The sequence below is a fragment of the Vanellus vanellus genome (genome assembly GCF_965231255.1).
Source record: "Vanellus vanellus genome assembly, contig: HAP1_SCAFFOLD_34, whole genome shotgun sequence".
Classification (NCBI taxonomy): Eukaryota; Metazoa; Chordata; class Aves; order Charadriiformes; family Charadriidae; genus Vanellus; species Vanellus vanellus.
The window spans coordinates 3095053-3166144 of NW_028128340.1; positions in this window are offsets into that span (position 1 = coordinate 3095053).

Here is a 71092-nt window from a genome sequence, read left to right on the forward strand (position 1 = left end):
CTTCCAATCGTCCCACAGGCGATGGCATTTCATGTGAGCGTTCCTCCCATTGACCTTCCCAAACACCCTGGAAGGGAGAAAACAAACGGGAATTTTTAATTTCTTTTTTTGGTTTCTTAGACCACGTTTCATTAGTTTTATTTTGTGAGTTTCTGCTGTGTTTTGCTGCGTGGTCCTACACAGTTTCTGCCGGTACCCCTGGCTGGGTGGGACCTTGCTGGTTAAACAAGAGAGATTGTTGGGGATTAAAATAGGAGAATTAACGGTGTGATTGCTTAAAATTATGGTGGATTGAAACTTGAGCAGCTTTGCTGGGCATGAGTGATGTTGCTTGGCACAAGTGACTGCAGCATGAAAGCCCTCGGGCTGCAAACCGCAAAAAGGAACTTTAGTGGAACCTCTTCTTAGTGAAAATAGAGAAACGCTGGGATTCTTGCACAACCGGATGAAGCGGAGCAAGCCTGTAATTCGAGGAAAGGGCCTTCAAAGAGAGTGAGAAACCGTTCCAGCTGAAGTCAGCAGGAGACAGAGGAGACGCAAGTGCGGATTGGATGGGAGGAAGATGAAACTGCAGGAGTAGAAACAATTCCCACTGCATTGTCGCTCCAATCAATGCAGAGGAAAAGCGGCTATTAAACAAATCGCTGGGAGAAAAGTCGGTGCATGCAGAACACAGAGGTGCCTGAACACCTCAGGGAATAAACCTTCTAAGGCACCAGAAGACAAGCGAGAGGGCTCTCTCTTCGGAGATACCCAGCTCAGCTGGAACAAAGCCACTCTGGGGCAGAGACGGGGCTCCGGACTCTCCTTCCCAGTTGGAGGCTGAGGCTGGATACAGCCACACCGAGACTCCTCTCCCAGAGGAGGTGAGAAAGCAAAGGCGGTCTGGTCCGAACCTCGTGACTCAGCGGGAGGGTCTCCCCACGTCAGAAAACACAGAGCTTTGGGTTTAAAGTCAAACAAAACCGCCAGAAGGCTGTGGGGCAGGGGGAACCCTCCAGCTGCCCTTAGCTCAGCTCCCCCTGGGTGCCTTTAAAAGTTTCCATCGGTTTGAGCCCAAAGCAGCAGCTTTCAAGAAGAAAAACGACCAGCTAACCTTCCGCACTCTCTGCAGGGAAACAGCCACATCGCTGGCGCCTCCACCCCAGCACGGAGAGTCATGGGGACAGCGGGAGGGACTGCCCGTGCTGCGGGGCGTGTTTTCACAACTCCTCTGCTTTTTCTTGGTGTTTTCCTTCGGCCCGAGCCGGCGCCTCTTCTTCGGGCTGCATGCAGCCTGTAAAGCAGACAGCCTTTAGTTATTTCTCCTTCTCCTCAGCAAGGGGGACAGCTAAAGTGAACAACTAGCTTGAAACATCCCCAAATGGCCACGGCAGTGAGGGATTTATTTTTGTGCTGGGTGTAACGCGTTCTGTCAGTGCCAGCCTGCCCTGCTGAACTCCTCTGAACATGAAACAGTTAAAAAAACACTGAAATTCAACAGGGAGGAGGGGGTGCAAAGACAGACCTTGAAAGAAAAACCGTATAATTCCTACTGTCCTCAGTGGAACAGCACTATCCTCCACAGAAGTCCGTACAATGGGTTTAAAGTGTAGAAGTACTGAGCACTGAAGTGACGTGGTTACCCAATTTCTACCACTAGAAAAAAAAAATAATTCTGTGAACCTAATTCCTGTTTCCTGGGAAGGAACATTTTGGCAACCCCTGTGCACAGCCGTGTGACAAGCAATTCCTTTTATGAAGCACTGGGATGTTACGGAACATCCCCGAAAATCATCATCAGCAAGTTTAACGCAAATAGGATTATTTCCAAGAGCCCGGGACGATAGCTTCATCGAGGAGCGACATCTCGCACCAACCCCCGGCAGTTTTTCTACCTTCTCTTCAGCTTCTTCAACCTCCTCCTTGTTTCCCTTCAGCTTTTCTTCTGTCCATTCAGCTTGACCGTTTGCAAATGCGACACGTTTTTTCCAGGCGTAGTAGTATTCGACACACTGGGACACAGTCTTCGTCTGAATCTATTGGGAGAAAAACAGAAGCGATCGATGAGGGAAAGACTGCAGGAAAACATTTAGGGCACAGACCCACAACAAATCTGTCGAGTGCTGTTTGTCTGTCCCCCCTTGTCTCTGGTTCTCACAGCACAACGAATGGGAGAGATCAAGCAGAAAATGAGCCTCCTTCTTCTGAAAGGGCTGTAAAGAAGCCATGGGAGGGCAGAATTGTACGTTTCACACCGGTGGTCAGCGGAACGTGTCAGTATTCTTTTAGTATTTCTGGTATTTTGCACCAGAGAGATGAAATATTCTGTGGTAATTACACATTAGGGCACATTATGTCTTGTACCGGTGTCTTTTTAGCGTGAAGCGCATCCCAAGAACAGGATTCCAACCCACTATTCAAAAGACGACTTTTCTGGGTTAAAACTCCCCTCCACGCTAACAACCCGAGACCCGCCTCGGTCTAACGGCTTTACCTTCTTCTGTATCAGGTGCAAATCCTTCTGTTGTACAGAAAAGGCCTCTTTAAACAACTGCTCCTCGAGAGGCGTCCAAGTGTCTGCCCCTGGGAAGAAACAGAGACATGGAAACGATTAGACCACTCACCCTGTGCCAAAACCCCACCAGAACAGATTAAAAAGACTGTTTTCCCCAACCCAAAGAACACAGACCATCACTCGCACCTTTTTAAAAATCACTTCTTTCAATCAGAACAAAGGGAACGGCAGTACCCACTCGCATTCCCGGAGAAGGAACAAGCTCTGCTTCCAGTTTACCTGCATAATGATAATCAGCCAGGGGATGGGATTCAGGTCGCTGGGGTGCCCCAGACTGCAACATCTCCAGACCCTCCTGCGGGAGTTCAGAGAACAAGACTTCGATTCCCCCTCAGGAGGGGCCAAAAGGTCAACTCTTCAGCCCACTGTGCGAAGACGGTACTCAGTCGATGCTCAGCAACAGCGCGTCGGGGTCACCTCCCCACACGGGAGTTGATGGGAATATTTCCTCAATCCACACTGATGTGTTTTAAGAAACCAGAACCTGTGGACATCTCTGGGAACCAAGCTGTGGCACCCCACCAGCCACCACCTCCAGGAGAAGACTGCTCGCTGCTGGAGTCCTTTTGGGCTCGTCCCTGCTGCAGGCAGAGCCTCCTCGTGCAGACGCAGCAGACGCCGAGTCCTCTGCTGCAGCTCAGCGGTGTGAAATCCCTTCTTCGAAGAAGAGGGAGCAAAGCAGACCCGCTCGGGGCTTCACCGGGGTCAGGCTGGAGGCGTTTGCTCAGCAAGGAGCGCCCAGGGACGGTGCAGTTGTCAAGCACAGGACGTTTCTCCGGGGCAGACCTCGGGTTTTAGCGAATATTCCTTCATTCCCAGCACTGGGAGTAGGAGGACTTCTGTTCTCCAAATTGTCACAGAATTGACAAGAGACAAAACAAGCTCTTATTGATACATTGCGTCTGTCACCCCACGAGACCTTAACTCTGCCTCTTTAGCAAAGAGATTTGAGCCTGCAGAACAGAAAACTCAGGAGCGACTCCCAGCTCACCCGAGTGCCAAAGGCTGTCCTAGACCGGTAGGAATTCAAAAACAGCTGCTTCTTACCAGAGCTTCATGCAGGCGGTGCAAGGCATGCTCGAGGTTGGCTCTTTCCCCCGGCACGATCTTGGAGCAGGTATCCGGGTTTGTTTCGATGTCTCCCCAGGGCTTCCACACCAGCGACGCTCCCTCTTCCTCCTCTTCCAAGCGGGATCTCTCCTGGAGGTCTGGGATCTCCGCCTGAAAGTTGCTGCTCATGTTGACGTATCTGAAATCGATAAGGCAGAGGAGGTGAGGAAGGCAAGTTGGGAACAGCACGATAGCACGCACCTGCTTCGAAGGAAGGGACGCGTCAGGTACGGCAGTTTTTTCTCAGCAGAGCATCACCAACTGCCCTCTAACAACTCCCACAGCCCCGTCTTGGCACCAACAGCATTACCGTGATGCCCTTCGAGCCCTTTTGTGCCCCATCAGGCAAGAAAATTGGGTATTTCTTCCTCAAAACCTGATCGAAATGGCAAGATCTACTACGAGACTGACGGCCAGCAGCAGAAGAGCTGTGACCGCAGGCCAAAATGAGCGTCGGAATGTTGTGTAGAACGCGGGAGTCCGGCAAACAGCATCATGAGGCCAGCCTGAGTGGCAAGCCCAGCCTGGGCTAGCACTGGCCATTTCTGGCCAGCACGGGGGGATCCTCTGGCCAACAAAAACCCTCCGTTACCCTCAGCAGTGCTTTGGGGCAGTGGGAGAACTGGCCGAGGCATGGGGAGAAGGACAACAGCAACAATGAAGGCCGGCCGAGCCCCAGCACCAAACCAACATCACACCTGCTCCTCAGCCCCTGCTCCTCAGCCCCATTTCCCCAGGGTTTGCAGTTATTCTGACCGTTGGGCCAGAACTCACGGCCCAACGTGGATTTTAGGGTTATCCTTCATCAGCCAAAACCCAAAGTCCCCGTCCATTCTGCCCAAAAGATAGATAAAAAAAAATCCGCTCAAGATAAAAATCATTCTGCTGAGACCATCCTTTAGCCTCACGGCACTCACCATCGCACACCACCCCCTATTCTCTTGGAATTTCCCTGCTTTCAATGAAATTGCTCACTGGACATGTAAGCTGTGGAGATAGACCCTCCGGATCTCCTGGCACAGCTGCCCCGCACCCTGCTCAGAGTCGGCCCCGCAGAGATTGAGCCGTTTGGGGCTTTTTCCAAGCCAAAGCCAGGAGTGGAGCAAAACCCCGGTGGGCTGTTTCCATCCCCTCTGCTACAATAGCAATCCCAAAGGAGAAAGGCACATCCTTTTTCACTTTTCCAGACTTTCATTGGAAGGCAGGAGCCTCTGAACAAAACAGTGCAATCACCGTCAACCACGCTCACATTCCTGCGTAGAGCTCACTGCCTGTCTAGCAGGGAAATCTCTGCCCCTCATTTAGCGGCAAAAGGTGGGAACTGGAGAAAAATCCCCAACGGGACATCAATCCCCGGCGTTATCATGATGCAGCCTGAAATAAGAGAGGTGGTTAAGATCCCTCCTCCTTTGAGCGGCTACGTGAATTGTCGGTTCTTTACCTCCACAGGGAACTTCTGGCCTTTTATTGTCATAGTGTGTGACCAGAACGAGCCCCGCCATTCCTCATTCCATCCTTAAAAGCCTTCAGCATTTCACTCGGGTCACCTCCCTGTCCCGCTTCCGTCCCTCAACAATTCTTAGGAGGGAGACTCAGAAATTAGGTCTTGTGGTTCTCATTGAAACACCCATTAATTCATACAACCAAAACCCAGCCAAATGAAAAGGCTATGTTAAATCTCAGCCCCGAGGGAAAAGAAATGTGCCCGACGAGGGGCTAAAAGGCGCTCTGGCAGACCTCCACCCCCCTCCAAACTGCAGTTTGCTCTTGAAAACTGATGAGTTTTCTTCCTCTGCGGCCTTAGCGAGGCTGTAGATTTTTCCACCCTGCAGGGAAAGAAACAATCCTCAAAAGCAGATGTTATTCTGCCTGCAAGGAAAGCTTTAAAATAGTCATTCTGCCTTTAAGAAAAGAAAAATAAAGGGAACATCTGAGTTGGTTTCTCCATGAAAATAACACTTTGCACTTGCACAGCAAAGCAACGCTCATTAACCAATCTCATAAAGCTTCGCAGGCATTAAGAAACACCTGTGTGCACCCTGTAAGCACACGTGTAAAGAGGAATCGCCATTTCCACACCGCAACTATATCAAACCGCATTATTTCTCTCACAAGCCATGATGGAAACGGGCCACGCTCCCATTCCTCGACTCACGAGCTCCGGCAATGACGGGATCATGCCGACCCTCAGCCGCTGCGGGCATCAGTTCTTCCAATCACCCGCTGCAGGGTCAGTGACAGGAATCTGGGAGCAGGAAGGGGATTGTACCACCCAGGCTCCCCAAAATCCCCCGCAGTTACGAGGAATGCAAATCTTAGGCTCCCCTAAGCCAACAGATTTCACATCGTGACCGCCACAGTAACACCAGAGCAGTTTTTAAGCAGCACGCACCGGGTTTAACCTCCGCACCTGAGAAAGTCCCTGTCCTGAGGGCTGCCGGTCCCCTCGGCCCAACGCAGGAGGCAGCAGCAAACCCCTGTGGAGAGCGCAAGAGGCGCTTGGAAGAGTGACATCCAGCTAATAACCAAAAAGCACTTAAACCAACCCCAAACTTTGGAGATATTTAGGCCCCGAGCCAGCAGCAGCATGTTGCTCAGTAAGGCACACTTCCACAACTACCCTTAATTATCTGTGACCTCCAGAGCCTCATCTCTGAAGGCGAGAAAGTCGTTTGGTTGACTCTTGATGTCCCTTTCTGTCCCACAGGCAACGAGACACCAAGCATTTCCACTTGAGAGCGCAGTTCCCCTTCCACGGGCACCGAGCTCACTCTGCAGCTCTGGATTACCACCGACCTTCAATGTAACAAATTCTACCATTCTTCCACCCCTCTTTCTTGGGAAAAGATAGAGGGAACGAGACAACTCCAAACTGCTCTCTTTTATTTGATTTGCAGTGATCTGACAACCCCAGCCCTTCCCGCTGCCTTAGGCTTTGGGAAACAATTCAAGGGTCCTTAGCCACGAGTAAGGAATGAGCTGTTATTCATGGGCGAATCAGTAGACACACCAGACCTGATCATTAGGAGAAAGTCTTATTTTTCAGTCATGGATTTTCACGGGTTTTGTTTTCAGGCCACCCAAACAGGGCGCGCTTTTATAGCCATCAGCAATTAAATTCTCTGTCCCCTCCAGAAAAGCCTTTTCCTAAAGGCGCTCTCCTTCCAAGGGCAGACCCACAAAAAGAAGCCCACACTGCTTAATCCATTTCACAGAGAATTTCAAATGCAAACAACAATTAAACAGGATGTATTTTCCCCGCTGCAGGGAAAGCCAGTAATACAAACCTTTGCAACATATTTAGCAAATCTATCATTTTAATGCCTTTGCATTTCCCACTCCCAGCTGGAGAGCAGGTTGCAAGGACTCATAACAAAAAACAAACCAACAGAACATATTCCTGTCTAGGGTGTAATTTTATGATAGTGAAGTTCCTGCAAAACAGAGGTGTTATGATTGTTACCGACTTCTTCAGCCTTATCGATTTGAACATCTTTTTACAGGTACAAAGAAACAAGAAACATTTTTGAGGTACAAAATAACCCCACTTATTCACCTCTGTACCCCAAAGATCTTTTCACCACACGGATTCTGCCAACAATACACAGCTGCTAAATATCCCCGGCTGCTGCCAATCTGTAAAGAAACCTCCAAAATACAAGAGAACGCTGAGCCCGGTGCGCTGACGGTGCTGCCAGGGCTGTGAGTCGGAGCTGGAAGAAGTCGCAGCCCCTGAGGTTGAAATCAGACCCACGTTTAGGCACAACCCGGGGTTTTAAGCCTCACTACAAACCAGACCCCCGCTTTGGAAAAAAACAGGGAGATTCACCTCGAAATGAACCACGTTCTCGACGCCAAAGGGGCGCTGGTCCATGGCCGCCGCCGCCCTTAGGGCCAGTTCCATGGGGCTTCGCTTGACCTGGAGCAGAACTCGAGGGCATGAGGACAATGACTTCCCTAAACAAAACCTAAAAAAAGGAAAAGTTAAATAAGATTTACTTAAATAAATAAAATATAAATAAATAAATAAATAAATAAATAAGTGACTGTCTGCAAAGCCCGTGCGAATACTACAGACGTCAGTAATGCAGCTCGGTTACAAATGCGCTAAGCTATAAAACCACTCTGTGGAGATCTCTAAGTGTCCCGGGGAAGTGTTCGAATCTTACCCAGGAGTGCCCTTCTGGGGGGAAGAGAGGCTCAGGCCGCCGACGGGTACCTGAGGCCCGGGCAGGCTGTGAGGGAGCCCTCCTCCACTGGTTCACCACGGGGTCTTCCCTCGCCGTGCCATTGGCCAGGGCTGAGCCAATCAGCGGAGCCGGTGTTGGGCTGTCAGTCACAGCCATCCGGGGGCGGGGCCGAGGGGCCTGAGAAGAAGAGGGCCTGAGGGGAGGGAGGGGTGTGGGTTGTAGCACCTTGAGTTGGAATTGCCTTTGTGTGTGAGAGAGGAGTCTGTTAATTTAATCTTGTGTGTATAGGCAGGGCCTTGAGAGTGCTACTGTGCTGGCCTCAAGTCTGTGGGTGTCTGCTTTTCTGTGTGTTTGTGACTGACCTTTCTTGTTTCTTTTAGTCAGGAAGATCTTGATATGTACTCCGGAGGGAAGAAAGAAATACAAAGAACTGAGAAAGACAGTGCTGCCAGTCAAAGGTTGGTTCTGGTTTTAAATTGTCTCAACTCTCTTCTAGCCGTGAGCCTTGTTAGGAATTCTCGGGCCACAAGGGGCGCGTGAGCAGCCCCTCCTGAGCGAGCGTGGAGATGGGCAGGGGAGAGGACAGGGCTGTTTGTTCTTGCTGTGAGCAGGGGACAGTGGGTGGAAGCTGCTCTGTGGACATACAGTGAAGAGCTGCCATCATGGTACTCGGTGGGAAGTCCCACGAGGAAGGAGGCTGCGTCAAGAAAGGCCGTATGAACTGCATGTGTGCAGTGACGGAAACAGCTTCAGGGTGCCGAGGCCACCGCTAGTTGTGATTAAGGCAGTGAGTGAGATGGTCCTTGTGGGCGCTTTCCAAGTGCCTCGGAATGGGGCAGGACTGCTCATAGGGACAGAAAATGCTGTGGCAGTGGTTGAGCTGCTCAGATCTCGACAGTCCTACTCTTGTGGTTTTTCGTTCTCCTTAAAAGAGTGGGTGTGTGCTTTTTCACTTGTGCTGGGCAGTGATTAAAAAAGAAAAAAACAAAAACTCTTGAAAATTCCCGTGAAATTAGGGGTGGCTGAGACACATTACATTTCTCACCTCTTTCACTAACTATGCTGCTTTCTCTGAAACTTGTTTGTATCCTTATTCTAAATGGTTTGGCTTCAGTAGAGCCAAGACACCCTAAGATCCAGTTTTGGGGCCGGTCATCTCTTGTCAGGCAGAGATGTCCACGTCGACATCTGTGAGTGATGGTTTGGAGGGGTTTCAGACCGGTGGTAATGACAGTAGAAGATACTTTGTATTAGCTGTCATATACTTTGTATTATACATAGTATAATACTTTGTTATTATATTATATTATAATACTTTGTATTAGCTGTCAGCTCTCTTTGCAACACAGTGTTTGTGGGTCGCTGACAAGAGGCTCCTGGAGGTGTTGGCTGAGATTCTGTAATGGGAATTCTTTTGTTCTGGGGCTGAAGCCCAAATCGCCCTCTCATGGTGTGTGACTACGTAAGCTCTACTTAAAAGGGAAGATCATTGTGGTAGCGGGAGAGCCTGTTTGGCAGGTGTAGTAGTTTGGGGACAGAGTCGCATTGTGGGCTGGGCCTTGGGGGGTGGGGGCTGTTTGTGCCCCGAGCCCTTGGCCCGGTGCTCACAGCTGGAACAGGCTCTGCAAAATCCTGCTGGAAGGAACTAGATGAGGGACCTGTGGCTGAGCCGGGGGAGAGGAAGAACCCCTGGAGCGGCCTGGGGACCTGCGGCAAAGCTGCCTTCAAATCAGCTCTTCCCAGGAGGCACTGAGTGCTGTGGTTCTCCTTCAGGAAGCGTGGTACGCACCAAGCACGGCCAGAGCTGTTGCTGTGCCAAGAGAAGACTTGCTGCCATGCTGGGGCTGATGGTGACAGTTCCCACCAGCTGTGCATCTCAGGCAGGTGCTGGTAAGATGCCACAGAGGGGGCACCGTCTGGCTGTCACTTCTCTTGCAGGTTTAAGAGCAGAAGAGAGGCAGGATGAGAGGGTGCATGAGGTGCAAAAGCTCATCAGACAGCTGGCGCAGTAATGATGAGAGCAGAAGGAGATGCAGGTGATGTGGCTGGGACAATGCTTCTGAGGTACCATCTGCCACACAAACACAGCGACAGCTGGAGATGTTGGGATGTCATGGAGCGGGTGAGAAAGGTGCCTGGGAGAGGGGAGAGCCTGGGGAAGTGGGAGACAGAAATGGAGGGGCAAAATCTTGGGGGTTGGCAGTAAGGGTGCTCCTGCTGTGCAGGTGCTTGTGAGGTCACTGGTGGCTGAGCAGGATTTAAGGCAGGAGAAGGCTCTGGTTTGTGCAGCTGCTTGTGCTGCCACAGCTGGGTGAGTAGGTGATAGTGTAGAAGGTCACACCTGGCTTTTTCATGTGCTTGTGCTGTCCCATGTGCCTGAAGAGGTGCCTGCCTGAGGGCAGGAGCAGGACCTGGCTTGCACAGCTGCTTGTAATGTCATCTGTGTTTGAGTAGGTGTTAGGGCAGGAGAAGCCTCTGGCTTGTTGTTTCAGGAATTACGCGGCTGCCAGTGAGACTGTGGTAGGAATTATGTGTGTACCACCCCAACAGGGCTCAGCCCCAGGTTGCCCCTCGCAGAAGATGAGTCGCCAGTCTGCTGAGTAACTCGGTGGTTTATTTACCTGACACACAGAGCAGTTCGAGCTGTTGCCTCCAGGGAGGGACCCCTACTGCAGATTGCGCACCCCAATTATACCCTTACAGACAGATTCCCCAGAAAATACCGCCCATCACCCAATGCCCAAGTGCAATCGCTTCATTCTGGTTGGTGGTCTCTTGATTTCTTGTTTTTCTTGGTTGCTGGGTGGCCGCCTTCTGAAGTTACCTCATTCTCTCAGAATTGTCTCCTTGCTCCTTTTGTGGAAGGAATCACAGATGTTCCCTTTCTCAGCCGGGGTCAAAGGCTTCTTTCCAGCAGTGTCATTTCTCCTTCCAGGAAAGCAGCTGGGCATGAGAATTGTCTTGCCTTGTCCCATCGTTAGGCAGGACAACCAGACAGTGCCAGGGAGGGATCTCCTTTACCCCTGAGGAGGGAAGGGATTCAGCTGAGTCAATTGAGGCACCTCCTCTGGTGTTTTCAGTCCTGGGGACAGGAGGGGACTCGGTTCCCTCCCATGCACACTACATATACATCAAAGGAGGTGGGATTCCTCTTGCCTCAGCTCCGGTGTGCACAACACAGCCGCCCTGGTGGGAGCTCCTTGTCTGGGCTCTGCTGCTAATGACTGGAGGTGGAGGGCAGTGGTGAGCTGCTCAGACACAAACACCTGGTGACATGGGAGGTACTGGAGTTGGTCCAGGGTACGTGCAGGGAACTGCAAGCTCTAAGGGAGCAACTCTGAGAGACGGGGCAACATCTAGGGGCATCTCCTTGGAGGTTGTTGGGAAATTCCTTTGTCCAACTGAGATTACAGCAGATGCTGAAATTTAGAGCAACTGCACCTTTTGCTACTCATTATGTTCAGGGCTCCATCATGCATAACAGTCACTTGGAAGGACAAATGCCATAGCCTTCAAGAGACCTTCCCCCAACACCTTGCTCTATCTTTTCCCAACTTTTATTGCTGAGCACAACGTCCTATGGTGTGAGATATCCCTTTGGTCAGTTGGGGTCAGCTGTCCCGTCTGTGTCCTCTCCCAGCTTCTTGCCCACCCCCAGGCTAGTTGCTGGTGGGTCAGCATGAGAGGCAGAGAAGGCCTTGCTGCTGTGCAAGCCCTGTTCAGCGACAGCTAAAAGTGCGTTGTGTTATCAGGACTGTTTTGGTCACGGATCCAAAACAGGGCACCATTTGGGCTGCTGTGGAGCAAACTAACTCCGTCCCAGGCAAAAGCAGTGCCGTAAAGCCCATCCTACTCCTGCCGCAGCAGCCACACGCAGCGGAGAGGAGTGTTGGAGCATGCTGGAGGGGCTGATGCATCCCAGAGGCATTCGATGCCCTCTCTCGTAACTGCCCAGCCGCAGCCCACCCCTAAACCCCACCTGCCCGGATGGGCTGCCAGTGGCAGAGACATGCTGGTGCAGGGGGCAGTTGGGATTTTTGGAAAAGGACTGGGGAAAAGGGGGATCGCTGATTCCCAGGACAAGATGGGAAACCTATTTCCTCTCTACCCAGCTGTGCCCCCTCCCTGCAGGGGTCATAACACACCTTCACGTGACGCAGGCTGATGGCACAGGGAGGTCACCCCAGCAAAGCAGCATTGCCAGGACTTCCTGGCGAGGCCTGGGCACTGCTGGGCACTGCTGAGGGGCTCCCTACTGCTTCGCTTCAGATCTGCTGCACAGCCACGAGCGGGGTCAGGAGGCAGCGGGGCTGTGCTGGGGGACCCTTGCTGACAGGCAGAGCAGGAGCACGTCGGAGAGGAGTTTTGGGCAGGGAGCTGCAAAGAGCATCCCTTTTCCCTGAGCTGAGGGCAAGCAGCAAGCGCGAGGGAGGGCTGCTGCACTGTGGCCGTCAGCTTGGAGCTGAGCTGCTTGTTCCCCACGCATTCCCAAAGTGAGTGCGGTTCTTCTGCAGCCCTCGAGCGAGCGAGCGGGTGGCTTGCCAGCTCCTGCTTAGGAGCACGCGTTGTAGGGGCTCAACACTAGGCGCCGAGTCAGGGATCAGTCCTGAAGGGACTGCTTTCTGTTTAACTAATGCTGAGTTTGGGCTGCATGTGTATTCTCCTGGAGTGACTGGGCATCGTGATCGCATTTCTCGCAGCCAGCCTGCCGTCATTGCCAGCAGAGAGAACCAAGTGCAGATGGAGAGGACACGGAGAGGCAAGTTTTCTGGTGTTGGGGGGAGATTGCCAATAAAAGGCGTGCATGGCCCCAAAGGGAGAGGGATGCCACGCCTCACATGACAGCCAGGAGGACTAGTGCTGGGGAGCTGCAGAGGGTAGGGATCAGCCCTCTTCAAGCCTGTGTCATCATTTGCTTTCCAGGTTTAAGTTGCAGCCATGCAGGAGAGCCATCCCCTTTGGACACTGTGGCTGTAGGGACTCTGGAGGTCCCCAACACGTGCCATATGGTTTTCATGAGCTTGTTTGCCTCATCGCAGGCCTCTGAGTGGGGAAGACGGCAGATGCTGAGTGCACCCCGCATCACTTTGCTTGCCCTTACAGCAGACCTGAGGTGCAGTCCTCTCCCATCCTCCTGAAGGGGCTCAGGGCTCATCCCCCCTTGCCATGGGAAACGGCCCCACCTCCCCCACTTCTTCTGCCAGCCTGGGAAGCTTTGATCCCAGATGCACACGGGAGGCCAACCTGCCCCGTGCTCGTGCCGCCTCCTCCTGGTGTCTCTTTGCAGTGCGCTCCCCCCGTGTCCAGGCAGCTCCCCCAGGACCAAGGAGGCGGGCAGGCAGGAGCCAGCTCCTCCAGCCAGGCCCACCATGGCCCACACTCAGCACTGGAGGCACTTGGACTCCCCACCCTCCAGCCCAGCCCAGGAGAAAGGAGGTCAGCCAGAGGTGGAGGAAGGCTGGAAAGCCTCTCCCAGCAGAGGAGATGGCAGCAGCAGCCCAGCTGCAGAGACTCCAGCCTGAGTAAGTGTGCGCTGACTCGGGCCACAGCCTGGGGCAGTCGAGCAGCCATGACCCCGCAGAGATGCCCAGGGGGTCCCTGCATCCTGGGGTTGCACAGGACACTCTCTGATGTCTCCTACCATGGGCATGATGTGGATTGCCCTCCCAAGCCAAGGCCCAAAACCCACCCGCAGGGTTAAAGGATGGGTGGATGTGGGACAGGGTGGGCGTGTGGACTTGAGGTGGCAAGAAGGGGTCTCCGGCAGAGGGATGATGTTGCCCTCTTGTTGCAGCTACCTTTCTTCACGAGCCGCCCAAGTCCTCAGAAGGCTGGAGCTGCATCAGGCACAGAGGAACATACTCCAGCACGTCACTGAGAACAGGCTGTGTGGAGAGCAGCAGAGGCAGCTCCCCTGGTAACTGTGTCCAAGAAGGGATGGTGCTTCCCCTGGCTCCAGGACCCATCCCTCCACTGAGGGCAGCCCTGGGGGAAGGAGGGGATATCTCTGACACCACTCGTCAGACAGAAGGAGGTTTTGGAGGCCGGCTTTAGGCTGGACTTCCCTGCCCCCCAAGGGGACTGCCTGGGCACCCAGAATTGGCTTTCCACGGGGGCAGTAGAAGTCCTGGCTGAAGGCAGAGGGATCCCTCTGATGGCTGTAGCTTCCTCTTTCCAAACTGGAGAGCATGTCCTGCCCCAAGATGCCTTGCCCTGAGGGGGCATACCACTATGGGACAGCCAAGGTCTCAGCCCCACCTGATTCAGCCCCAGGCTGACCAGCTGTACCTGGGACCTTCTCCTGGGCTTGGGCATCAGGGGCCTCTCCCACTTCACAGACACCTTGAGGCTCTCTCGCAAGCAGATCCCTCCCACCGTGGGTGGCCTGAGCGATGCCTGTGGCGTATCTCTGCCTTCTCCCTCTCCATATGATCGTACACTTTTCTTTCTTCCTCCCTGGCACTACATGCTGGTACCGCAGCAGAGGGGCAGATGCTGGGAGCAGCGGCTGTAGCGGTGGCGGTTAGCCAAGGGGCTGGGCGGCTTCTCAGCTGCCGATATGCACCTAGAAATACAAAATCAAGAGCTCTGGGGCTGTTCCCAGATGGACTGACTGGCCTGTGCCTGGCGTGGATCAATCTAAAGGGATTGTGCACACCCCATGTGTCATCCCAGAACTCCTCGTAGGGGCAGGAGAGATGGAGTCCACACATAGCCCACAGCGCAAAGATGTGCAGCCTCCTGAACTCTCACACCCTTCCCGGGTGGGAAACCAGCCCAGCTGGTACCTCCCTGACATGCCTGGCACGCTCCTGCACACTGCGCGGAGTACCACCAGCAGGGCCAGAAGTCTGCACGTGATTACCAAGCTGTGACCACACTGGGACCGTGGAGGTGTGGTGTGTAAATGGCACAGCGGGAGAGCTGCAGTGGAGAGACGGGGGTTCTTCAGGAAGGGCCATGTGGGAAGGCGAGGAGGTGGACTTGCCTGCTGCTTGGGGTGGGACAGGAGCCGGCTTAGGGGCCAGGGTCAGCAGGCAGACCAACGTGGGTGCCGTGCTCGCAGGTACCTGCTAGGGACCTCCTGTTAATGAGGAGGATGTAGATGAGGAACTCTGAAAGATTTAAGGGAGTTTTTAGAGATGTATCAGTAAAAGAGTGAGGAAGGCATGCTGGCATGGATTTTGCAATCTTGGGGTAGTAGAGCTACATCTATTCTTTTATCAGCAGGTGGAAAAGATTTAGTAAGCCTTATAGCCATTGATGATCAGGCACAATGAGGATATGCTCAGCTGCAAAATGTCAGAGGTCCTGCCAGGCGAGACATTATTGCACCAATGTTGTATCAGTGGTTGTGCGCAGCAGTTTCAGCAGCATATACAGAACCCGTTGGATCAGTGTCGTCCCTCAGAAACTGGTGTGCAATGGAGAAAGGTACTAATTTGGTGCAGCAGGTGGGGATGGCTCATGTGTTGGGTACAGGGTGCAATCCGGAGAGTTTAGCAGTGACGAGAAGTATCAAAGTGCAGTTTGTGAGAGGAGCGCCTGCCTCACTAAACCCCATGTGACAAATGCTGTGGGTAATGTAGGTGCCCTAGGAAACACCTTGAGGGAAATTTGGGCTGCAATTTCGGGACCATCTGTGCAGGTGGTGAATAAAGTAAAGACTGCAAAACCGAGGGGAGTTACAGCACAGGTTACAAGGAAACAAATGTGGAATAATCTTGTGCAAGCCAGTATCCCCCGACCAGAAATAGATGGGATCACAGCATCAAAAAGGTTTCAACGATGGCAAAAGTTAGCGTTTATGCAAAAAAAGCCAACCGCCCCCTGCCCCACCACCAACTCCTCACCCCCTTCCACCCTGCCTGCCCCCTCACTGCAAGGTGTGACCTGGAAACAAAAGCACTGTACTTTCCGAGTATTGCCTCAGGGATACACACACAGTCCCTCCATTTGCCGCCTAATGACAGCAGCTGATTTAGCACTATGCTCGGGGACTGTTACTGGTTACCGTTCTATTGATGATCTATTGATTCTGGCAGAGTCATAACAAGAAAGTGAAGCAGCTGCCAAATTGCTGAAAGCGCATTTGCAGGACTGAGGCTGGGCAATGAATGCCAAGAGAGTACAGGGTCCGAGTACTACCGTACAATTTTGGGGAGTAGTTTGGCATGGACAGATGAGAGGAATACCAAATCAGGTACAGCAAACAGCCCAGCAGCTTCCTGTGCCCATCGCAGTAAAAGAGTTACAGACCTTTGGGGGACTTTTAGGGCATTGGAGGACTTTTTCCCACATTTGGTGATATTAATGTGCCTTCTGCAGAAATTAATGAGGAAGAAAGTTTTCTGGCAGGGGACCAAGCAACAAGAAGCCTCTGATGCCTGCAAAAATGCTTTGATTGAGCATTTGCAATTATGCACTCCTAAGCAAGGATATCCTTTTGAATTAGAAGTAACAAGTCCAGATGATACACTCTCGGGATTGTGGCAGATGATTGGGACAAGAAATGAGAAAGAACCTGTAGGATTTTGGTCCAAGGCATTACAAGGCTCCACAATACATTATACCCCAACTTCCCCTCTTATTTGACATCACTTATTAGTATCAGATTCTCGAGTTCTTGTATTTCAGGTATCTTCGACAAATACCTGCGTCTTATCTAGAGGAGACGGCATCGGAACGGTGTTGCAAACACAACATCACGTTGAAGTTCCATCTGAAAAAGTGCACGCCACAGCTCTCCAGTCTGTATGGGCAATTACCCCACATGAGGGTATCAAATCTAGAGTAATATTGGCTGAAGGAGCTGGAGCGACGTCTATGTGTCACTGGAAGGAGATGACACTGCTGCTTTTCTCCCCTATCACAGGTTGGCCACTCGTGCTTTGTAGTCTTGTGCTACAAGCGCATGCCCTGGGTACAGCTCTGACAAACCAACATGCAAATACTTAGATTTGGTCAGCCTCTACTGTCACTAACTCATCTGCCTTTTGTATCAAGGGAAGATGAGCAGCTGCAGGTCTTTTGGTAACTTGTTTCCATGGCATACCAACCCCAGCAGCTGTACTATAGAACTACACTGTGCAAAGTGGTTTTGGTATTAATGTCTGTCATTGCTCTCTCTTCTGAGTAGGTAACAGCTGTACGCCAATGAATATTACAAACCCAACTGATGGTGGACTGTTTCCTCCCTCGACGTCAGAAATGCTGCTTCGACTTTGAAAACACGTGTTGTTCCAACATAACTGAGGAAGCAGTCAGCATGAAGCAAGACATTCAAAATCCTCCAGGACTTAATGCATCCAGTGAAACAACGTACTGGCAGTGCCCGGCTGGCTGAGGGGTTTAATTTCTTGACAGGAGGAATGGGACACCTGATTCAAAGCTTTACTTTAGAGAGTTGTTTATTTCTTTTTTTATGTGTGTTTATTTCATGCCTCTGTAAATTACTCTGTATTACACCCCACACGTTTGAATGAACATTTCCAACTTTGTCAGCCCCAGCTGAAGCGGTCTCTTGAGCGAGGGGGTGGAATGTGGGAAAGTAACAGAAGATTGGCGAGGAGGACTGTAAACACGCTCAAGTGACGCGCACCTGGGGTGCTGGACAACACATCTATCACACTAATTCAGCCCCGTGTGCTCGCAGATGGAATATCTGCACTTAGATACCGTGAGCCTGGGATGGGCTTAGGGACACCTTATCTGGCATATGGGAGATCACTGCCTTGGTCTTGAAGAAGGTCAGAGCACAGTGGAAAACTACGCCTGCTTGAACCCTTGAAAAGCAGGCGAGAACAGCGAGTTGGAGCTCACGCTGCTGCTAACAAGGACTTTCTCCCGCCCTGTGGCACCTGCATCCCCTGCATGTGTCCCTCTGCCCGGGCGTTGCTGTGGAGACTCCCCGATTCGCGAGGTATTGAGATCACATTTGTTCTTTGTCTTTCATCCGTGGTCTTGTGGTCGTTCCTGCGTCCTGCCCGAGTCGGCTCACACAGAAGCCTTTTGATTGTATCCCTTTCCTTAACGTGTGACCAATGCTGTATTATTGATCATTTTTAGTAATCTTTCTACAGGGGGGGATGTTGGAGTCCCTCCTGGCACCAGCTGTGGTGCAGCCGCGGAACCCTGGGGTGCCCCCCATGGGAAATGTGAAAGAAATAGAGACCAACGTTTTATCCCTGGTGCTATGGTTCCTCCTCCCATCCCGCGGCTGGGGCTGTGCCCCCCTCAGTGCCCGACCCAGTGGGACAGGCTGGCACTGCTGGCACCCACCAGCCTGGGGGGGTGGCTGTGTCAGGGGAGCTGGGTGGGCTGGAGAAAGGGAGGAAGCACCTCTTGAAACCAGCTCAGCCCTCTCCAGACACAAAAGCCTCCCCAGAGGGGACCCCCAGATCCTTGAAGGGCTGCCCCAGACTCCCTCTGGCCTGCAAGACTCCCCCCCCAGGACCCCATAATCGCCGCCCAGGACCCCTTACGGACACCCCACTGTCCTCCCAAATCTGGGTTCTTTACCTGCTGGGCAAGCCAGTAACACACAGAGCAGAGGTATTTCTAAGTTTATGCCATTAATCGCAGAAATGGGTGCTTGTCCCAAAACGGGAGCGCTCACACCTTAGTTCCAAAAATCTTCACTTTTACACATTAATTATTACATATTCAAACAATTAATACATATTCACTGTCATTCCCTCCAATGATTGGTCGAGGTTTCTTTGCTTCCCATGTAAATGAGTGCGCAGACTCTGTCTTCTTTCTCCACTCTTATGTTTTTAATAGGTGGTATCGTTTGGGGAGGTAGTCAATGAGTCAGTGGTCACCATCTCCCCCCGGCCGGAACCACCTTTTACCTGCTTTTCCTCTGATCTTGGCAGTTCCAAGTGGGTTTCTGGGTTTGCTGACCAGGCCTAGAGTTCGTCGCTCTCTTGATAGGAATACCCTGCTTATCAACAGTGCTACACTGTCTGCTGGGTAGTTCCTTAACTGAATCATAGAGAAATCGTGTCTACTAAATATTTCCCTATATTGAGAGTAGGTAAATAACTAGCGTTGGGGCAGTATCTAGGGCTTGAGCAGCAGCAGGTTTCCTTTGTTGCTTCAATTACATTTTACATTTAATTTTCCTAGTATATGTCGATTTTACTACAACAATTCCCCCCCTTTGAGACTTACCCAAGTCTTTCTGTACTTCAGTGAGCCTCATTTCCTATCCCATATCACTAATACATAAGGTTGAGATAATTGCTTGTTAACGATACTCTTAAGACATCCAAACAAAACACAAACAAAAATCACTACGATCACAAAAATGATTGGGTTTCACAATAGGCTTTGCAGCCATCTGGTCCGGGCAAACTCAAAGCCATGCAAGATCTCGTTCAACCATCCGACTTCTATTGCCTCTCGTAGATTTCTGCCATCCAAGCAGGAGGCAAATTAATTTTTCCTATCTTCTCTTTTGACTGATTCCCTGTCCAATCCATACACCAAGGAGTAGATTGCACGTAATGCCATTCTCCGTGTTCTGCAGTCTTCCACACTGAAGGGAACTGCATTCCCCGAGGGAATCAATCACATGGTCCTGTTTGCTTAACCAATACAGGTTGCTGGGTCTCGTTAATATGCCAACACCAATTTTCAGAATCATTCCCCAGAACCTTCCATTTCCCTAATCCAAATCCCCTTTCCTTTTTCAAATTAAATCTTAATCTTCTGGTTCCATTCATGAAGATGGTATCAAAGGTCCAATTCAAAGCGAGGGTTCAAATTCCCTGCTCCAAAGGAGAGTTTGCTGTCTTTGGTACAGGCAGACATGCTGTAATTGAACCCATGTTGGGGATTTTACTACAGCACCAGGACACCGCAGCGGACACGCAGTGTCCTCAAGGGCCCGTCCAGCACAAACCAGGAAACCAAAAAAGGGACCCCCGACCCAAAGAGGCCTCTGATTTGGGCAGCGCTTCCAGGAGATGCGGTTTCTCAGCCCCAGCCTGAGAAGCGAGCTGCACCATCCAGTGAGAACTATGCTTTTGCGGGTTTTCAACTGACAGTCCCCATCTGCCACCCAGTTTGGGGTGCCAAACTCAGATTCCAAAGCCGCGGGCGCAGCCAGCTGCCTGCTCGCAAGGACCCATGCGCCAGCGCCCCGTCTCAGAGCAGCTATGACATCCTTTTGGGGAAGGACACCATGGAGAGAACCCCGAGATCCACCAGCAACTGGAAAACTACATCCTGGAGCCCCTCTGCAAGCGCAGCACCAGCCGCTGCACTGGTGGCATAGCAACGAGCATCGCTTCCCGGCTGTGGGGCAGCTGAGCCGGCAGTACCTCGCCATCCCCGCCACCGTCCTCCTGCCAGACCAGGCCTTCGCTGCCGGGGAAAGCACCCTCGCGCTGTCCTGGCGCCAGAGAACCTGCGCCACATTCTCTTCTTGCATCAGAACTTTTTGGAAGCGGTGCGGAACAGCAGTGAGACTCGCAGCAGGAGACTGCACGTGGAGCCCTTCCGTGGGGTAGCAGTGGTTTAAATCCACATACGGGGCTTTCGGACCTGTATTTCAATACTGTGCAAGGTATTTTCCCCAAACTCTCACCTTTTGGCATCGCTTTGGCAGCACCCGCAGAGAGGAGCGGGCTTAGGGAGGAGGTGTGAACACAATGCCGCTTCTTTGATTTTCAGTTCTTTTTACGTACAAGTGATGAGGAGCAAAAGGAGAATGTGCCGTTAACGTTAATTACCTAATCTAACTCTACTAAATGTGTTTATACTTCAGCTCCCGGGTTTCCTTATTTTACCCGATTCCCTTTCCCGGGTGGGGAGGGCTCATAGGGTGATAGAATGATTGCCTAAATGACAATAAATTGTTATGGGTCTCTCCAACCATAACAGCACCAACAACCCAGCGGAACGAGTTTTAATTGCTTAAATTAGTTACGGCACAAACAGCAAGAGCAGTCCCAGAACTTTTACATTCACCAACCCAATTTAATAAGTTAAAGACATAAAATTTGCAGTTCATTGCATGCTGTTGATTGCATGCTTTTGATTGCAGAAGCCAGGGCGGTCACAATTATGCCATGGGGGGTGATGATGTTGCTCCTCCTCCTCCTCCTCCGATTGCGCTTCCTCCTCCTGGGAGGCGCCTTCCTCCTCCATGGTTGCCGGAAGCGGCTCTGTGGCATCCCATGCCAAGCTGAGCACCTATCCGCCTCCCTGTGCCGGCTGCTCCCTGGCAGGCAGATGCGGTTGTGCTCCACGCCGTTCTCTCGTGGGCTTACAGCCATGCGCTGTGTGCCGTTGATCGTGGAAGCGAGGTCACTCGCACCTGTGCCATGAGGAGTGATGTTCCTCCTTCGCTGCTTGCGCTTTCTCCTCCTGGCAGGTGCCTTCCTCCTCCCTGGTTGCAGGGAGTGGCTCTGTGGCCAAAGTGGACGGCCATCTGCCTCACCGCTCTGGCTGTTCCCTGGCAGGCAGATGCGCTTGGGCTCCACGCCGTCTTCTGGTGAGCTTATGGTCAGGCGCTCCATGCCTCTGATTATAATATCGAGGTCAGCCGCGCTTGTGTCATCTCCTGGTGAGCTTATGGTCAGGCGCTCCATGCCTCTGATTATAGAATCGAGGTCATCCGCGCTTGTGCCATCAGGAGTGGTGTGCGGCCTCTGCTCATTGAGCTTCCTCCTCCTGGGATGAGCCTGCCTCCTCTGCGGTTGCGGGGAGCGGCTCTGCGGCGTTCCACACAAAGGTGGGCAGCCATGCGCCTCGCTGCTCCAGCTCCTCTTCCTTCCAAGCATGCTTGGCATCTGAGGGCCTGGAAGCTCGGCAAACTGTGGGCCAGCTGCAGGGACCCCTGCTTTTATAGGTCCCCAAGAACAGGCAGTGTGAGGTGGCTGATGACATCAGGAAGCCATTGTGATGTTGATTGGGACTGTGGCTGATGCGTGTGGCCAACTATGGTATGTTTGGGCGTGGGGGGAGCTGTGGCCTGAAACATGCCCAAATGTGGGAAGAGGAGGAGGGTCGAGGGGGCCGAAAGCCTCTTTCCTGGGGCTTGCTCCTGCCCGCCATGTTGCTTGCCAGAGAGAAGGGCCACCCCTTGGGCATAGGGACCACCTTCCAGCTCCCCTCATGAGCCCTGGGCTCCAGCTCTCTCCTCATCCCGTGGCTGGGGTCCCAACAACATGTTGGCAACAGTGTCCCAGGAGGGCTGGGGGTCCTCAGTGCCCTCCCACCGACCCAGTACCCTGCAAGTGGCAAAGCCCCCCGTGCTTGATAGTGGCTCTTCATCTGAAGTAGGGGCCTGGGTGGTAGTGCGACAGGCCGCCTTCCACAAGTTTGTGGCTGTCGCTGCCCATCTGGGGAAGGCAGGACAGCTCACCTTCGAAGAACCACAGAAGCATAGAGGTTGGTAGAGACGCTTGGAGGTCTTCAGTCCAAGCTTCTGCTCAGAGCAGCCACAGCTGGATCCCGTTGCTTGGGACTTAGTTCAGTCATGTTTGGGTACCCTCAAGGACAGGCTTTACAACCCCTCTGGGCCCTTGTGCTGTGTCTGAGGAGCCTCATGGTGACAATCTTTTCCTTTTTATCTAGCTGGGATTTCTTCTGTTCAGCTGTAGTCACCAGTTGGGTCCACCACGAGCCTCCTCTTCTTGATGCAGACCAGAGGCAGCTCCCTCTGCCTGCCTCTTGTGTGCTCCTCATCATCCCAAAGGCTTTGGGCTGGGCCCACAGCAAGTCTTTTCTTGGGCTGTGGAAACCAGGAGGGGGACAGAAGAGTCCAGATGAAGTTTCCCAAGTGCCAAAGAAGAGAGGAGGCATTTCAATTGCATTTTCTGGTGTCGTTTAATTGTCTGGGTTTTTTTTTAATGGTTTATTGCCCAGTCTTCTTCCATGTTGTCAGTCACTTCTGTTGCTCCTTTCCTTAAAATGTGTTCATGTAAGGCACTGGGGCATTTGGATGCAATGAAGGAAGTCTGTCCCTTTGTGTCCTTTGCCATTGATTTGTGAGGAGAAGAGCAAGGGGGAAGGAAGAGGAGGACAATCAGCAAATGGTTGCGGTAGCTCAAGAAATCCCTTAACTTGAAGCTGTTATCCAGCAACCCAATCAAACCAAGACCTTTTCCCATTGCAGTTTCTCTCATGAGACCTGGTTGTGCTTTTTATCGTCTGGACTCTACGTAGCTATTGATTTTATAAATATTTTTCCAGTTCCCCCAGTGATGAGTGTGATGAGAGTGACAGTTCCCTGTTCATGCAGATTGATTTCTGAGATGCATTGGGGTAAGGACAGTTTTCCAGCCTATTTGGAGCCAAGTGTTGAATCTGACTGGGGTCAGTAGGTGGAGGGAGGTCATTCTCCCCCTCTACTCTGCACTGGTGAGGCCACAACTGGAATAATGTGTCCAGTTCTGGGCTCCCCACTTCAAGAGAGATGGGGAACTACTGGAGAGAGTCCAGCATAGGGCAGCTTAGATGATTAAGGGATTGGAGCATCTCCCTTATGAGGAAAGGCTGAGAGAGCTGGGACTCTTTGGCGTGGAGAAGAGAAGGCTGAGGGGAGACCTTCTTATTGCTTCTAAGTATCTAAAGGGTGGGTTGAAGGAGGATGGAGCCAGACTCTTTTCAGTGGTTCCCAGTGACAGGGCAACGGGCACAAGTTGGAAGTTCCATTCAAATACAAGAAAAAACCTTCTTTAAGGTTAGGGTGACAGAGCACTGGCACAGGCTGCCCAGGGAGGTTGTGGAGTCCCCTTCTCTGGAGATCTTCAAGACCCGCCTGGATGCAGTCCTGAGTAATGTGTTCTGGGCAATCCTGCTTTAGCTGGGGAGCTGGACTAGATGATCTCTAGAGGTCCCTTCCAACTCTGAAAATTTCGTGATCCCTGAAAACCAAACCTTACTCCTATCAGAAGAAAAACAAACCTTACTCCTATCAGAAGAACACTAAAGCCTAAAACTAAGACCTAAAAGATGGCTAACGAAGACCTAAAACCTACACGGGACTATCACCTAAGAGGGAAATGCTATTAAATACGATAACTATTTCTCTGCTGTTCGCTTCTTCTGGGTCTTTGTGGAGCGGGGGCGACCTCGTGGTGGTGGACCCTCCGCAGAGCTCAGGCACTGCCCTCTGCTAGAGGTCAGTGGGGTTTTCTAAACAGAGTAAATTGACCTCGTTGGTGGTCTGAGATGACAGTTGCCCAGTTGCCAGCTGGAGGAGGTCACCATCTGGGCTTCTCTCGGCTTCGCCTCCCTTTAAAAATGCTGCTGGGGCCTTCCAATCGTCCCACGGGCAATGGCATTTCATGTGAGGATTCCTCCCATTGACCTTCCCAAACACCCTGGAAGGGCGAAAACAAACAGGGATTTTTTATTTCTTTTTTTTTTTTTTTTTTTTTTTTTAGTTTCTTAGTCATTAGTTTTATTTTGTGAGTTTCTGCTGTGTTTTGCTGAGTGGTCCTACTCAGTTTCTGCCAGTACCCCTGGCTGGGTGGGACCTTGCTGGTTAAACAAGAGAGATTAAAGGTGGATTAAAATTAAGGTGGATTGAAACTTGAGCAGCTTTGCTGGTAATGAGTGATGTTGCTTGGCACGAGTGACTGCAGCATGAAAGCCCTCAGGCCGCAAACCGCACAAAAGAACTTCAGTGGAACCTCTTCTTAGTGAAAATAAAGAAACGCTGGGATTCTTCCACAACCAGATGAAGCGGAGCAAGCCTGTAATTCGAGGAAAGGGCCTTCAAAGAGAGTGAGAAAGCGTTCCAGCTGAAGTCAGCAGGAGACAGAGGAGACCCAAGCGCGGATTAGATGGGAGAAGGGTGAAACTGCACGAGTAGAAACAATCCCCATTGCATTGTCGCTCCAATCAGTATTGGAGCAAGTATTGGCAACCTCCGTGCAGAGCCGGGTCACCAGCAATTCCTTTTATGGAGCACTGGGATGTTACGGAACATCCCTGAAAATCATCAGCAGCAAGTTTAACACGAAGGGGATTATTTCCCAGAGCCCGGGACGATAGCTTCATCGAGGAGCGACATCTCGCACCAACCCCCGGCAGTTTTTCTACCTTCTCTTCAGCCTCTTCCACCTCCTCCTTGTTTCCCTTCAGCTTTTCTTTGGTCCTTTCAGCTTGACCGCTGGCAAATGTGACACGTTTTTTCCAGGTGTAGTAGTATTCGACACACTGGGACACAGTCTTCGTCTGAATCTATTGGGAGAAAAACAGAAGCGATTGATGAGGGAAAGACTGCAGGAAAACTTTTAGGGCACAGACCCACAACAAATCTGTCGAGTGCTGTTTGTCTGTCCCCCCTTGTCTCTGGTTCTCACAGCACAACGTATGGGAGAGATCAAGCAGAAAATGAGCCTCCTTCTTCTGAAAGGGCTGTAAAGAAGCCATGGGAGGGCAGAATTGTACGTTATATGCTGGTGGTCAGCGGAACGTGTCAGTATTCTTTTAGTATTTCTGGTATTTTGCACCAGAGAGATTAAATATTCTGTGGTCATTACACATTAGGGCACATTATGTCTTGTACCGGTGTCTTTTTAGCGTGAAGCGGCATCCCAAGAACAGGATTCCAACACACCATTCAAAAGATGACTTTTCTGGGTTAAAACTCCCCTCCATGCTACCTTCCCGTGACCCGCCTCGGTCTAACGGCTTTACCTTCTTCTGTATCAGGTGAAAATCCTTCTGGTGTACAGAAAAGATCTCTTTAAACAACTGCTCCTCGAGAGGCGTCCAAGTGTCTGAGCCTGGGAATGAACAGCCACTGCAAATGATTAGACCACTTCCTCAAGGAAACCCGCACCATTTATTCCTCATACATCAAAATCTCTCCTCCTTAAAGAGAAATTAGCTAACGCTGCAGGGTGTTCTTTAGCAGAAGCAGTTACGGCTGCCAGCAGAGCAAGCCCTGAACGCCATAAAGCCGGCGTACGAGGGAATGGAGGAGCGTATGGTGGCGTGGGGCGTCACCACACAGGAAAACAGTGGTCTGGAACACAGGGATGAGGAATTCCCCATGCCAAAACCCCACCAGAACAGATTAAAATGACTGTTTTCCCCATCCCAAAGAACACGAACTGTTGCTCACATGTTTTTAAAAATCACTTCTTTCAATCAGAACAAAGGGAACGGCAGTACCCGCTCGCATTCCTGGAGAAGGAACGAGCTCTGCTTCCACTTTACCTGCGTAATGATAATCAGCCAGGGGATGGGATTCAGGTCGCTGGGGTGCCCCAGACTGCAGCATCTCCAGACCCTCCTGCAGGAGTTCAGGACCCCATAAGCGCCGCCCAGGACCCCTTACGGACACCCCACTGTCCTCCCAAATCTGGGTTCTTTACCTGCTGGGCAACCCAATAACACACAGAGCAGAGGTATTTCTAAGTTTATGCAATTAATGCACAGAAATGGGTGCTTGTCCCAAAACGGGAGTGCTGACTCCTTAGTTCCAAAAATCTTCACTTTTACACATTGATTATTACATATTCAAACAATTAATACATAGTCACTGTTATTCCCTCTAATGAATGACTGGCCGAGATTTCTTTGCTTCCCACGTAAAGGAGTGCACAGACTCTGTCTTCTTTTTCCTTCTTTTGAGTAGGTGGTATCGTTTGGGGAGGTGGTCAATGAGTCGGTGGTCACCATCTCCCCCCGGCCGGAACCACCTTTTACCCGCTTTTCCTCTGATCTTGGCAGTTCCAAGCGGGTTTCTGGGTTTGCTGACCAGGCCTACAGTTCGTCGCTCTCTTGATAGGAATACCCTGCTTATCAACAGTGCTACACTGTCTGCTGGGTAGTTCCTTAACTGAATCATAGAGAAATCGTGTCTACTATTTCCTTATTTTGAGATTAGGTAAATAACTAGCGTTGGGGCAGTATCTAGGGCTTGAGCAGCAGCAGGTTTCCTTTGTTGCTTCAATTACATTTTCCATTTAATTTTCCTGGTTTATGTCGATTTTACTACAACAATTCCCCCCCTTTGAGACTTACCCAAGTCTTTCTGTACTTCAGTGAGCCTCATTTCCTATCCCATATCACTAATACATAAGGTTGAGATGATTGCTTGATAACGATACTCTTAAGACATCTGAACAAAACATGAACAAAAATCTCTACGATCACAAAAATGATTGGGTTTCGCAATAGGCTTTGCAGCCATCTGGTCCGGGCAAACTCAAAGCCAAGCAAGATCTCATTCAACCATCCGACTGCTATTGCCTCTCGTAGATTTCTGCCATCCAAGCAGGAGGCAAATTAATTTTTCCTATCTTCTCTTTTGACTGATTCCCTGTCCAGTCCATACACCAAGGAGTAGATTGCACATAATGCCTTTCTCTGTGTTCAAATTCCCTGCTCCAAAGGAGAGTTTGCTGTCTTTGGTACAGGCAGACATGCTGTAATTGAACCCATGTTGGGGATTTTACTACAGCACCAGGACACCGCAGCGGACACGCAGTGTCCTCAAGGGCCCATCCAGCACAAACCAGGACACCATCAGGGGAACCCCAGACCCGAAGAGGCCCCCCTTGACCCCGTAAGTGCCTGCAGGGCGGTGCCGCCATCAAGATGGTTGTAGGCAACATCAGGTCAGAGCTGAGGCAGCGCTGGGGGTTGGCAGAGGATGAGAAAATGCTCGAAAGCATTAGGAAGCATTTTTTCACTGAAAAATGCTCGAAATGCTCGAAAGCATTAGGAAGCATTTTTTCACTGAAAGGGTTATTAAACATTGGAATAGGCTGCCCAGAGAGGTGGTGGATTCACCGTCCCTGGAGGTGTTTAAGAAAAGGGTAGATGAGGTGCTTAGGGACATGGTTTAGGAGTGGTGGTGTTTTTATCAGGGTAGGTAAACAGTTGGACTTGATGATCTTAAAGGTCCCTTCCAACCTCACTAATTCTATGATTCTATGAAAGCCCAGAAGTTATCACCTCTTTTTTGGACCGCGCTTACAGGAGATCCGGTTTCTCAGCCCCAGCCTGAGAAGCGAGCTGCACCAGCCAGTGAGAACCATGCTGTTGCGAGTTTGCAACCACCAGTCCCCATCTGCCACCCAGTCTGGGGTGCCAAACTCGGATTCCAAAGCCACGGGCGCAGATGCTGGCAGCCAGCTGCCTACTCGCAAGGACCCATGTGCCAGCGCCCCGTCTCAGAACAGCTATGACATCCTTTTGGGGAAGGACGCCATGGAGAGAACCCCGAGATCCACCAGCAACTGGAAAACTACATCCTGGAGCCCCTCTGCAAGCGCAGCACCAGCCGCTGCACTGGTGGCATAGCAACGAGCATCGCTTCCCGGCCGTGGGGCAGCTGAGCCGGCAGTACCTCGCCATCCCCACCACCGCCCTCCTGCCAGACCAGGCCTTCGCTGCCGGGGAAAGCGCCCTGGAGAATCGGCGCGCCGTCCTGGTGCCAGAGAACCTGCGCCACATTCTCTTCTTGCATCAGAAATTGGATTTTTTGGAAGCGGTGCGGAACAGCAGCAAGACTCGCAGCAGGAACCCGCAGGTGGAACCCTTCTGTGGGGCAGCAGTGGTTTAAATCCACCCACAGGGCTTTTGGACCTGCATTTCCATACCGTGCCGGGTATTTTCCCCAAACTCTCACCTCTGGGCATCGCTTTGGCAGCACCCGCAACGAGGAGCGGGCTTAGGGAGGAGGTGTGAACACACCGCTGCTTCTTTGATTTTCATTTTTTTTTACGTACAAGTGATGAGGAGCAAAAGGAGAATGTGCTGTTAATGTTAATTACCTAATCTTACTCTACTAAACCTGTTTATACTTCAGCTCCCAGCTTTCCTTGTTTTACCCGATTCCGTTTCCCGGGTGGGGAGGGCTCATCGGGTGATAGAAAGATTGCCTAAATGACAATAAATTGTTATGGGTCTCTCCAACCATCACAGCACCACCAACCAAGCGGAACGAGTTTTAATTGCTTAAATTATTTACAGCACAAACAGCAAGAGCAGTCCCAGAACTTTTACATTCACCAACCCAATTTAATAAGTTAAAGAGTAAACACATAAAACCACACCTTACTCCTATCAGAAGAACACTAAAGCCTAAAACTAAGACCTAAAAGATGGCTAACGAAGACCTAAAACCTACATGGAACTATCACCTAAGGGGGAAACGCTATTAAATACAATAACTATTTCTCTGCTGTTCTCTTCCTCTTGGTCTTTCTGGAGTGGGGGCGACCTCGTGGTGGTGGATCCTCTGCAGAGCTCAGGCGCTGCCCCCTGCTAGAGGTCGGTGGGGTTTTCTAAACAGAGTAAATTGACCTCGTTGGTGGTCTGACATGAGAGTTGCCCAGTTGCCAATGCTGCCGGGATCTTCCGATCGTCCCGCGGGCGATGGCATTTCATGTGAGAGTTCCTCCCATTGACCTTCCCAAACACCCTGGAAGGGAGAAAACAAACGGGGATTTTTAATAACTTTTTTTTTATTATTTATTTCTTAGATCACATGTCATTAGTTTTATTTTGTGAATTTCTGCTATGTTTTGCTGTGTGGCACTACACAGTTTCTGCCGGTACCCCTGGCTGGGTGGGGCCTTGCTGGTTAAACAAGAGAGATTGTTGGGGATTAAAATAGGAGAATTAACGGTGTGATTGCTTAAAATTAAGGTGGATCGAAACTTGAGCAGCTTTGCTGGGAATGAGTGATGTTGCTTGGCACGAGTGACTGCAGCGTGGAAGCCCTCGGGCTGCAAACCGCACAAAAGAACTTTAGTGGAACCTCTTCTTAGTGAAAAAAGAGAAACACTGGGATTCTTCCACAACTGGATGAAGCGGAGCAAGCCTGTAATTCGAGGAAAGGGCCTTCAAAGAGAGAGAGAAACCGTTCCAGCTGAAGTCAGCAGGAGACAGAGGAGACCCAAGTGCGGATTAGATGGGAGGAGGGTGAAACTGCATGAGTAGAAACAATCCCCATTGCATTGTCGCTCCAATCAGCACAGAGGAAAAGCGGATATTAAACAAATTCAAAAATAAATTCAAAATCAGTTTAAGCCCAAAGCAGCAGGTTTCAAGAAGAAAAACGACCAGCTAACCTTCCACACTCTCTGCAGGGAAACACAGCCACATCGCCAGTGCCTCCACCCCAGCACGGAGACTCACGGGGACGGCGGGAGGGACTGCCCGTTCTGCGGGGCGTCTTTTCACAACTCTGCTTTTTCTTGGTGTTTTCCTTCGGCCCGAGCCGGCGCCTCTTCTTCGGGCTGCAAGCAGCCTGTAAAGCAGACAGCCTTTACTCATTTCTCCTTCTCCTCAGCAAGGAGGACAGCTAAAGCGAAAAAATAGCTGGAAACATCCCCAAATGGCCCAGGCAGTGAGGCGTTTATTTTTGTGCTGGGTGTAACGTGTTCTATCAGCATCAGCCTGCCCTGCTGTACTCCTCTGAACACTAAACAGTTAAAAAAACACTGAAATTCGATGGGGAGGAGGGGGTGCAAAGACAGACCTTGAAAGAAAAACCGTATAATTCCTACTGTCCTCAGTGGAACAGCACTTTCCTCCACAAAAGTCTGTACAATGGGTTTAAAGTGCAGAATTACAGAGCACTGAAGTGACGTGGTTACCCAATTTCTACCACCAGAAAACAAATAAATTCTGTGAACCTAATTCCTTTTTCCCGGCAAGGAACGTTTCGGCAACCCCCGTGCAGAGCCGGGTTACCAGCAATTCCTTTTATGAAGCATTGGGATGTTACGGAACATCCCTGAAAATCATCAGCAGCAAGTTTAACACGAAGGGGATTATTTCCCAGAGCCCGGGACGATAGGTTCATCGAGGAGCGACATCTCGCACCAACCCCCAGCAGTTTTTCTACCTTCTCTTCAGCCTCTTCCACCTCCTCCTTGTTTCCCTTCAGCTTTTCTTTGGTCCTTTCAGCTTGACCTTTGGCAAATGTGACACGTTTTTTCCAGGTGTAGTAGTATTCTACACACTGGGACACAGTCTTCGTCTGAATCTATTGGGAGAAAACCAGAAGCGATCGATGAGGGAAAGACTGCAGGAAAACATTTAGGGCACAGACCCACAACAAATCTGTCGAGTGCTGTTTGTCTGTCCCCCCTTGTCTCTGGTTCTCACAGCACAACGTATGGGAGAGATCAGGCAGAAAACAAGCCTCCTTCTTCTGAAAGGGCTGTAAAGAAGCCTTGGGAGGGCAGAATTGTACGTTTCACACCAGTGGTCAGCGGAACGTGTCAGTATTCTTTTAGTATTTCTGGTATTTTGCACCAGAGAGATGAAATATTCTGTGGTCATTACACATTAGGGCCAATTATGTCTTGTACTGGTGTCTTTTTAGCGTGAAGCGGCATCCCAAGAACAGGATTCCAACACACCATTCAAAAGATGACTTTTCTGGGTTAAAACTCCCCTCCACGCTAACAACCCGAGACCCGCCTCAGTCTAACGGCTTTACCTTCTTCTGTATCAGGTGAAAATTCTTCTGGTGTACAGAAAAGGCCTCTTTAAACAACTCTTCCTCGAGAGGCGTCCAAGTGTCTGTGCCTGGGAAGAAACAGAGACATGGAAACGATTAGACCACTTGCAGCCTCACAGAAACCCACACAATTTTTTCGTCACGCGTTAAAATGTCTCCTCTTTCAGACAGCAATTAGCCAATGCCGCACGGAGTTGGTAAGCACGAGCAGTTATGGCTGCTAGCAGAGCAAGCCCTGCACGCAGTAACACTGGCATATGGGGGAAAGGAGGAGCATTGGGTGGCGTGGGGCATCACCGCACGGGACAGCAGCAGGCTGGAACACAGGGTCGAGGCATTCCCTGTGCCAAAAGACCCCCAGAACAGATTAAAATTACTATTTTCCCTGCCCCAACGAACACGAACCATTGCTCACACGTTTTTAAAAATCACTTCTTTCAATCAGAACAAAGGGAACGGCAGTACCCGCTCGCATTCCCGGAGAAGGAACAAGCTCTGCTTCCACTTTACCTGCGTAATGATAATCAGCCAGGGGATGGGATTCAGGTCGCTGGGGTGCCCCAGACTGCAGCATCTCCAGACCCTCCTGCGGGAGTTCAGAGAACAAGACTTAGATTCCCCCTCAGGAGGGGTCAAAAGGTCAACTCTTCAGCCCACTGGAGGAAGATGGCGCTCAGTCGATGCTCAGCAACAGCGTGTCGGGGTCACCTCTGCCCACGGCAGCTGATGGGAATATTTCCTCAATCCACACTGATGTGTTTTAAGAAACCAGAACCTGTGGACATCTCTGGGAACCAAGCTGTGGCACCCCACCAGCCACCACCTCTGGGAGAAGACTGCTCACTGCTGGAGTCCTTTTGGGCTCGTCCCTGCTGCAGGCAGAGCCTCCTCGTGCAGACGCAGCAGACGCCGAGTCCTCTGCCGCACGTCAGCGGTGTGAAAGCCCTTCTTCAAAGAAGAGGGAACAAAGCAGACCCGCTCGGGGGTTCACCGGGGTCGGGCTGGAGGCGTTTGCTCAGCAAGGAGCGCCCAGGGACGGTGCAGTTGTCAAGCACAGGACGTTTCTCCGGGGCAGACCTCGGGTTTTAGCTAATATTCCTTCATTCACAGCACTGGGGGTAGGAGGACTTCTCCAAATTGTTACAGAAATGACAAGAGACAAAACAAGCTCTTATTGATACACGGGGTCTGTCACCCCACGAGACCTTAACGCAGACGGTGGCCAACAGGCAGCACACAAGAACTCTGCCCCTTTAGCAAAGGGATTCGAGCCTGCGGAAAAGAAAACTCGGGAGCGACTCTCAGCTCACCCCAGCGCTAAAGGCTGTCCTAGTCTGGTAGGAATTCAAAAATAACTGCTTCTTACCAGAGCGTCATGCAGGCAGTGCAAGGCGTGCTCCAGGTTGGGTCTTTCCTCTGGCACGATGTCGGAGCAGGCGAAGTTGAGCAGATTTGTCACTGGAAATGCAACAAAACCCAACAGAAAGTCAGTTTCCATCAAGAAAGGAGAAAAGGTGCAATCCAAGGCAGCATGCAAACAGAGCAGACAGACTGGAGACCCAGAAAAGGCACCAAAAAAAGGGCAGGTTATCCCGTATCGCTCTCTGCCTTAAGAGCAGCTTTGGCACCGGTAGCTCCAGAGACAGATCTCGCAGTTGAGGTGGGACAGCTACAAATGCCCCTGACTGTCTGTCCCGGAGGACGCGACTGACTGCGCCACCAGTTGTTATCTCTTCACTGTCCCACCACATCTGAGCACCCTCGGGCACTACCAGGCGTGAAGGCAGTAAAGAAAAGGAGGGAGAGGATCCCAATGGAAAAAAAGCTGCTGTGAAAATGCAGAGTTTTCGACCCTTAGTATCTCAGGGGGGACCTGGGAAGCAAAGAAATAAGAGAAACCTCTGTCCTGTGTTTCCAGGTTCGTTGCGATATCTCCCCAGGGCTTCCACACTAGCGATGCTCCCTCCTCCTCCTCCTCTTCCAACTGGGATCTGTCCTGGAGGTCTGGGATCTCTGCCTGAAAGTCGCTGCCAATGTTGACGTGTCTGAAATCGTTAAGGCAGAGGAGGTGAGGAAGGAGAGCTGGGAACAGCACGATAGCACGCACCCGCTTCAAAGGAGGGGACGTGTCAGGTATGGCAGTTATTTCCCAGCACAGCATCACCAACTGCCCTCTAACAACTCCCACAGCCCCTTCTTGCCACCAACAGCATTACCGTGCTGCCCTTCGAGCCCTTTTGCGCCCCATCAGGCAAGAAAATTGGATATTTCTTCCTCAAAACCCGATCAAATTGGCAAGGTTCACTCCAAGACCGACAGCCAGCAGCAGAAGAGCTGCGACCGCAGGCCAAGAAGAGCGTCGGAATGTTTTGTAGAACGTGGGAGGCCGGCAACTCTCTTTATGAGGTCAGCCTGAGTGGCAAGCCCAGCCTGGGCTAGCACAGGCCATTTCTGGCCAGCACGGGGGGATCCTTTGGCCAAAAAAACCCCTTTATTACCTTCAGCAGCGCTGCGGGGCAGTGGGAGAACTGGCCAAGCCATGGAGAGAAACTCAACAGCAACATCAAGGACCGGCAGAGCCCCAGCCCCAAACCAACCACGCACCCGCCCCTCAGCCCCCTTTCCCCAGGGGTTGCGTTTATTCTGACCGCTGGGCCGGAACTCACGGCCCAATGCGGATTTTAGGGTTTTCCTTCATAACCCAAAACCCAAAGTCCCTGTCCATTCTGCCTGAAAGATATATAAAACAACACTTAAGATAGAAATCAATATTAGTTTCAAAGTTACAGATGTCAATTTTTAACCACGACACCAAAAAAGAATGACCTGCATTAAAACTCCAAAAGCGTTTTCTTTCGGTACTGCGCTGGAATTTCAGAAAAATTTTATTTCCTGCATGGAAAAATGTTTGTGTATAACAAATGGCGACCTCAGCGTTTGGAGAAAGTGAGCTCCAAAGTGCTGCAGATCCATCTCTCCATCCGCAGGAGGAAGATAGCAAAGGCAGTCAAAGCTTCCCAGCACAGCATCCTTACTGCCTCCCCTTTCCTACAGCCCGGGGGATCCTCGGAGCCTTCCCACAGGGAAACAGAGGAGTGGGCAGACCACCAAGGCCGGTTGGACCAGGTAACGATTGTCACCACTTTCATTTCTTGCCAAAGAATGATGAAATTCCTCCATCTGAACAAGACAGCAGGTCCCTTCCCTGCCATGGTTCCAGCGCTGGAGGAAAGGTGCCTCTCCCGAGGCCGCATTGGGACGGCACTGCTGCACAGAAGGACAGAGATTTTTAAATCTCTTTTTTTCTTCCCGGGAAAAACTTGCTTTCTCACTCAGTAAAGGACAAGCTCCCCGGGCCGGGCAGGAAGGCGGCACAGCCACGATTTACTTACAGAGAAAGGACCAGAGGGGTGTGCGGTCCCTGCGCCCAAGGAAAGCGGCCATTGCCAAAGCAGAGGGAAGGACGTGTCTCATCTTCAGCAGAGAGATCCGAGTCAGAGACTCACTCTAAAAAAAAAAGAATTAACCATAAAATTATCTAATGACTTCCCAAACCTGAATTCAGGGCCTGCCTCTGTGATTATAATGCAATAATGGTCTTTACAGGCAGGCAGCTCACCAGGAATGAGATGGAGAGTGATCCCCGTATTCCCCTGGAAACCCTTTGATGAGGCAAATCCCTGAACACCCTCCCAGATTGTCGGTTCTTTACCTCCACGAGGAACTCGTGGCCTTTTATTGTCATATTGGGTGACCAGAACAAGCCCCGCCATTCCTTATTCCAGCCTTAACAGCCTTCAGCGTTTCACTCTGGTCACCTCCCTGTCCCACTTCCGTCCCTGCACAATTTTTGGGATGGCGACTGAGAAATTAGGTCTTGTGGTTCCCATTGAAACACCCATTAATTCATACAACCAAAAGCTAGGCAAATGAAAAGGCGATGTTAAACCTCAGCCCCCAGGGAAAAGAAATGTGCCCGACGAGGTGCTAAAAGGCGCTCTGGCAGACCGCCACCCGCCCTCCAAACTGCAGTTTGCTCCAGGAAACTGACAAGTTTTCTTCCTCTGCGGCCTTAGCCAGGCTGTAGATTTTTCCACCCTGCAGGGAAAGAAACAATCCTCAAAAGCAGATGTCATTCTGCCTGCAAGGAAAGCTTTAAAATAGGCATTCTGCCTTCAACAAAAGAAAAATAAATGGAACATCTGAGCTGGTTTCTCCATGAAAATAACACTTTGCACTTGCACAGCAAAGCAACGCTCATTAACCAATCTCGTAAAGCTTCGCAGGCATTAAGAAACACTCCACGTAACACACGTGCGTGCACCCTGTAAGCACACGTGCACAGAGGAATCCCGGTTTACGCACCCCGGCTATATCAAACCGCACTATTTCCCTCACAAGCTGTGATGCAAATGGGCCACGCTCCCATTCCTTGGCTCCAGAGCTCCGGCAATGCCGGGATCATGCCGACCCTCAGCTGCTACAGGCATCAGCTCTGCTAACACCCCGCTGCCGGCTCAGCAACAGGAATCTGGGAGCAGGAAGGGGATTGTACCACCCAGGCTCCCCAAAATCCCCCGCACTTAAGAGGAATGCAAATCTCGGGCTCCCCTAAGCCAACACATTTCTCACCGTGACCGCCGCACTAACACCCAGAGCAGTTTTTAAGCAGCACGCACCGGGTTTAACCTCCGCGCCTGAGAAAGTCCCTGTCCTGAGGGCTGCCGGTCCCCTCGGCCCAATGCAGGAGGCAGCAGCAACCCCCTCCAGACAGGGCAAGAGGTGCTTGGAAGAGTGACATCCAGCTAATAACCAAAAAGCACTTAAACCAACTCCAAACTTTGGAGACATTTAGTCTCGGGCCGGCAGCAGCATGTTGCTCAGTAAGGCACGCTTCCACGACTCCCCTCAATTAACCGTCACCTCCAGAGCCCCATCTCTGAAGGTGAGAAGTTCCTTTAGGTTGACTCTTGACGGCCCTTTCCCTCCCACAGGCAACGAGACCCCAAGTATTGCCACTTGAGAGTGCAGTTCCCCTTCCACGGGCACCCAGCTCGCTCTGCAGTTTTGGATTATCACCGACCTCTGTGCCAGCTCCACCAAGAAGCCAGGTGAGAGGCTCCGAATCACGTTACTAAAGATCCCAAGGCTTGACCTTGTTCCATTTATTTCTAAACCTTTGGCCCTGGATCAATGAGTTCATTGTTTTCAGGGCGTTCCAGATGTAAGCGCTGAGTACTGTTATTGGTGAATCCAGAACTGTCAACAGTGATAAAAAACAGAGTGCAGGAAGACAGTAAGGCCTCCGAGTCCCAAACTCAAATAACAGATGGCTAAAAAGGAAGGAGGAGCACACAGACATACTCGAATCCTGCTGAAAATAGTCAGCCATGGCCAACAGGAGCCGAGGAGGCAGTGGCCGTGGCCACCTGGCTCGGGGGAGCCGCGCAGCTCAGCATGTATTTCGAGAGCTTTTCAGAACAAGTAATAAAAGCTTGACAGCAGCAGGGAGTGCGGGAGTCGCGGCAGCAGTTGCATCGATAAGCAATCTGTGCAACAGTTCCTAAAACAGGGGCTGCCCACAATCAGAAGTTGACTCTTTGGTACAAACTCCCTCCACACCAGTCATCACACAGGGCAAAAAAAACAACCAAGCTATTGTAGGGCTCAGTATTACCCATTTCTCTGCAGCTGGACAGAAATACACACTTCTGAGGCTTTTCCCACACTGGAAAATTCAAAGCATTAGTACTAATAAAAAGACTTCTTTTTCTAACGCCTCTGTTGGAGGGCTCCGGCCCGTGGTCTGCAACGAGCGAATATCCACACAAAAACAAGCCCCAAAAGTCCCACAAAGCTGCTCTACCTCTTACGGTTTATTGCTGGCGTCCCCACCAACACCTAAACCCACGTCCCACCCCCCACACGGTACATCCTTTGCCATTTTGAACTTTGCTGCAAAACATTTTACCATTTTTCCACCCCTCTTTCTTGGGAAAAGACAGAGGGAACAAGACAACTCCAAACCGCTGTTTTATTTGATCTGCAGCGATTTGACAACCCCAGCACTTCCCGCTGGATTAAGCTTTGGGAAACAATTCAAGGGTCCCCAGCCACGAGTAAGGAACGAGCCGTTACTAACTGGCGAATCAGTAGAAACACCAGCCCCAATCATTAGGAGAAAGTCTCATTTTTCAGTCATGGATTTTCACAGGTTTTGTTTTCAGGCCACCCAAACAGGGCGCGCTTTTATAACCATCAGCAATTAAGTTCTCCGTCCCCTCCAGAAAAGCCTTTTCCTAAAGGCGTTCTCCTCCCAAGGGCAGACCCACAAAAAGAAGCCCTCTCTGCTTAATCCATTTCACAGAGAATTTCAAATGCAAAATAGAATTGAACAGGACAGCTTTTCCCCGCTTCGGGGAAAGCCAGTAATAGAGACCTTGGCAACATATTTAGCAAATCTATCATTGTAATGCCTTTGCATTTCCCATTTCCACCTGGAGAGCAGGCTGAAAGGACTCATAAAAAAAACCCAAACCAACCACAAAACATATTCCTGTCTAGGGGGTAATTTTATGAAACGATTTGAACACCTTAACGATTTGAACATCTTTTTACAGGTACAAGGCAACAAGAAACATTCTCAAGGTGAAAAAAAACAAACCACCTATTCACCTCTTTACCCCAAAGATCTTTTCACCACACGGATTCCACCACCAATACACAGCTGCTAAATATCCCCGGCTGCTGCTGATCCGTAAGAAACCCTTCAAAATACAAGAGAACGCTGAGCCCAGCGCACTGACGGTGCTGCCAGGGCTGTGAGTCAGAGCTGGACATAGTCGCAGCCCCTGAGGTTGAAATCAGCCCCACACTTAGGCACAACCCGGGGTTTTAAGCCTCGCTACAAACCAGCCCCCCACTTTTCAAGAAAAACAGGGAGATTCACCTCAAAATAAACCACGTTCTCGACGCCGAAGGGGCGCTGGTCCATGGCCGCCGCCGCCCTTAGGGCCAGTTCCATGGGGCTTCGCTTGACCTGGAGCAGAACTCGCGGGCGTGAGGACAACGAGCCCCCTACACAAAATCTAAAAAAAAGGAAAAGTTCAATAAGATTTGCTGTTACTCACCCACCAAAGCCTAACCACTACAACTGGCCCTTTCACAACCGTGCCTGATCGCAGAAGAAAACTGAATTATCCCAATTCCCGCTTCACACACAAGGCGTGGAGCTGCCCAGACCCCACGTGTGGGCTGGGCAGACGGGGGGCTCTTCTTCTCAAAAGCCGCAGGAAGAGAAAGGGCAGGAGTGTTTTCCCAGCCCTGGAAGAGCTGTGGGGAGAAGGTGGGAGGGAGGAAAAGGCTGCCCAGGAGTGGGGTAGGGGGAAGGAGGGGGCTCCATCCATGGGGGAAACGCCGTTCCTGGCCACACAGGCGGCTGCGGGACCACCCTGGGGATGGATTTGGGGGCTCTCCCTGAGGGAAACACTGCTCCCAGCCATGCAGGAGGCTGTGGGACCACCTTGGGGATAGGTTTGGGGATGAGGGGGGATTATCCCTGAGGGAATCACTGCTCCCAGCCATGCAGGAGGCTGTAGTGCAATGACAGAGATGGATTTGGGGGCTCTCCCTGAGGGAAACCCCATTCCCGGACACACAGGAGGCTGTGGGGCCGCCCAGGGGACAGATTTGGGGGCTCTCCCTGAGGAGAGCCTGTGGGGAGGAGGGAGGCGGGGGCCGCCCCAGGGCCGGGGCCACTCCTGGAAGGGGAGGGGGGGATCTCCAGCCGCCCACGCGGGGCTGCCCGAAGCCTGAGGAGATGAAATGAAGAGAAAAAAAAATTCCCTCCCCGCCATCGCCTCTCACAGCCCCGGCCCTCCCCGCCGCGCCTCATGGCGGCTGTGTGCGGTGTCACCTGAGCGGGGGGCGGGGGCTGAGGCAGGAAAAGGCGAGAGGGGGAGGGAAGGGCCATTTTGAATGGGAGGAGAGGGGAAGGGGGGGCGAAAGATGGGGGAAGGGGGAGGGGAGGAGAGAGGATGGTGGGGGGTGTGGGAGCGAGTGTGTGAGGGGAATAGGTGTTGCGTGAGGGGGGAGTGAGGGGGGAATGGGTTTTCGTGAGAGGGAGGTTTGCAGGGCTGTGAGGTGCCTGTGAGAGAGGAGGCCCCGGAGGGAGGTGAGTGGAAAGGGCTGTGTGTGGAAAGAAAAGCTTTAAGGACAGGCTGGGCTGGGGAAAGGTGGTGGGCCCTGAGGGAGGTCTTGGGGACCGGGGCTAGAAGCGTGGGTTTGGGGCAAAACTCTGGGAAAGAAACTGCAGGACAGGGCCAATCTGAGTATACAGTTTTAGCGAAGCTTCAAGCAAAGGGTGACCAAAGGTGCCTCTTGCCCTTTTGTGGGCGGGTTTTGTCTAAGTTATTCATGCGAGTGGACTTTTGCCACACGGGATGGGAACTTTCGCTTCCCGGGATAGCTGATGCCCCTGGATAACCACTGCCCGCGAAGCACTGCGAAACCCCGTGTTCAAAAATGAGAACAAAGGCCGGGTTTTGCCTCTCGGAAGGATCTCTAAGCACCGTCTCCACGTTATTTTCAGTACCTTTCTGGTTGTTTTCTTTGCCCCCATCCCCGCGATGTCCGTCGGGGGAGCTGGCGGAGCTCTGCAGGCAGACGTCCGTCTCATTTTGGAGAAGGCTGGGCTGGTTTCGGGCGGTCCCGGCTGATTTTGGGGAGGGCAGGGATGGTTTCGAACTCGCAGTGCCCGGTGCGGGGCTGCGGTGGGGCCCGGCCCCCTCGTTCTCCTCGGCGCGGCCCCGCCCCTCTCGCCCGCTTTCGCCGCGGCGACGCTGGGGGGCGTGGCCCGGGTTTGCCCTTCGGCGCGTGCGCGGTTGGGCGGACGCGAAGGAGAACGTTTCCGGTGTGCGTCGGCGGTCGGGAGCTGCGACGGTCGGTACCGGGGGAGACGGGGGGACCGGGGCCGAGGAGAGCAGGAGCGGGAGAAGGAGAGTGGGCGGGCGGGGCGGCGGCGGCAGGAGCGGTGGTGCGGAGGTGTCCAGGGCCAGTTCGGGGGTTTGTGGGGTGGCGGGACCGGGCTGGGGGGCTCGGGGGGCGGTCTGGGCCTTTTTGGGGGGGACAGAGCCGAGTGGGGGGCCCCCGGGGAGGACAGGGCCGATTCAGGCTCCCCCGTCGCCCGCTGCCGCCCCCTCACCCCCCGCTCGCTCCCCGCAGGTGGCGGCAGCCCCGGCCGCAGCGCAGGGTGCCCGGGGCCGGCCTGGCCGGGCGCTTGGCTCCGCTCTGGGCTCCGCTCTCAGCCCCCCCCGGCAGGTCAGCCTGGCCGTGCCCCCTTCGCCCGCCTCCAGCCCACGGCCGAGTCCCCCCAGGTACCCCCGAGGTGGGTCGGGGGGTGTCAGCGCTGGGCCCCCTGAAGCGGGGGTGGGTGGTGGGCACGGGCATTGCTGGGAGCCCGTGGGCAGCCCTGAGACCCCCTTAAAGCCCACGGAGAGCCCCGGGGCCCCCTTGTCTCCCCCAGAGCCGACGGGGAGCCGTAGCTGTGGAGTCAGCTTAAGGAGTCTGCCCTAAGGACTGCTGCTTTTTGGAGCGTTGAGGGAGGGGGAGGGTTGTCGGTGTGGGGAGTGGAGGTGTGTGGGAGGAGTCCCGTGTCTTGAGGGAGCTTTGGAGGTGTTGAGCAGATTTGGGGGAGTGGGGGAGGGGTCCCCTCCTTTGGAGCTCCCTGGTTCTTTTCTTCTAGACTGTGGGAGGCAGCGGGCGAAGGGGGAAGGCAATAGAGTGGGTTGCTGTATTTCAGTCCTTGGTTGAGAGTCAGCGACTCTGCTCCCTTGCTGCTCAGCAGACTCTTAGCTCCGTGGGGCTGTTTCTCCAGGCAGGCTACGACTGCAGAAACGGCCCCACTTCCTCGGAAGAGTTGTTAGCAGTGAAGTCTCCTGGGAACGTACTGCCTGACGTTGGATAGACCTGGCACCACGCAGCAGCTCAGAGCCCCACAGCGTATGCTGCCGCTCTCAGTTGGCTCCATCAAATCCTCCGACCTGAGAATGCCAAAGGTACAGAGTTGAAACGGGCCCTTCCTCACCCGCTGAGTCAGATGAACCTTTTTGCACCCAAGTCGGCTGGGGACTGCTCCTGCCTTGCCGCCTTCAGGTGGAGCATGACTGTGAGCAGGGGAGCTCAACACACAGTGCTTGCTGATTGCACCTGCTCCCTCGGGGGAGCACCCACAGCCGTGGGACGGGAGGAGGAAGGACAGCACGAGGGCTAGAGACAAACATTTTATTTCTTTAACGTTTCACATAGGGGGTACCCCAGAGGGGTTCCCGGCCCCACACCCCACAGCCGCTCAGTATTCGGGGCACTGTTGGTCTTCTGGGCCTGGCGCTGTCACCACTTGCAGGGCTGGCAGAAGCAGACACGGCTAGTTGCATCTCCACCAGCCCTTCAAGTAGCCCCACAGCCAGGCGCAGCCCTGCCGCGGGCACCTTCCTGTCCTGCACAGCCCTGGGTCTGCCTGGCCACACTCCCTGCCCGTGGTCTTGCAGGACTCCTCCGTCTTTGCCTTCAAGGCCTGGAAAGTGCGGGTGATCTCCAGCACCCGCTCCACCTAGTCCATGTCCATGGCTGGGGGCCTTCCGGGGGACAGGTGCTTGTCCGTGGGTGTCTGTGTCCTGTCCATCCCCTACCTGGGAACCCACTCTTTCTCGGTCCCTGCTGGCAGCTCCTGGCTGAGGACCAGCCCGTTTCCCCACTGCCCCACCAGCAGCCATGGGAGAGCGGGGTTGTCCTGAGTGTGTGAGCACCACTGGCTCTGTTGCTGCACTGGGCCAGGGCTCCAGGAAGTGGTAGAGGGAGCTCTGGGAAGAGGAGCTGCTCCTCAACAGGCTGCTGCAGTCCTCCGAGTTGGCCAGCGAGCACAGGCTGCAGGGGCTCTTGCGGTGGCCCTCGGGGGGCCCAGGAGCCCGGGGGGTGCCTGGACCAGAAGGAGCTGTCCCCACTGATAGGACCTATAGGCGGCAGAGGAGGGCAGGGGGACCTGGGGGCTTGGGGGGGGGCAGGGGGTAGAGAGAGGCATCACTGCTCAGATGGTATATGGTTGGCAGGGAGCCCAGTGGGTCCTGTGGGTCCTGGTGCTCCCTCCTCGCTGCCTCCTCGGTTGCCCTGCAGAGGAGGAGAGAGAAGAGACCCGCTGCACACCGTCTCCTCCGCTGGAGCCCGTGGGCAGCACCCCCTCCTCAGCAGGCGGGCAGGGCTGCCCAGCGCAGGCAGGGCAGGGCACGGGCTGAGGGTCTGGGGCAGGATCTGGGGGTCTCCCCCACACTCCCTGCTTCTCCTGTGTCGACTTGAGCTCCCATCCTTCATCCGCTAGCCGAGAAGCTGCTGAGGGAGGGGACGGAGTGAGCGGCCGGCAGCCCTTGGCACAGCCCCGGCTCAGGGCTGCCGTGGGGTGTGGGCTGTTTGCACGGTGCTCGGTGCCGGGGCCACTCACCTCTCTGCTCCTGCGCGTGGGCTCTTGCATCCGTTATCCCTTGATTCGGCTTCTTCCAGTCCCTCTGCAGGACCCCGGGAGCTGGGTGAGACAGGAGCAGCTCCCAGCCCCGTGCCGCAGCCCCCCACCCCACCCCACGCTGCGGCACAGTGCGGTGCAGCAGTCGCCTACCTGGAGCCGCTTGGTCCGTAGCACAGAAGAGACCGCGCTGAGCCCCATCAAAAGCATCACGAGCGGAGCCAGGTGAGCTGTGGGGGGGACATTGGAGTCCCTCCTTGCACCAGCTGCGGTGCAGCCACGCAACCCTTTGGTGACCCCATGGGAAACGTTAAAGAAATAAAATGTTGGTCTCTATCCCTGGTGCTGTGGTTCCTCCTGCCATCCCGCGGCTGGGGCTGTGCCCCCCTCAGTGCCCGACCCAGTGGGACAGGCTGGCACTGCTGGCACCCGCCAACCTGGGGGGGTGGTGGTGTCGGGGGAGCTGGGTGGGCTGGAGAAAGGGAGGAAGCACCTCTTGAAACCAGCTGGGCCCTCCCCAGCCACAAAACCCTCCCCAGAGGCACCAGAGGGGACCCCCAGATCCTTGAAGGGCTGCCCCAGACTCCCTCTGGCCTGCAAGATTCCCCCCCAGGACCCCATAAGGGCAGCCCAGGACCCCTTATGGACACCCCAGTGGCGTCCCAAATCTGGGTTCTTTACCTGCTGGGCAAGCCAGTAACACACTGTGTGGGAGCAGCCAGCCAAGCCGGTTTCAGAGCACCAGAGGTGAGAGGCAGGGAGCTGCCATCCCACTCAGCTCCATCTCCGCCGTGCCTTGGCTGTGCAGAGAGAACTTGGGGGGAGCTGCAGAACAGCTCAGCCCGGGCTTATCTCAAGATGGCACAGAACAACCAAAACCAAATGGCCCTTAACAATCAAAATGCCCCGAGTCCCATCCCACCACTCTTCCCGTGACGTTGAGCACCGGACATCACAAATTGGCAACAGAGACTTCGCTATGGCACCACCAGAGGGAAATATCCCAGACAGTGTAATCCACTCGGGCATAATCCTGCACCCTCACCGAGTCAGGAAATATAAACCGCGGGGTCTGGGGAGACAAATGGGGAATCCTCCAAGGATACAGCTGGCCCCTAGGAGATCTGTCCCCCCCATCCAGGACGCTGGAGGGGAGCATTTACATCTGAGCACGGCCTTTCCTTTAACCTCTAGAAAAGCCGGCTTTTGCTAAAAAACAAATGTTCCCCTCCCACCCCGGCCCCCTCTGAAATGAAATAAATAAATAAATAATTAAAATCCTTACAAAACTTAAAAATCACCTTTAGTTTCGTTAGTGATATATTAATTCTAAAAACTGATGAGCCGCTGTGCTGTGCGCCGCAGCCCAACCTCCCCCCCTCAACGCTGGGCGAGCTCCTCTGGCCATGCCTGGGATGAAAAACCGGTGGCTTTTTGGAAATAAAAAATAAAAAATTAAAAAAAAAAAGAATAATAAAACCTCTCTTTCTCTCTGCCTGTGTTAGTCCAACTAAAGGGACAGCGTCGGGAGGCGAGGGAGGAGGAAGGGGGAGGCTGTGGGATGGAGAGAGCCCTCCCCGTACCCCTCGGCTGTGCCTCCTCGCAGTGCCGCGGGGAATGGGGGGAGTGGGGTGTGTTTGGGGGGTCTTTGGTTTGCACAGGGTGGCTGTGGTGGGGGCTCAGCCCCATCCTTACAGTGCTGGGGAGCACGGGGCTACCAGGCACAGGGTCCCTCCCCCAGTGAGGTGCTTTGGTGCGTTGAGGTGTTAGATGGGGTGGCACAGCCCCTGCCCGCCCCGGGAGGGGGGACACCGCCTCTCTGGTGGCACTGGATGGGTGGGAGGGATCAGAGCTGTGGAAGCCATGGAGAAAGGCGTGGGGGTGTCCCTCGTCATGGCAGCCCCCAACAGCCCTAACCCGCCACCCCAAGGGACACCCAAGCCCCATCTTGGTCCTCTCCCCGTTGGGTGACGCCCTTCCACCCACCCCGGAGGTGCACTCCTCTCCTGCGGGGGGGACGCCCAGCGCTCGCCTGGCTAGAGAAGCACCGGGGGGGGGTTGGTTAGGGGGCATCTGAGCTTCCCCATTACACGGGCCGGCCTAATTACTGTGCTGTTAATAACCATTAATAACCACTTTGGCTCTGCTAACCAACTGCGGCGAGGCCCCCACCCCGCTTTAGCACAGGCTTCCTGATGCCAACACCTCCCACAGCCACTGGGTAAAGTGACGCCTGGCAAAAAACCACCACCCCCCAAAAAAACCCCCACACCACATCCCCCACTCCCCACCCACCCCTTCTCCCCCCATCACAGCCATGGGGCAAACTCCCACCACCACCCTCCCCAATCTCAGCTTGGCCGTGACCCCCCCGAGACACTGGAAAGAGAGCAGCGGAGAGCGAGCTCAGGCTCGTGTGAGCTGGAGAGATTTCTCTTTGGGTTTTGATGTTGTCGTTGGGTGGGATTTGGTTGTTTTTTTCACAGAACACTTTGCAGTAGAGGACAAAAACGTGGTGTCGCAGCCCCCGGGGCCGGCGCTGGCACCGCCACCTCCCCCCACGCCCCCCCCTCCCCCGGCTCCTGTCCCTCCTCCTGCCCTGCGGCTGTTCCCACTTTCCTTCCTTGGTTTGTTTGGTTTTTCCTTTCTACCATTCTTTTTTAATATGTGGGGGTTTTCTTCTTTCTCCCTTTTGTTTTTTGCTTCCCCCTCCTTTATTCTCTTTTTCCCCTTTTTTTCTTTTTCCCTTTTTTTTTTTCTTTTTCCCCCTTTTTTCTGTTTCCCCTTTTCCCCATATTTTTTTCTCCTTTTTTTCACTTCTTTTCCCCCTTTTCTCTTTTCCCCTTTTTTCTTTTTCCCTTTTTTTTTTCTTTTCCCCCCTTTTTCTGTTTGCCGTTCCCCCCGTTTTACTTTTTCTCTTTTTTTACTTTTTTCCTCTTTTTCCCCTTTGTTTTTTCCCTTTTTTTTGCCTTTTCCCCCTTTTTTCTCTGTTTCCCCCTTTTCCCCCGTTTTCACTTTTCTCTTTTTTTACTTTTCTCCCCTTTTTTCTTTCCCCCCCCCTTTTTTTTTTCCACTTTTTTTTTCCCTTTCCCCCCCTCCCTTTTTTTTTTTTTTTTCTTCTCTTTTTAAACAAGCTCTCTCCTGAAGGAGCGGCCCCTGGCTCTCCGCTGGCAGAAGGAGCCTACGGAAGAGCTCTGGCACTGACACGGGCAGGAACACCCACTCACACATCGCAACACAGCAGTTAGTTTGGCAACACCCCCACCCCCTGTCACAAGTGAGACCTGCACAGACAAAAGGCTCCTGAGTGAGGGCACTGGGGCAGCCCCACCTTAGAAGCAGCAGAGGAGCAGAGCCGTCCGGAGCCATCAAGAGCACAGGAAGGGCTATTCAGGGCCTCATTGTCTGCGCCGAGTGACCGTCTGCTGAGAACCGCTCTGGCGGCTCAGAGCTCAGCCCCAGCAGCAGTCTGGAGCCAACGGGGAAAAGTACACTGGGAGGAAGACTGGCAGCCTTCCTCCACAACGCCCCGGAGAGAATGACCACAGTGCTGCCTATCCCCATCGTTTTGTCCAACTCGTTTCTTTTTTTATTAGAAAATTAATTAAAAAACCCTCCAACTCTCAGGTTTCCAAGGCACACAGAATCTCTAAAAGGGAGACACAAGCGTGAGGTGCTGAGGTACCCAAACCTGCCCACGTTAGTCCAACTAAAGGGAGAGCGTCGGGAGGCGAGGGAGGAGGAAGGGGGAGGCTGTGGGATGGAGAGAGCCCTCCCCGTACCCCTCGGCTGTGCATCCTCGCAGCGCCGCGGGGAATGGGGGGCTGTGTGTTTGGGGGGGTCTTTGGTTTGCTCCCCTGACCTGCTGGGGGTGGGGGAGGAGGATTTGGGAGGGGGGGATGTCCGGCGGCGGGTTTACATTCATCGGGCGGTGCTGGGCGGCACGGCGGGAGCCTCCCTTGCTGTGCTGCGAGGCCGGGGCTCCTGGAGCGTGTTTCTGCTCCTGCTGCTTCACCTGCTGGAGCATTTCCCTCATCTTGCGCTGTGCAGTTATGGAAGATGCACCCAGGTGGGATGCGGGTGGCTTTGCCTGCACAGAGGAGTCCATTCACACCCTGGGCGCTGCTCTGCACGGCCTCCAGAACACACATTTTTAGCTCAATCAAGCCAATCTTCAATTTCAGCACTTGCACAGCCGGGGGGAAGCTACCGAAACACCTTCAGTGCCTCTTCGGGGCACAGAGACCACCCAAAAGAAGAGCAGCAGGTCGCTCGGGTGGTGCTGGGCTCAGCAAGCCCCACACCTTTCCTCGGTGGATGAAAGCGGCCGGGGAATATCGGGTAACGCCACAGCCAAACCGTACCTGACTGGCAAAGAAATGCCCAATGATTTTAACGATGACCTCCTCGTTCTCGTCTGGGATTTGGTCTCGTGGCACAGTGACTGCCGCGCTGGTTAAGTTTTGCAGTTCGTTTACCTGGAGCGAACCACAAGAGGGTGACGCCCTTCCACCCACCCCGGAGGTGCGCTCCTCTCCTGCGAGGGGAACGCCCAGCGCTCCCCTGGCTAGAGAAGCACCGGGGGGGGGGGGTGGTTAGGGGGCATCTGAGCTTCCGCATTACACGGGCGTAATTAGTGTGCCATTAACCACCATTAATAACCACTTTGGCTTTGCTAACCAACTGCCCCCACCCCGCTTTAGTGCGGGCTTCGTGATGCACACGCCTCCCTGTGTGGGAGCAGCCAGCCAAGCCGGTTTCAGAGCACCAGAGGTGAGAGGCAGGGAGCTGCCATCCCACTCAGCTCCATCCCCGCCGTGCCTTGGCTGTGCAGAGAGAACTTGGGGGGAGCTGCAGAACAGCTCAGCCCGGGCTTATCTCAAGATGGCACAGAACAACCAAAACCAAATGGCCCTTAACAAACAAAATGCCCCGAGTCCCATCCCACCACTCTTCCCGTGACGTTGAGCGCCGGACATCACAAATTGGCGATAGAGACTTCGCTATGGCACCACCAGAGGGAAATATCCCAGACAGTGTAATCCACTCGGGCATAATCCTGCACCCTCACCGAGTCAGGAAATATAAACCGCGGGGTCTGGGGAGACAAATGGGGAATCCTCCAAGGATACAGCTGGCCCCTAGGAGATCTGTCCCCCCCATCCAGGACACTGTACAGGGTAACTTCCCCGGGATGGAGCAACCTCACCTGAGAGAGAGAGGGTAAGTGACTAAGAAACATCCGTACGGTATAGGGCATGCGATTGAGTTTGTGACTGGTGCACTCTTCTAAGGCATTAATATCTAGCGCCCTCGTGGTTTGTGTTGCTACTTGTCGGGGGCATTTGTAGCTCGCAATAGTGCATCCCGCTAATTTCTTTTAAACTGCGATAGTGTAATCGCCATCGCACACACAGAACTTGCAATAGTGACGTATTGGACCTGTGAGCGAAGTCCAAATAAATTGTTAATTTGAACCTCTCAGTGAAGCCCTTTTCCCCTTTTTTCACACACACAGAGCAGAGGTATTTCTAAGTTTATGCCATTAATGCACAGAAATGGGCTGCTTGTCCCAAAACAGGAGCGCTCACACCTTAGTTCCAAAAATCTCCACTTTTATTCATTGATTATTACATATTCGAACAATTAATACATATTCCCTGTCATTCCCTCTAATGACAGGTCGAGATTTCTTTGCTTCCCATGTAAAGGAGTGCGCAGACTCTGTCTTTTTTTTCCTTCTTTTGAGTAGGTGGTACCCTTTGGGGAGGTGGTCAATGAGTGGGTGGTCACCATCTCCCCCTGCCGGAACTCCCTTTTACCTGCTTTTCCTCTCATCTTGGCACTTCCGAGTGGTTTTCGGGGTTTGCTGACCAGGCCTACAGTTCATGGCTCTCTCGACAGGAACCCCCTGCTTCTCAACAGTGCTCCATCGCCTGCTGGGTAGTTCCTTAACTGAACCATAGATAAATCGTGTCCAGTAACTATTTCTCTATGTGAAGATGAGGTCAAGAAATGGCGTTGGGGCAGTAGAGAGGACTTGAGCAGCAGCAGGTTTCCTTTGTTGCTTCAATGACATTTAATTTTCCTAGTTGATGTCCATTTTACTACAACAATTCCCCCCTTTGAGACTTATCCAAGTCTTTCTGTACTTGGATGAGCCTCATTTTCTATCCCGTATCACTAATACATAAGATTGAGATAATTGCTTGATAACGAGACTCTTAAGACATTCGAACAAAACTCACTATGATGACAAAAACCTTTGCAGCCATCCGGTCAGGGCAAACTCCAATGTCATTCCCTGGACTAATCCAACTGCCATTTTCACTGCCGAAAGCCGCGTTATTTGTGCAATCAAACACCGATGGGCGCTACAGCGCAGCACGAAAGGCCAACGCCGACTCTGGCAGATAACCCAGAGGCCTCACGACCATCCAATGCCTTTACCGGCCCCAATCCTGCTGCCAGCTCTGTCACGGCGGTGCCGTGGCGCTCTCCGGTGGGAAAACCGACCAAGGAACAGCACAACACGGCACGGGCCCGGGTTCTCCTTCACTTTGCACCATCAACCGTGTGGAACGGGTTTTGACGGCTTCAGTTATTTACAGCACAAACCCAGCAAGAGCAGCCCCAGGACTGGAACGTTCAACAACCCAATGTAATAAATTAAGGAGAACAACACATAACCCCCCCCACTTACTCCTATAACAAGATAAACATCCTGACTCGTACCAGAAGAACAACAAACCTCACTCCTATCAGAAGAACACTAAAGCCTAAAACTAAGACCTAAAGGATGGCTAGCTAAGACCTAAAACCTACACGGGACTATTACCTAAGGGGGAAACACTACACTATTAAATATGATAACTCTTTCTCTGCCGTTCTCAACTTGTGGGTCTTTCGTGAGTGGGGGCGACCTCGTGGTGGTGGACCCTCCGCAGAGCTCAGGTGCTGCCGGAGGCGAGAGATGGTGGGTGGGTTTTCCCAGAGCAGGAAAGGGACCTGGTTGCCGGGCTGAACCGGCAGTTGCCCAGTTGCCAACTAGTGGCGGTCACCCTCTGGGCTTCTGCCGGCTTCGCCGCCCTTTAAAGACTCCTCTGGGGCCTTCCGATCCTCCTGCAGGCGATGGTATTTCACGTGCGCATTCCTCCCGTTGACTGTCCCAAACACCCTGGAAGGGAGAAAACAAACAGGGATTTTTAATTCCTTTTTTTTTTTAAAAAAAAAAAAAAAAATCATTAGATGACATTTCATTATTTCTACTTTTGTGAGCTTCTGGTCTGTTTTGCTGCGTGGTGCCATACAGCTTGTGCCGGTACCCCCAGGTGGGTGGGACCTCGGTGGTTAAACACGGCAGATCATTAGGGATTAAAATAAGAGAAGTAACGGCGAGACGGCTTAAAATCGGGTCAGACTGAAACTCAAGTGGCTCTGCGTGGCACAAGCGACTGTAGCGCGGGAGCCCTCGGGCCGCAAACCGCAAGAAGGAACTTCAGTGGAACCTTTTTCTCAGCCAAAAAAAAACGAGAAACGCTGGGATTCTCGCCCGAGGAGATGAACCGCCCCAGGCCTGTAATGGGAGGAAAGGGCCTTCAAAGGGAGAGAGAGACCCTTGTGGCTGCAGTCAGCGGGAGACGGAGGAGCCCCGAGTGCGGAGGAGATGGGAGGAGGATGGAAATGCCGAGTCTCCATCGGTTTGAGCCCAGATCAGCAGGTTTCGAGAAGAAAAAACGAGCGGCTCACCTTCCACACTGCCCGCAGGGAAACCCAGCCACATCGCCTGCGCCTCCAGCCCCGCACGGAGCGTCCCCGGGATGGCGGGAGGGACTGCCTGTGCCACGGGGCGTCTTTTCGCTGCTCTTCTGCTTCTTGGTGAGCTTTTCATTGGGCCCGAGCCGGCGCCTCTTCTTCGGGCTGCAACCAGCCTGCAAAGCAGACAGCCTGTGCTCATTTCTCCTTCTCCTCAGCAAGGGGGACAGCTAAAGCGAAAAACTGGCTGGAAACATCCCCAAATGGCCCAGGCAGTGAGGGGTCTATTTGTGTGCCGGGTGGAACGTGTTCTATCAGCCCCAGCCTGCCCCGGTGAGCTCCTCCGAACGCTAAAACAGCCCAAACAATGCTGAAACTCGGCGGGGAGGATGGGGTGCGAAGACAGATGGTGAAAGAAAAACCGTATTATTTCTACCGTCCTCAGCGGAACAGCACTTTCCTCCACAAAAGTCTGTAAAATGGGTTTAAAACGTAGAATTACTGAGCACTGAAGGGACATGGTTACCCGGTGTCTACCACCAAAAAAAAACCTAAATAATATGTGTTTCTGTGAGCCAAAGTCCCATTTCCTGGCAAGGAAGGTTTTGGCAACACCCGCGCAGAGGTGGGTCACCAACAGTTCCTTTGACGGAGCACTGGGACGTTACGAAACATCCCCAAAAATCATCAGCAGCAGGTTTAACACGAAGTGGATCGTTTCCCAGAGCCTGGGACGAAGGGTTCATGGAGGAGCGGCATCTCGCACCCACCCCCGGCAGTTTTCCTACCTTCTCTTCAGCCTCCTCCACCTCATCCGTGCCTCGCTGCAGCCTTTTGGCTGTCCATCCTGGTCGGGTGGCGCCAAACCTGACGTGTTTTTTCCAGGTGTAGTAATATTCCACGCACTGGGCCACGGTCTTCGTCTGAATCTGTCGGGAGAAAACCAGAAGCGATCGATGAGGGAAATACCACAGGAAAACAATGAAGGCACAGACCCAGGACGGATCTATCCAGCGCTGTTTGTCCTCCCCTGTGTCTGCGGTTCCCACAGCGCAACGCACGGGTGAGATCAGGCTGAAAACGAGCCCCCTTCTTCTGAAAGGGCCGTAAAGAAGCCTTGGGAGGGCAGAACTGTACGTTTCGTGCCGATGGTCAGCGGAACGTGTCAGTATTCTTCTAGTATTTCCTGTATTTTGTACTGGAGAGATTAAATATTCGGTTGATATTCGGGCAAATTCGGTAGACATTAGAGCCAATTATGTCTTGTACCGGTATCTTTTTGGAATGAAGCGGCATCCCAAGGACAGGATTACAACGCACCATTCAAAAGACGACTTTTCTGGGTTAAAACTCCCCTCCACGCTACCAACCCGTGACCCACCTCGGTCTAACGGCTTTACCTTCTTCTGGATCAGGTGGAAATTCTTCTTATGCACATAAAAAGCCTCTTTAAACAACTGCTCCTCCAGGGGCGTCCAAGTGTCTGAGCCTGGGAAGAAATAGCCACGTGCAAACGATTAGACCCCTTGCAACCTCACGGAAACGCGCACGATGTATTTGTCACGCGTCCACATGTCTCCTCCTTCGCAAAGCAATTAGCCAACACCGCAGGCAGTTTGTTAGCACGAGCAGTTATGGCTGCCAGCAGAGCAAGCCCTGCACGCAGTAAAGCCGGGGCGCGAGGGAAAGGAGGAGCGTTGGGCGGCGTGGGGTGTCACCGCAAGGGACAGCAGCAGGCTAGAACACAGGGACGAGGCATTCCCCGTGCCAAAAGGCCCCCAGAACAGATTAAAAAGACTACTTCCCTGCCCCAAAGAACACGAGCCACTGCTCGCACGTTTCTAAAAATCACTTCTTTCAATCAGAACAAAGGGAACGGCAGTACCCGCTCGCATTCCCGGAGAAGCAACAAGCTCTGCTTCCACTTTACCTGCGTAATGATAATCAGCCAGGGGATGGGATTCAGGTCGCTGGGGTGCCCCAGACTGCAACATCTCCAGACCCTCCTGCGGGAGTTCAGAGAACAAGACTTAGATTCCCCCTCAACAGGGGCCAAAAGGTCAACTCTTCAGCCCACTGTGGGAAGACGGTACTCAGTCGACGCTCAGCAACAGCGTGTCGGGGTCACCTCCGCCCACGGCAGTTGATGAGAATATTTCCTAGTCCAGTAGGAATTCGAAAAGAGCTGCTTCTTACCAGAGCTTCATGCAGGCGGTGCAAGGCGTGCTCCAGGTTGGCTCTTCCCCCCGGCATGACATTGGAGCAGGCGAAGTTGAGCAGATTTGTCACTAGAAATGCAACAAAAACCAACAGAAAGTCAGTTTTCGTCAAGAAAGGAGAAAAAGTGCGATACAAGGCAGAGGGCAAACAGAGCAGACAGACTGGAGACCCAGAAAAGGCACCGAAAAAAAGGCAGGTTATCCGGTATCGCTCTCTCTCCCTTCAGAGCAGCTTTGGGACCGGTAGCTCCAGAGACAGATCTCCCCTCTCCCGAGGTCGCTGCAGCTGACGTGGGACAGCTACAAACGCCCCTGACCGTCTCTCCCAGAGGACGCGACTCAGAGCACCACCGGTTGTTATCTGTTCACTGTCCCACCAGATCTGAGCCACCCTCGGGTGCTACCAGCCACGAATGCTGTCAAGGAAAAGAGGGAGAGGGTCCCAACGGACAAACAGCTGCTGTGAAAACGTGCAGTTTTCGACCCTTAGTATCTCGGGGGGGACCTGGGAAGAAAAGCGTGAAGAGAAACCTCTGTCCTGTGTTTCCGGGTTCGTTGCGATGTCTCCCCAGGGCTTCCACACTAGCGATGCTCCCTCCTCCTCCTCCTCCAACCGGGATCTGTCCTGGAGGTCTGGGATCTCGGCCTGAAATTCACTGCCGACGTTGACGTGTCTGAAATTGTTAAGGCAGAGGAGGTGAGGAAGGAGAGCTGGGAACAGCACGCTAGCACGCACCCGCTTCGAAGGAGGGGACGTGTCAGGTACGGCAGTTATTTCCCAGCACAGCGTCACCAACTGCCCTCTAACAACTCCCACAGCCCCTTCTCGCCACCAACAGCATTACCGTTCCACCACGTGAGCCCTTTTGCGCCCCATCGGGCAAGAAAATTGCCACTTCCTTCCTCAAACGCTGAGCAAACTGGCGAGGTTCACTCTGAGACCGACAGCCAGCAGCAGAAGAGCTGCGACGGTGAGCCAAGACCACCGTTGGAATGTTGTGTAGAACGCGGGAGGCCGGCAACCGGCATCATGAGGTCAGCCTGAGTGGCAAGCCCAGCCTGGGCTAGCACTGGCCATTTCTGGCAAGCACGGGGGTATACTCCAGCCAAAATAACCCCTCTGTTACCCTCTGCAGCGCTGCGGGGCAGTGGGAGAACTGGCCAAGCCATGGGGAGCAGGTCAACAGCAACAGCAAGGACTGGCAGAGCCCCGGTGCCGAACCAACCGTGCACCCGCTCCTCAGCCCCCTTTCCCCAGGGTTTGCGGTTATTCTGACCGCTGGGCCGGAACTCACGGCCCAACGCTGATTTTAGGGTTATCCTTCTTCGGCTAAACCCAAAGTCCCCATCCATTCTGCCCAAAAGATGTATAGAAAAAACAGCACAAGTTAAAATCGTTGAGATCATCCTTTAGCCTTCCTCACCGCCCTCATCATCACACACCGCTCCCCATTCTCCCAGAATTTCCCTCCTTTCGGGGAAACTGCTCACTGGACACGGAAGCTGTGGAGATGGACCCTCTGGATCTCCTGGCACAGCTGCCCCTCACCCTGCTCAGAGTTGGCCCCACAGGGATCAAACCGTTCAGGGCTTTTCCAAGCCAAAGCCAGGAGTGGAGCAAAACCCCCGTGGGTTGTTTCCATCCCCTCTGCCACAACAGCAATCCCAAAGGAGAAAGGCACCTCCTTTTTCACTTTTCCAGACTTTCATTAAAAGGAGGAACCTCTGAACAACGTAATTTAATTACCGTCAACGTTGGATCCGCGCTCACATTCCTGCGTAGAGCTCACTGCCTGTCTAGCTGGGAAATCTCTGCCGCTCATTTAGTGGCAAAAGGTGGAAACTGGAGAAAAATCTCCAGCGCGACATCAATCCCCGGCATTATCACGATACAGCCTAAAATCAGAAATGCGGTTAAGATCCCTTCTCCTGTGAGCGGCTATGTGAATTGTACCCGTTGACAGATGCATACAAATATTCATTTCAAAGTTACAGACATCACGTTTTAACCGCTACACCAAAAAAGAATGACCTGCATTAAAAACTCCAGGAGCGTTTTCTTTCCATAACACGCTGGAATTTCTGAAAAATCCATTTCCTGCACGGAAAAACACGTCGTTTGTGGATAACAAATGGCAAACTCAGCGTTTGGGGAAGGTGAGCTCCCAAGTGCTGCGGATCCATCTCTCCATCTGGAAGACAGCAAAGGCAGTCAAAGCTCCCCAGCACAGCATCCTTACTGCCTCCCCTTTCCTACAGCCCAGGAGATCCTCGGAGCCTTCCCACAGGGAAAGGGAGGAGCGGACTGATCACCAAGGCTGGCTGGACCGGTCACCATTGTCACCACATTCGTTTGTTGCCAAAGAACGATGAAATTCGTCCACCTAACGATATAGCAGGTCCCTTCCCTGCCATGGTTCCAGCGCTGGAGGAAAGGTGCCTCTCCCGAGGCCGCATTGGGACGGCACTGCTGCACAGAAGGACAGAGATTTTTAAATCTCTTTATTTCTTCCAGGGAAAAACTTGCTTTCTCACTCAGTAAAGGACAAGCTCCCCAGGCCGGGCAGGAAGGCGGCACAGCCACGATTTACTTACCGAGAAACGTGCAGAGGGCTGTGTGGTCCCTGTGCCCAAGGAAAGCGGCCATTGCCAAAGCAGAGGGAAGGACGTGTCTCACCTTCAGCACAGAGAACCGATTCACAGACTCACTCTGAAAAAAAAAAAAAGCATTAACCACAAAATTAGCTAATGGCTTCCCAAACCTGAATTCAGGGCCTCCCTCCGTGATTATAAAGTAATAATGGTCTTAACAGGCAGGCAGCTCACCAGGAATGAGATGGAGAGTGACCCCCATATTCCCCTGGAAACCCTTCGATGAGGCAAATCCCTGAACGCCCTCCCAGATTGTCGGTTCTTTACCTCCACGAGGAACTCGTGGCCTTTTATTGTCATAGTGTGTGACCAGAACAAGCCCCGCCATTCCTTATTCCAGCCTTAACAGCCTTCAGCGTTTCACTCCGGTCACCTCCCTGTCCCACTTCCGTCCCTGCACAATTTTTAAGATGGCGACTGAGAAATTAGGTCTTGTGGTTCCCATTGAAACACCCATTAATTCATACAACCAAAACCCAGCCAAATGAAAAGGCCGTGTTAAACCTCAGCCCCCAGGGAAAAGAAATGTGCCCGACGAGGTGCTAAAAGGCGCTCTGGCAAAACACCCCCCTCTCCAAACTGCAGTTTGCTCCAGGAAACTGACAAGTTTTCTTCCTCTGCGGCCTTAGCGAGGCTGTAGATTTCTCCACCCTGCAGGGAAAGAAACAATCCTCAAAAGCAGATGTTATTCTGCCTGCAAGGAAAGCTTTAAAATATTTTTCTTTTTTTAAAGGCAGAATGCCTAAATGGAACATCCGAGCTGGTTTCTCCATGAAAATAACACTTTGCACTTGCACAGCAAAGCAACGCTCATTAACCAATCTCGTAAATCTTCGCAGGCATTAAGAAACACTCCACGTAACACACATGCGTGCACCCTGTAAGCACATGTGCAAAGAGGAATCCCCGTTTACGCACCCCGGCTATATCAAACCGCACTATTTCCCTCACAAGCTGTGATGGAAATGGGCCACGCTCCCATTCCTTGGCTCCAGAGCTCCGGCGATGCCGGGATCATGCCGACCCTCAGCCGCTGCGGGCATCAGCTCTGCTAACACCCCGCTGACGGGTCAGTGACAGGAATCTGGGAGCAGGAAGGGGATTGTACCACACAGGCTCCCCAAAATCCCCCGCAGTTAAGAGGAATGCAAATCTCAGGCTCCCCTAAGCCAACACATTTCTCACCGTGACCGCCACACTAACACCCAGAGCAGTTTTTAAGCAGCACGCACCAGGTTTAACCTCCGCGCCTGAGAAAGTCCCTGTCCTGAGGGCTGCCGGTCCCCTCGGCCCAATGCAGGAGGCAGCAGCAAACCCCTCCAGACAGGGCAAGAGGTGCTTCTAAGAGTGACATCCAGCTAATAACCAAAAAGCACTTAAACCAATCCCAAACTTTGGAGACATTTAGTCTCGGGCCGGCAGCAGCATGTTGCTCAGTAAGGCACACTTCCACGACTCCCCTCAATTAACCATCACCTCCAGAGCGCGACCTCTGAAGGTGAGAAGTTCCTTTAGGTTGACTCTTGACGTCCCTTTCCCTCCCACAGGCAACGAGACCCCAAGTATTTCCACTTGAGAGTGCGGTTCCCCTTCCACGGGCACCCAGCTCGCTCTGCAGTTTTGGATTATCACCGACCTCTGTGCCAGCTCCACCAAGAAGCCAGGTGAGAGGCTCCGAATCACGTTACTAAAGATCCCAAGGCTTGACCTTGTTCCATTTATTTCTAAACCTTTGGCCCTGGATCAATGAGTTCATTGTTTTCAGGGAGTTCCAGATGTAAGCGCTGAGTACTGTTATTGGTGAATCCAGAACTGTCAACAGTGATAAAAAACAGAGCGCAGGAAGACAGTAAGGCCTCCGAGTCCCAAACTCAAATAACAGATGGCTAAAAAGGAAGGAGGAGCACACAGACATATTCGAATCCTGCTGAAAATAGTCAGCTATGGCCAACAGGAGCCGAGGAGGCAGTGGCCGTGGACACCTGGCTCGGGGGAGCCGCGCAGCTCTGCACGTATTTCGAGAGCTTTTCAGAACAAGTAATAAAAGCTTGACAGCAGCAGGGAGTGCGGGAGTCGCGGCAGCAGTTGCATCGATAAGCAATCTGCGCAACAGTTCCTAAAACAGGGGCTGCCCACAATCAGAAGTTGACTCTTTGGTACAAACTCCCTCCACACCAGTCATCACACAGGGGAAAAAAAACAACCAAGCTATTGTAGGGCTCAGTATTACCCATTTCTCTGCAGCTGGACAGAAATACACACTTCTGCGGCTTTTCCCACACTGGAAAATTCAAAGCACCCAAACAGGGCGCGCTTTTAGAGACATCAGCAATTAAGTTCTCCATCCCCTCCAGAAAAGCCTTTTCCTAAAGGCGTTCTCCTCCCAAGGGCAGACCCACAAAAAGAAGCCCTCTCTGCTTAATCCATTTCACAGAGAATTTGAAATGCAAACAAGAATTAAACAGGACGTCTTTTCCCCGCTTCAGGGAAAGCCACTAATATAGACCTTGGCAACATATTTAGCAAATCTATCATTGTAATGCCTTTGCATTGCCCATTTCCACCTGGAGAGCAGGCTGAAAGGACTCATAAAAAAACCTCAAACCAACCACAAAACATATTCCTGTCTAGGGGGTAATTTTATGAAACGATTTGAACACCTTAACGATTTGAACATCTTTTTACAGGTACAAGGCAACAAGAAACATTCTCGAGGTGAAAAAAAAACAAACCACCTATTCACCTCTTTACCCCAAAGATCTTTTCACCACACGGATTCCACCACCAATACACAGCTGCTAAATATCCCCGGCTGCTGCCGATCCGTAAGAAACCCTTCAAAATACAAGAGAACGCTGAGCCCAGCGCGCTGACGGTGCTGCCAGGGCTGTGAGTCGGAGCCCCTGAGGACGGAGTCGCAGCCCCTGAGGTTGAAATCAGCCCCACACTTAGGCACAACCCGGGGTTTTAAGCCTCACTACAAACCAGCCCCCCGCTTTTCAAGAAAAACAGGGAGATTCACCTCAAAATAAACCACGTTCTCGACGCCAAAGGGGCGCTGGTCCATGGCCGCCGCCGCCCTTAGGGCCAGTTCCATGGGGCTTCGCTTGACCTGGAGCAGAACTCGCGGGCGTGAGGACAACGAGCCCCCTACACAAAATCTGAAAAAAAGGAAAAGTTCAATAAGATTTGCTGTTACTCACCCACCAAAGCCTAACCACTACAACTGGCCCTTTCACAACCATGACTGATCGCAGAAGAAAACTGAAATATCCCAATTCCCGCTTCAAACACAAGGCGTGGAGCTGCCCACACCCCACGTGTGGGCTGGGAAGACAGGGGGCTCTTCTCAAAACCCGCAGGAAGAGAAAGGGCAGGAGTGTTTTCCCAGCCCTGGAAGAGCTGTGGGGAGAAGGTGGGAGGGAGGAAAAGGCTGCCCAGGAGTGGGGTAGGGGGAAGGAGAGGGCTCCATCCATGGGGGAAACGCCGTTCCTGGCCACACAGGCGGCTGTGGGACCACCCTGGGGATGGATTTGGGGGCTCTCCCTGAGGGAAACACTGCTCCCAGCCATGCAGGAGGCTGTGGGACCACCCTGGGGATAGGTTTGGGGATGAGGGGGGATCTATCCCTGAGGGAATCACTGCTCCCAGCCATGCAGGAGGCTGTAGGGCAATGACAGAGATGGATTTGGGGGCTCTCCCTGAGGGAAACCCCATTCCCGGACACACAGGAGGCTGTGGGGCCGCCCAGGGGACAGATTTGGGGGCTCTCCCTGAGGAGAGCCTGTGGGGAGGAGGGAGGCGGGGGCCGCCCCAGGGCCGGGGCCACTCCTGGAAGGGGAGGGGGGGATCTCCAGCCGCCCACGCGGGGCTGCCCGAAGCCTGAGGAGATGAAAAGAAGAGGAAAAAAGAGGAAAATTCCCTCACCGCCATCGCCTCTCACAGCCCCGGCCCTCCCCGCCGCGCCTCATGGCGGCTGTGTGCGGTGTCACCTGAGCGGGGGGCGGGGGCTGAGGCAGGAAAAGGCGAGAGGGGGAGGGAAGGGCCATTTTGAATGGGAGGAGAGGGGAAGGGGGGGCGAAAGATGGGGGGAGGGGGAGGAGAGAGGAAGAGAGGATGGTGGGGGGTGTGGGAGCGAGTGTGTGAGGGGAAGAGATGTTGCGTGAGGGGGGAGTGAGGGGGGAATGGGTTTTCGGGAGAGGGAGGTTTGCAGGGCTGTGAGGTGCCTGTGAGAGAGGAGGCCCCGGAGGGAGGTGAGTGGAAAGGGCTGTGTGTGGAAAGAAAAGCTTTAAGGACAGGCTGGGCTGGGGAAAGGTGGTGGGCCCCGAGGGAGGGCTTGGGGAGCGGGGCTAGAAGCGTGGGTTTGGGGCAAAACTCTGGGAAAGAAACTGCAGGACAGGGCTAATCTGAGTATACAGTTTTAGCGAAGCTTCAAGCAAAAGGTGACCAAAGGTGCCTCTTGTCCTTTTGTGGGCTGGTTTTGTCTAAGTTATTCATGCGAGTGGACTTTTGCCACACGGGATGGGAACGTTCGCTTCCCGGGATAGCTGATGCCCCTGGATAACCACTGCCCGCGAAGCACTGCGAAACCCCGTGTTCAAAAATGAGAACAAAGGCCGTGTTTTGCCTCTCGGAAGGATCTCTAAGCACCGTCTCCACGTTATTTTCAGTACCTTTCTGGTTGTTTTCTTTGCCCCCATCCCCGTGATGTCCGTCGGGGGGGCGGGCGGAGCTCTGCAGGCGGACGTCCGTCTCATTTTGGAGAAGGCTGGGCTGGTTTCGGGCGGTCCCGGCTGATTTTGGGGAGGGCAGGGATGGTTTCGAACTCGCAGTGCCCGGTGCGGGGCTGCGGTGGGGCCCGGCCCCCTCGTTCTCCTCGGCGCGGCCCCGCCCCTCTCGCCCGCTTTCGCCGCGGCGACGCTGGGGGGCGTGGCCCGGGTTTGCCCTTCGGCGCATGCGCGGTTGGGCGGACGCGAAGGAGAACGTTTCTGGTGTGCGTCGGCGGTCAGGAGCTGCGGCGGTCGGTACCGGGGGAGACGGGGGGGACCGGGGCCGAGGAGAGCAGGAGCGGGAGCGGGAGAGGGAGAGTGGGTGGGTGGGTGGGTGGGCGGGCGGGCGGGGCGGCGGCGGCAGGAGCGGTGGTGCGGAGGAGTCCAGGGCCAGTTCGGGGGATTGTGGGGTGGCGGGACCGGGCTGGGGGGCTCGGGGGGCGGCCTGGGCCTGTTTGGGGGGGACAGAGCCGAGTGGGGGGTCCGCTCTGGGCTCCGCTCTCAGCCCCCCCCGGCAGGTCAGCCCGGCCGTGCCCCCTTCGCCCGCCTCCAGCCCACGGCCGAGCCCCCCCAGGTACCCCCGAGATGGGTCGGGGGGTGTCAGCGCTGGGCCCCCTGAAGCGGGGGTGGGTGGTGGGCACGGGCATTGCTGGGAGCCCGTGGGCAGCCCTGGGACCCCCTTAAAGCCCACGGAGAGCCCCGGGGCCCCCTTGTCTCCCCCAGAGCCGACGGGGAGCCGTAGCTGTGGAGTCAGCTTAAGGAGTCTGCCCTAAGGGCTGCTGCTTTTTGGAGCGTTGGGGGAGGGGGAGGGTTGGCGGTGTGGGGAGTGGAGGTGTGTGGGAGGAGTCCCGTGTCTTGAGGGAGCTTTGGAGGTGTTGGGCAGATTTGGGGGAGTGGGGGAGGGATCCCCTCACTTGGAGCTCCCTGGTTCTTTTCTTCTAGACTGTGGGAGGCAGCGGGCGAAGGGGGAAGGCAATAGAGTGAGTTGCTGTGTTTCAGTCCTTGGTTGAGAGTCAGCGACTCTGCTCCCTTGCTGCTCAGCAGACTATTGGCTCCGTGGGGCTGTTTCTCCAGGCAGGCTACGACTACAGAAACGGCCCCACTTCCTCGGAAGAGTTGTCAGCGGTGATGTCTCCTGGGAACATACTGCCTGACGTTGGATAGACCTGGCACCACGCAGCAGCTCAGAGCTCCACAGCGTATGCTTCCACACTCAGTCCCATCCCCTGCCTGGGAACCCGCTCTTTCTCCGTCCCTGCTGGCAGCTCCCGTGGAGGCTCCTGGCCCAGGACCGGCCCCGGTTTCCCCACTGCTCCACCAGCAGCCATGGGAGAGCGGGGTTGTGCTGAGTGTGTGAGCACCACTAACTCTGTTGCTGCACTGGGCCAGGCCTCCAGGATGTCGTAGAGGGAGCTCTGAGAAGAGAAGCTGCTCCTCAACAGGCTGCTGCAGTCCTCCGAGTTGGCCAGCGAGCACAGGCTGCAGGGTACAGCCACGCAACCCTGGGGTGCCCGCCGTGGGAAATGTTAAAGAAATAAAATGTTGGTCTCTATCCCTGGTGCTGTGGTTCATCCTGCCATCCCGCGGCTGGGGCTGTGCCCCCCTCAGTGCCTGACCCAGTGGGACAGGCTGGCACTGCTGGCACCCACCAACCTGGGGGGGTGGTGTCGGGGGAGCTGGGTGGGCTGGAGAAAGGGAGGAAGCACCTCTTGAAACCAGCTCGGCCCTCTCCAGCCACAAAAGCCTCCCCAGAGGCACCAGAGGGGACCCCCAGATCCTTGAAGGGCTGCCCCAGACTCCCTCTGGCCTGCAAGAGTCCCCCCCAGGACCCCATAAGGGCCGCCCAGGACCCCTTACGGACACCCCAGTGGTGTCCCAAATCTGGGTTCTTTACCTGCTGGGCAAGCCAGTAACACTGTACGGGAGCAGCCAGCCAAGCTTCAGAGCACCAGAGGTGAGGGGCAGGGAGCTGCCATCCCACTCAGCTCCATCTCCGCCGTGCCTTGGCTGTGCAGAGAGAACTTGGGGGGAGCTGCAAAACAGCTCAGCCCGAGCTTATCTCAAGATGGCACAGAACAACCAAAACCAAATGGCCCTTAACAATCAAAATGCCCCGAGTCCCATCCCACCACTCTTCCCGTGACAGTGAGCGCCGGACATCACAAATTGGCGACAGAGACTTCGCTATGGCACCACCAGAGGGAAATATCCCAGACAGTGTAATCCACTCGGGCATAATCCTGCACCCTCACCGAGTCAGGAAATATAAACCGCAGGGTCTGGGGAGACAAATGGGGAATCCTCCAAGGATACAGCTGGCCCCTAGGAGATCCGTCCCCCCCATCCAGGACGCTGGAGGGGAGCATTTACAGCCGAGCACGGCCTTTCCTTTAACCTCTAGAAAAGCCGGCTTTTGCTAAAAAACAAATGTTCCCCTCCCGCCCCGGGCCCCTCTGAAATTAAATAAATAAATAAATAATTAAAATCCTTACAAAACTTAAAAATCGCCGTTAGTTTCATTAGGGTTACATTAATTCTAAAAACTGATGAGCCGCTGCGCTGCGCGACGCAGCCCAACCTCCCCCCCTCAACGCTGGGCGAGCTCCTCTGGCCATGTCTGGGATGAAAAACCGGTGGCTTTTAGGAAATAAAAAAATAATAAAAAAAAGAATAATAAAACCTCTCTGTCCCTGTCTCTGTCTCTCTGCCTGTGTTAGTCCAACGAAAGGGATAGCGTCGGGAGGCGAGGGAGGAGGAAGGGGGAGGCTGTGGGATGGAGAGAGCCCTCCCCGTACCCCTCGGCTGTGCATCCTCGCAGCGCCGCGGGGAATGGGGGGAGTGGGGTGTGTTTGGGGGGATCTTTGGTTTGCACAGAGTGGCCGTGGTGGGGCCTCAGCCCCATCCTTACAGTGCTGGGGAGCACGGGGCTACCAGGCACAGGGTCCCTCCCCCAGTGAGGTGCTTTGGTGCGTTGAGGTGTTAGATGGGGTGGCACCAGCCCATGCCCACCCCGGGAGGGGGGACACCACCTCTCCGGTGGCACTGGATGGGTGGGAGGGAGGGAGGGAGCACAGCTCTGGAAGCCATGGAGAAAGGCGTGGGGGTGTCCCTCATCGTGGCAGCCCCCAGCAGCCCTACCCTGCCACACGGCCACCCCAAGGGACACCCAAGCCCCATCTTGGTCCTCTCCCTGTTGGGTGATGCCCTTCCACCCACCCCGGAGGTGCGCTCCTCTCCTGTGGGGGGGATGCCCAGCGCTCGCCTGGCTAGAGAAGCACTGGGGGGGGGGGTTGTTTAGGGGGCATCTGAGCTTCCCCATTACACGGGCCTAATTACTGTGCCGTTAGTAACCATTAGTAACCACTTTGGCTCTGCTAACCAACTGCGGCGAGGCCCCCACCCCGCTTTAGCACAGGCTTCCTGATGCCAACACCTCCCACAGCCACTGGGTAAAGCTGCGCCTGGCAAGTAACCACCACCACCCCCAAAAAAAACCCACACCACACCCCCCACTCCCCACCCACCCCTTCTCTCCTCATCACAGCCATGGGGCAAACTCCCCCCCCTGCCCCCCCCCCCCCCCCCCCAATCTCAGCTTGGCCGTTGTTATATGTTGATCTCACAAAATTGACGTGAGACAGAGTCAATTAAAATTTGGAGTATTTATTAGCAACCGGCAGCAAGCAAAACAGCGCTGGGCGGCCCGGGAGTCTCACTCCACCAACGGCGCGCCCCAATGCAGCGGCCTTCTCAAATATATATGGTACTTTTTACATAATCATAAGATCTCTTAATACGGCTATACATATGCATAACCTATCCCCGCTTCGTATTAAAATTAGCTTTAAGAAGTCATTTTCATAAACTCCTCCTAACTGCGCTTGCGCAATGCTTTGTGGTGGTGGTCGCTGAGGGTCTTGAGGATGAAGGCTGCAAATTCTTCTTCATCACTTCAAGTAACCTTTTGTCCCTGCGCAGACTCAGTTTTTCTTTGGTCTCTGTCCAGACCGCAGGGTTGGTTTCTGTAGGAAGTGACTTGAGATATGTATCTAGCATAACGCGCCTGACAGAAGCGGACAAGATGGAACTCGACCACAGGCCTTGGAAAAGTGCAAAAGAGCTGACCTGAGTTGTTAATCACCAATCAGAAACAAGGACAGCATGTCCTTGTTGGGACAGTTAGACAAAAACGGGATGCTTGTGATAAAGAAGAATGAGGGAGAAGCAGAGAAAAAGAGAAGAGTAAGCATAACTGTTTGCCTGGCGACTAACCAATCGTGAGCCTAGCTTTTGCAATATGCATAAGGTAATTATGTGTTTAGACCAATCAGTAAAAGACACGACTAAGTATGACTGTATAAAAACTATCGCTAAGAGCAATAAATCGGAACCTTGCTTGCATCAAGCTGTCTCCCCGTCTCTCAATCGCGGCAGGTTTCAGCCGCCTTTCAAGGCCTTCTTTTATTTGTTATCAGGAGCTGTCCTTGGCAATGCCTCAAGACTTCTCGCTTTGTCCATTTCTTATCAGGCCTGTTTTTTTTTGGTCATGAATTACTACTAGTTAATTAGTACTATATCTTTGACTCAGTCCCCCCCCCTTTTTCTAAAGAGCTAGTAAATTCTATAAGGATTCTTCATCTAACACTTTCTCAAAATATTTATCCAAGTGCTATAGGTATCTCTAAAACTCTGGCAGTACTAAACAAACACCCTTAAAATTCCACAAATGAAAATCTTAACACTAGTATTGCCAGTGGTCTTGGGGTAAAGGTTTCTTTCTTTCAAGTCTTTTCACAATTTATTATACTTTGTCTACATAGCTTGACCTTGTAGCTTAGTCTTGCCTGCACAATCATGCATATCCTATTTACACAGTAAAATGTTGGCCATCTTGCCACTTCTTGTTAAGCAGTTGCCTTCTTGTGGAAATGTAAGTTTTTAGGTTTGGTGAACAAACGATACTGAGTTTATCACAAGCGGGGCAGGCTGGGGCTGATAGAACGCGTTCCACCCAGCACACAAATAAACCCCTCAGTGTCTGGGCCGTTTGGGGATGTTTCCAGCCAGTTTTTCGCTTTAGCTGTCCCCCTTGCTGAGGAGAAGGAGAAATGAGCACAGGCTGTCTGCTTTACAGGCTGGTTGCAGCCCGAAGAAGAGGCGCCGGCTCGGGCCCAATGAAAAGCTCACCAAGAAGCAGAAGAGCAGCGAAAAGACGCCCCGTGGCACAGGCAGTCCCTCCCGCCATCCCGGGGACGCTCCGTGCGGGGCTGGAGGCGCAGGCGATGTGGCTGGGTTTCCCTGCGGGCAGTGTGGAAGGTGAGCCGCTCGTTTTTTCTTCTCAAAACCCGCTGCTTTGGGCTCAAACCGATGGAGACTCGGCATTTCCATCCTCTTCCCATCTCCTCCGCACTCGGGGCTCCTCCGTCTCCCGCTGACTGCAGCCACAAGGGTCTCTCTCTCTCTCTCTCCCTTTGAAGGCCCTTTCCTCCCATTACAGGCCTGGGGCGGTTCATCTCCTCGGGCGAGAATCCCAGCGTTTCTCGTTTTTTTTGGCTGAGAAAAAGGTTCCACTGAAGTTCCTTCTTGCGGTTTGCGGCCCGAGGGCTCCCGCGCTACGGTCGCTTGTGCCACGCAGAGCCACTTGAGTTTCAGTCTGACCCGATTTTAAGCCGTCTCGCCGTTACTTCTCTTATTTTAATCCCTAATGATCTGCCGTGTTTAACCACCGAGGTCCCACCCACCCGGGGGTACTGGCACAAGCTGTATGGCACCACGCAGCAAAACAGACCAGAAGCTCACAAAAGTAGAAATAATGAAATGTCATCTAATGATTTTTTTTTTAAAAAAAAAAAAAAAAGGAATTCAAAATCCCTGTTTGTATTCTCCCTTCCAGGGTGTTTGGGACAGTCAACGGGAGGAATGCGCACGTGAAATACCATCGCCTGCAGGAGGATCGGAAGGCCCCAGAGGAGTCTTTAAAGGGCGGCGAAGCCGGCAGAAGCCCAGAGGGTGACCGCCTCTAGTTGGCAACTGGGCAACTGCCGGTTCAGCCCGGCAACCAGGTCCCTTTCCTCCACTGGGAAAACCCACCCACCATCTCTCGCCTCCGGCAGCACCTGAGCTCTGCGGAGGGTCCACCACCACGAGGTCGCCCCCACTCACGAAAGACCCACAAGTTGAGAACGGCAGAGAAAGAGTTATCATATTTAATAGTGTTTCCCCCTTAGGTAATAGTCCCGTGTAGGTTTTAGGTCTTAGCTAGCCATCCTTTAGGTCTTAGTTTTAGGCTTTAGTGTTCTTCTGATAGGAGTGAGGTTTGTTGTTCTGGTACGAGTCAGGATGTTTATCTTGTTATAGGAGTAAGTGGGGGGGGTTATGTGTTGTTCTCCTTAATTTATTACATTGGGTTGTTGAACGTTCCAGTCCTGGGGCTGCTCTTGCTGGGTTTGTGCTGTAAATAACTGAAGCCGTCAAAACCCGTTCCACACGGTTGATGGTGCAAAGTGAAGGAGAACCTGGGTCCGCGCCGCGTGGTGCTGTTCCCTGGTTGGTTTTCCCACTGGAGAGCACCGTTGCACCACCGTGGCAGAGCCGGCAGCAGGATTGGGGCGGGTGAAGGCGTTGGATGGCCGCGAGGCCTCTCGGTTATCCGCCAGAGTCGGCGTTGGCCTTTTGTGCTGCACTGTAGCGCCCATCGGTGTTTGATTGCACAAATAACGCGGCTTTCGGCAGTGAAAATGGCAGTTGGATTAGTCCAGGGAATGACATTTGAGTTTTCCCTGACCGGATGGCTACAAAGGTTTTTGTCATCATAGTGAGTTTTGTTCGAATGTCTTAAGAGTCTCGTTATCAAGCAATTATCTCAATCTTATGTATTAGTGATACGGGATAGAAAATGAGGCTCATCCAAGTACAGAAAGACTTGGATAAGTCTCAAAGGGGGGAATTGTTGTAGTAAAACGGACATCAACTAGGAAAATTAAATGTCATTGAAGCAACAAAGGAAACCTGCTGCTGCTCAAGTCCTCTCTACTGCCCCAACGCTATTTCTTGACCTCATCTTCACATAGAGAAATAGTTACTGGACACGATTTATCTATGGTTCAGTTAAGGAACTACCCAGCAGGCGATGGAGCACTGTTGAGAAGCAGGGGGTTCCTGTCGAGAGAGCCATGAACTGTAGGCCTGGTCAGCAAACCCCGAAAACCACTCGGAAGTGCCAAGATGAGAGGAAAAGCAGGTAAAAGGGAGTTCCGGCAGGGGGAGATGGTGACCACCCACTCATTGACCACCTCCCCAAACGGTACCACCTACTCAAAAGAAGGAAAAAAAAGACAGAGTCTGCGCACTCCTTTACGTGGGAAGCAAAGAAATCTCGACCAGTCATTAGAGGGAATGACAGGGAATATGTATTAATTGTTCGAATATGTAATAATCAATGAATAAAAGTGGAGATTTTTGGAACTAAGGTGTGAGCGCTCCTGTTTTGGGACAAGCAGCCCATTTCTGCACATTAATAGCATAAACTTAGAAATACCTCTGCTCTGCGTGTGTGACAAAACGGGAAAAAGGGCTTCACTGAGAGGTTCAAATTAACAATTTATTTGGACTTCACTCACAGGTCCAATACATCACTATTGCAAGTTCTGTGTGTGCGATGGCGATTACACTATTGCGGTTTAGAAGCAACTAGCGGGATCCACTATTGCGAGCTACAAATGCCCCCGACAAGTAGCAACACAAACCACAAGGGCGCTAGATATTAATGCCTTAGAAGAGTGCACCAGTCACAAACTCAATCGCATGCCCTATACCGTACGGATGTTTCTTAGTCACTTACCCTCTCTCTCTCAGGTGAGGTCGCTCCATCCCGGGGAAGTTACCCTGTACAGCGTCCTGGATGGGGGGGACGGATCTCCTAGGGGCCAGCTGTATCCTTGGAGGATTCCCCATTTGTCTCCCCAGACCCTGCGGTTTATATTTCCTGACTCGGTGAGGGTGCAGGATTATGCCCGAGTGGATTACACTGTCTGGGATATTTCCCTCTGGTGGTGCCATAGCGAAGTCTCTGTCGCCAATTTGTGATGTCCAGCGCTCAACGTCACGGGAAGAGTGGTGGGATGGGACTTGGGGCATTTTGATTGTTAAGGGCCATTTGGTTTTGGTTGTTCTGTGCCATCTGGAGATAAGCCCGGGCTGAGCTGTTTTGCAGCTCCCCCCAAGTTCTCTCTGCACAGCCAAGGCACAGCGGGGATGGAGCTGAGTGGGATGGCAGCTCCCTGCCTCTCACCTCTGGTGCTCTGAAACCGGCTTGGCTGGCTGCTCCCACACAGTGTGTTACTGGCTTGCCCAGCAGGTAAAGAACCCAGATTTGGGACACCACTGGGGTGTCCGTAAGGGGTCCTGGGCGGCCCTTATGGGGTCCTGGGGGGGACTCTTGCAGGCCAGAGGGAGTCTGGGGCAGCCCTTCAAGGATCTGGGGGTCCCCTCTGGTGCCTCTGGGGAGGCTTTTGTGGCTGGAGAGGGCCGAGCTGGTTTCAAGAGGTGCTTCCTCCCTTTCTCCAGCCCACCCAGCTCCCCCGACACCACCACCCCCCCAGGTTGGTGGGTGCCCGCAGTGCCAGCCTGTCCCACTGGGTCAGGCACTGAGGGGGGCACAGCCCCAGCCGCGGGATGGCAGGATGTACCACAGCACCAGGGATAGAGACCAACATTTTATTTCTTTAAAATTTCCCATGGGGGGCACCCCAGGGTTGCGTGGCTGTACCCTGCAGCCTGTGCTCGCTGGCCAACTCGGAGGACTGCAGCAGCCTGTTGAGGAGCAGCTTCTCTTCTCAGAGCTCCCTCTACGACATCCTGGAGGCCTGGCCCAGTGCAGCAACAGAGTTAGTGGTGCTCACACACTCAGGACAACCCCGCTCTCCCATGGCTGCTGGTGGAGCAGTGGGGAAACCGGGGCCGGTCCTGGGCCAGGAGCCTCCACGGGAGCTGCCAGCAGGGACGGAGAAAGAGCGGGTTCCCAGGCAGGGGATGGGACTGAGTGTGGAAGCATACGCTGTGGAGCTCTGAGCTGCTGCGTGGTGCCAGGTCTCTCCAACGTCAGGCAGTATGTTCCCAGGAGACATCACCGCTGACAACTCTTCCGAGGAAGTGGGGCCGTTTCTGTAGTCGTAGCCTGCCTGGAGAAACAGCCCCACGGAGCCAATAGTCTGCTGAGCAGCAAGGGAGCAGAGTCGCTGACTCTCAACCAAGGACTGAAGTACAGCAACTCACTCTATTGCCTTCCCCCTTCGCCCGCTGCCTCCCACAGTCTAGAAGAAAAGAACCAGGGAGCTCCAAAGGAGGGGACCCCTCCCCCACTCCCCCAAATCTGCCCAACACCTCCAAAGCTCCCTCAAGACACGGGACTCCTCCCACACACCTCCACTCCCCACACCGCCAACCCTCCCCCTCCCCCAACGCTCCAAAAAGCAGCAGTCCTTAGGGCAGACTCCTTAAGCTGACTCCACAGCTACGGCTCCCCGTCGGCTCTGGGGGAGACAAGGGGGCCCCGGGGCTCTCCGTGGGCTTTAAGCGGGTCCCAGGGCTGCCCACGGGCTCCCAGCAATGCCCGTGCCCACCACCCACCCCCGCTTCAGGGGGCCCAGCGCTGACACCCCCCGACCCATCTCGGGGGTACCTGGGGGGGCTCGGCCGTGGGCTGGAGGCGGGCGAAGGGGGCACGGCCGGGCTGACCTGCCGGGGGGGGCTGAGAGCGGAGCCCAGAGCGGAGCCAAGCGCCCGGCCAGGCCGGCCCCGGGCACCCTGCGCTGCGGCCGGGGCTGCCGCCACCTGCGGGGAGCGAGCGGGGGGTGAGGGGGCGGCAGCGGGGGACGGGGGAGCCTGAATCGGCCCTGTTCCCTCCGGGGACCCCCCACTCGGCTCTGTCCCCCCCAAACAGGCCCAGGCCGCCCCCCGAGCCCCCCAGCCCGGTCCCGCCACCCCACAATCCCCCGAACTGGCCCTGGACTCCTCCGCACCACCGCTCCTGCCGCCGCCGCCCCGCCCGCCCACCCACCCACCCACTCTCCCTCTCCCGCTCCCGCTCCCGCTCCCGCTCCTGCTCTCCTCGGCCCCGGTCCCCCCCGTCTCCCCCGGTACCGACCGCCGCAGCTCCTGACCGCCGACGCACACCAGAAACGTTCTCCTTCGCGTCCGCCCAACCGCGCATGCGCCGAAGGGCAAACCCGGGCCACGCCCCCCAGCGTCGCCGCGGCGAAAGCGGGCGAGAGGGGCGGGGCCGCGCCGAGGAGAACGAGGGGGCCCGGCCCCACCGCAGCCCCGCACCGGGCACTGCGAGTTCGAAACCATCCCTGCCCTCCCCAAAATCAGCCGGGACCGCCCGAAACCAGCCCAGCCTTCTCCAAAATGAGACGGACGTCCGCCTGCAGAGCTCCGCCAGTCCCCTCGACGGACATCGCGGGGATGGGGGCAAAGAAAACAACCAGAAAGGTACTGAAAATAACGTGGAGACGGTGCTTAGAGATCCTTCCGAGAGGCAAAACACGGCCTTTGTTCTCATTTTTGAACACGGGGTTTCGCAGTGCTTCGCGGGCAGTGGTTATCCAGGGGCATCAGCTATCCCGGGAAGCGAAAGTTCCCATCCCGTGTGGCAAAAGTCCACTCGCATGAATAACTTAGACAAAACCAGCCCACAAAAGGACAAGAGGCACCTTTGGTCACCTTTTGCTTGAAGCTTCGCTAAAACTGTATACTCAGATTAGCCCTGTCCTGCAGTTTCTTTCCCAGAGTTTTGCCCCAAACCCACGCTTCTAGCCCCGCTCCCCAAGCCCTCCCTCGGGGCCCACCACCTTTCCCCAGCCCAGCCTGT